The 72089-nt window shown below is 36.8% G+C and overlaps 1 protein-coding gene across 3 annotated transcripts; it reads left to right on the forward strand.

Moving 5' to 3' along the window:
- Positions 1-1012: 1012 nt before the first annotated feature.
- On the forward strand, positions 1013-34376 carry klhl4 (kelch-like family member 4). Of its 3 annotated transcripts, none has more exons than XM_044126900.1 (12): positions 1035-1122; positions 6773-8116; positions 17626-17793; positions 20035-20171; positions 20905-21101; positions 24276-24488; positions 26315-26501; positions 26582-26806; positions 29604-29766; positions 30566-30778; positions 31155-31326; positions 33243-34376. In XM_044126900.1, the coding sequence occupies exons 2-12, from the start codon at positions 7665-7667 to the stop codon at positions 33300-33302; spliced, it is 2187 nt and encodes a 728-aa protein (XP_043982835.1). In that variant the 5' UTR covers positions 1035-1122; positions 6773-7664; the 3' UTR covers positions 33303-34376. The 3 variants fall into 3 exon arrangements, with proteins under 3 accessions (XP_043982837.1, XP_043982835.1, XP_043982836.1); XM_044126901.1 differs by having other exon boundaries at positions 1104-1122; positions 7630-8116; XM_044126902.1 differs by lacking the exon at positions 6773-8116 and having other exon boundaries at positions 1013-1122.
- Positions 34377-72089: the final 37713 nt, after the last annotated feature.

Raw genomic sequence — 72089 nt, forward strand, 5'->3', positions numbered from 1 at the left:
CACAACAACATTAGAGCTAGGTAGCACTAACAACATTAGTATTTTTGAAAGAAACACAGCCAAACAGGGAAGCGCCGAGCCAGAAATAGTTGGAAAAATAAGAGAATAAGTAACAGCGTTCCTCAATGGCTTCATACATACATAAAGACAAAGTTAAAGATGGGATTTCGATTGTTGTCCATTCATGGACAACAAGAACGGAGATAAATATTATGAGAATATTGCATACAATAGAAATGGTTTAAGATTAAGCATTGTTTTCAGGGCTAAATTCACACAAAACATTAAAAGATTTATAAACTTTCTCACATGTTTCATGTGTGAATAGGTTGCTCATTCAGACAAGAACTTGTCACTTATTAAACTATCAAAAATAACAATGTCAGCAATTGGTAACACTTACATGCAATGGTAGAAATGAACATTTGAAACTTCTTGTTGTTGTTCAAACTTTGTCTCAAATTGAACATGTTTCATAAGTGAATAGCAATAAGGCTTGAAATAAAAAAACTATGATTTTTCAAAATCCTTTCTCAATACAACTAAAACAGTTGATCCCTGACTACAATAAAATGCATACTGTTGAGTTCTCTTTTGTAAAAACATTGACAATGTGATGTGGTACTTAATACTTTCAATTAGCTACATGAGACATTTTTATTGGCAAATGAAGTCCTTAAAGTTACATTATTATGTGAAGCTTTAAAACTTTTTTCCTGCTTTTTAAACTTTATAATAATTTCAAATATATACATATATTTAAAAGCAAATGCTGGTTTCCTTTTAGTGGTTCTAACAATCATCACTTCAAAGTCCTGCTTATATTACTGTTTGCAGAATAATTCTTTGCAAAAGCGCTGTTGCTTGCAACACAGGATGTGTTTCCAGAGTTCCTGGTTCTTTGAATGCAATTGTTTTTCCAGTGCAGAGGAAGGAAACTAACAGGAGTTTCCTTTGAAAGAGGAAGGTGCCCATTTCCTTTCTGTTGAAGAAAAACATGTTTGTAGTGAAGGAGGGACGTGGGACAAGAATGAGTTGGAAAAGACACACAGAATCTGTTTGCCATTCATTCTAGTAACAAGTTTCAAACGGACAAGCGCATAGAAGAAGGCGGTTTTACTGGTAAGAAGACAGGTTACTAAATCTGACTTAAGGTTTTCAATTATTTCAAGTTAGTAGTTGTATGTCAATGTTTTTTTACCTGTTACTGCAAAAACAGATAGTGCCAGAAGAGAGCTGAGCCAGCTGACATTAGTTTTGTTCATTTACCTCATTTTAATCACAGCATGGATTTGTGCTGAAGTATGGTTCTCATTATCCCTAGACGTGTTGCTACTATTGATCCAGGAGCTACTGTTTGTTAGCGCATAATTTAAGACAACTCATAAATATTGCTTCTTCTTTAGTGTGCGGATGACTGCATTCGTTATCTACTTGTACACCACTCAATTAAGATGCTTCATAAGATAATTAATTGTATGCCTAATGGACTGCAATATTTAAATCATGGATTATCTGTGCGGATCGCTCTTTATGTGTTTCTGAATACTGTGTATGAGCACTTAAATTTTTTTTTTCCCTTTGATGTTAGCTCCAGAGCTGTGATTTCTTAGTCCTTGCCTAAAAAGCTGGGAGAATTGTGTGCTTTTGACAGGTCTGTCTTTCATTGTCTCACAAAGGACTTAGTCAATAATCGTGAAAGGATCATGCAGTTGTGACTGAGCTTGGAGGGGGATTCCGTTCATGTTTTATGTATTTCACACATCCTCAGAACAATCCAACCTAGTAATTAATGCGCAAAATAAGCATAATCATAATGCCTGTTGAGAATTTGAAAGTGTAGCAGATTTCACAATATCTCTCAGTAATGGAAAGGCATGGATTTTGTAATTATGCTGCCTTTTTAATGGATTTCATAGCAGTAATATGTAGGGTTCATCTGTCTTGCATGCTCCAGGAATATCTATCAGGGCATAGAGGTGTGTTCACTGGGGAGGCAGACGTTAGATGGTTTACCAAACCACCCTGACATCTTGTATCACATCTGTTCTGGAGCAGGCAGATGGTGTCCTTGACTCCTAGAACAATTGAAGAGCATTGTGTAGTAGCTTTTTACTATTCATAAAGTCATATGTTACTACAACTGACTTTTTAAAATGGAGCAGTCAAAACTTGATTTCTAGGGAGTGTTCAATTCTGCTTTCTTTAATAATTTATTCTGTAGTGCTGGTACGTTTTTGGGTTACGTTGTTGCTAAAAATAAATTCTAAACATATTCTAAATGCAGTTCAACATTATATTTTGTTCAATAATGATTTTAAAATTGCACACAGGACTTATGGTTTTCAACAACATCTTTCTACTTGACATGCTTGTGAAGATCAGATTTCTTGGGTTGAGATCTATTAGCAGTCCTGTCGGCGCATTCTCCCATCAGAAGTGACAATCTTTTCTGTTTCCCCAGCCTTCTTTATAGTTTTATTTAATTATTGCTCCTACTATCCTACCTGTTTGGATGGGCAATCTTATATTTTATGGTTTGTAGTAGTGCCATAATTTTTTTTTTAATTTTTAAATAGTCTAATCTTAGCTTTGTGAGCTGTTCAAAGATTGGGAAACTGTTTAAAAAACCTCTGATTTAATCTCTGACTTGTCTGATGCTTTTGTTGGTCTTTGTGACACTCTTTATTAGTTACAATTCTCTTCAGGCATTTACAGAACAAATGTATTTGTAACAAGATTAAAGACACACAGGAGGGCAATATTTTATGATGTAGGCAAAGTCTGAAGGCAAATGCTAGATTTTATTAGGGTACATCAGACTAAAAGGGGTTGAATGCACATGCACTGGTTTTCCTGATTTAACATTTTTGGTTGGAACATTACAAAATTGGATGCCTTTAAGAAGCAGGCATACTATTGCCAGGCAATATGCCACTGCAGGATCTATTTTGAAATAATTTTAGGAGAAGTTGTTCTTGTAGCCAGATGTATTCATCCCAGACATAAAGCAACAAAAATGTTACTTGTGTTAGTCTTACTTGCAGTTAGTTATATCAAATACAAAAAGCAAAAGAAACCCTCCCCTAGCAGCCTCTTTTGTAGGCAATCACTCTTCAATCTTTGGATTTATCTAACACCAAATGAAGCAAATATACAGCTGGTGCATAGAATATATTAAAAATAATTTTTAGGCCAATGTTTGGTTTGTACTTTTTTGTAAAATCATAACCAGTCATTGATGTTTTTGAAAGGCAGAAATAAACAATAGCTATTGGAGTCCAAATCTTTCGTTGGAAGTGAAGTGGGCGAATTACAGTTGTTTAAATATCAGCTCTTTCGCTCACTGTAGTTGTGAAGGAGGAGATCAAAGAGAAAACAAATCAGGTTGTGTTTAGATTCATGTTTGTATTCACAGTATAAAAAGTCTAAACACTAAGAGTGTGGAACTGTTTTAAAGAACCAAGCAGGATTTTCTTTTTAAATTTGATGCAGTTTGTACTTAAAAGAAATCTCTCGACAAGGAGCTTTGAAATATTTAGTTGGTGAAATGAGGAATGGTGAGTTTATTTAATAAATAAATGTACAATTTATTTAACAATAATTCCACAGTTTTTACAGAACAAAATGTATATTTTACATTGGTTCTCATTATGCCAAAATGTGTATTTTGTTCTGTAAAAACAAACAATTCAGTTCAAAATTAGCCATGCTTTTGATTAAGAGATATGTCCCCAAATTATCTAACAGCACTGTTTTCTCTGTGCTTTTTACTTTGAAGCTGACAGTTTAGGTTTTGTACAATGGGGAAGTATTAAGTTAAAGCTGCGGATAAATGTCAAAAACAAATAGAGACAGTTTTCTGATGCTCTGACTGTGAAACAGGCAGCTTACTGACCTTGAAGGTTCATCAGTATGTGACTTTTCAATTGTAAGCGCTGGGGCTTTCAAGAAAGGGACTAAAAGAGAATATTTTTTCTGCATGGCTACCTCACATTGAGACGTTCCCCCCGTGGGATTCTGTTTGATGTGTGACTAACAGACTGCACAGATGTGTGCTGGTGTGAAATTAATTTCTTTTTGCCTTTGACGGGGTGAATTTATGTCTGCGTGGTTTTTGAAAGAGACAGTCATGTCTCACAGCTTATCTGTTTATGGATATATATGCATGAATATAGGGATGCTCAAACCCAAGATTTTTGGTTTACATTAAATGATGATGTCTAAGTTCAAGGTATCCAGCCATTGCTGATATTTTTGCAAATGGATCTAGAACACATTAAAGTTATGATACAGAGCAGCTAGACCTGTATGCAGATTGCTGAGACCAAGGGGATGAGGGCATAATGGACTTCCAAACTTAGCAACTCTCCTGCTTCAACTGCTTAGTTTTAATGAAGGTACAAAAATTTATCTGAAAAAGCCATTATATTCATTCACAAACACATCTTCATGACAAGCTTGTATGCTATGAAAGGGATTAGTTATTCAACAATGTAAATTTGAGAATACAAGGAGCGCCACAAAACAACTTGATACAACAAAAGTTTTATTTTAGCCCAACAAAGACAAGAACACATGATGGTCAAAGTTTCAAACTGTTTTCAACAATTGGCCCCATGTAACAAGTTTTCTATGCAGTTTCTAGAATGTAAATGGGTGTACCTACCTTGTGTCTGTTAACAATTGCAAGTTATGTAAGCTCCATGGCAGACAGGGGTTGAAAATGGAAAAAAAGGATAAAAATGGATGCATGTAGCTTGACTTTCCTGTTGCCTGGGAAACACCCTCCACCCGGGAGGTGTGGACTTTATTGAGGTTTGAAATTTTACGCAATTGCTAATGTTTGCCCATGATGCATGTAATTCACCAGTTCAATGCTAAGAAGCTTACAGGAAGTCGCCTGCACTGTAAACAATCATCCTCCACTGCAAAGAGAGAAGTGCTAATCCACACAAGGCAGCTATTAATGTTCATTCAATATTTGGAAGTGTGGCCAACACAGACTGAACCTTCACTTAATTAGTAAAGTTGGTAAAAAGATTGGTAAAACTACAAGCAGACCACAATTCTTAAACAGCAAAGAGAATTGTTTTATTAAGTCATTAATAAAATGGTCAAGCAATGGTCAGGCTAGTTTTCATGTTATCTGCTTGATATCATAGTTGGTTCCCTTCTGAGATAACTTCTCTTTGATATAACTGCTATAGATGCTTACACAAAACATATAAAAATGCATTTCTTTTGTTTCTATTTCTTTTTGAAAACAATAACATAGCTGAAAAAAGTGATGCTGCACAGCATGGGACTCACCCTGCACCAAGGTCCACTGACAGAATTCTTTCATATTATGCTTCACCATATGTGTAAACCTAAGGTAACCTGCCCAGTAAAAGAAAAAAAGACATTTATTGATACATTAGAATTTTATTATTATTGAGAAAGGCTAAACATTTTAATATTATTAACTGTAAGTATGCAGAAATGTTTCAGGCTATTACCTTAAAGATCCATAATATAATCAGCCCCACTTGATACACTTGAATGAATAACGCACAATTATGAACACTGACCAAAGAGCAACACGCAAGAAGTAACCAAGCACAAGGAGCTAGCTCACCATGACTGTTCTCACCCTCTCTCCCACTGCTTGAAGCCATGCAGCACAATGCTGTAATGTCTATGATCATGGCAGACATCACGGCTGTCAGAGAGCAATGCACATGCTCTGCGTTCTCTTTCGTTCTTGTGTTTTATTTATTTCCTAATTAAATAAATATTAATGTATATAATTAAATAAAATGATAGCTACTGCAGTGTACAGAGCATTACAAGAACAAAGAATGGCTCTCAGTGAGGCTCCAGTCCTGTCTTCTTAGTGAAGAGAAATTTAGAAGACTCGGATCGTTCGTGAATGTCACCTCACTATATTGCAGACTTTTGGACACAGTGTTGTTCCACATTTGCGACACGTTAGTCAACATCTCCGCACAATAATTCAGCGCAACGAGTGACTTTTTTTTTCAATCAAAAATGCTTATGTGTCTCTGTACAACTAGCTTTGCTAACATTACGTCAACGGACCTTACCTTTCTTTTAGCTTCTTTTCTAAGTGACGAAAAAAGTTAGACGTAGTCCAAACCGTCTGTGAAAGCGAAGCGCTGCTGAATTAGCTGTCGCCATCGGATATTTTATGATTTATGCAGCGCAGTTCTGTTACTGACGATTAGACAGACATCTTCTGCCGCTAAAAGAAAACCACTGCGCATGTCTCGGAGCCCCGCGTGCGAGTGAACGGTGGGGACAGGGGGTAACAGAAACACGTAATTGGTAAGTCACGTTGTTGCTCGGATTTTAATCGGTGCGTTTTGCTTCCAGTAAAAACAAACATGTTAACAAATAAACTGGACAGTATGCTGTAAGTTTTGTGATATTTCCGCAGTTGCGGTCTTGATTGGTCTTGAAATAAAATCCCGAGTCCTCAGCTCCCGAGACCGAGACAAGACCGAGACCAAATGCGGTGGAGTCCGAGACGAGACCGGTCTCGAATACTACAACACTGGGGCTAGCTTCTTTCTATCCTAGTCTCATTCTTGCGCAAGATAAATAGTTGATGCCAATTTAAGCACTCAATCATTGGGGCTGTTTTATAATTGGCATTGTAAATCAAACACAACTGTAGCATACTAAAATGCATAGAATTGTATTTTATAAAATTGGATTTTAATCAGTTTATCTGACTGGATTGATCTGATTGTATGTTTCTATGCAGAAATTGGACCTGCTTTTCTTGTAAAGTGAATTAATGCAAAAATACTGTCTACGATATTGGATAGAACGGTGGAATCAACAAGATATTTCATCCAAGAATGATGTGAACAACATTCGATACCAGTATTGGATCTGCTCAATCCCACCAACCTTATGAGTTTATGTTAATTGTTGTGAAGGTTCTTTCTCGGCCACTTCTCAAACAGGCAGTGGTTTGCTTTGTTAGGATGTGACCTCATCAGCCTGACTCCATGACACTCCACCTTCTCTGAGCAGCAGGAGCAAGCAATCACGTTATCACTCAAATACGCAGAAACCTACAACTACCCACACAGAGCAGAAGTAAAGGAGTATAGGAAGGACTTAAAAGATCTTCTCATTGAGATTCCAGGATATATCTGCCTATTTCTGACAGAACGTGCGCAGAGTGTGTTACTGTGTGCATAGGAAAGACAAGCAGAATGTGTGAGAGAGAGGAAAAGAGAGAGAGAGGGAGAGGGAGAAAGCGAAACAGAGGAGGCACAGGGGTGGGAGGGTAGATCATGCATGTGCATTATCTCAGCTCCAGAGGCACAGCAGCAGCAAACAGAAACAGCAGCAGCACAGGAGGGAAGGAGAGAAAGAGAAAGACAGGAGGGAGAGTCTGAGGGAGGGTTGTAGTCTCAAGCAAAGGAACAAAAGCTGCAGAGAATAGCTTTCCATCTTCGCTAAAAAGACCAACGGTGGTGTTTTACAAAGAGGAGGAGGTGGTCATGATAATAGTGAGACCATAACGGAACAGAAGAGGCACTCTGTAATCAGTGCAGACTGAAAGGAAGGCTCTTCTCCTCTTTGCTCTCCATGTTTTTGGGGACTCAGCATACCACTGCCTGCGTCTCCTAACCCAGAAGAGGATGTCTGTGTCAGGGAAGAAGGAGTTTGATGTGAAACAGATCCTCAGGCTCCGTTGGCGCTGGTTCAGCCATTCATCTCAAGGTTCTGCTGGTGGTGGAGGTGGCAGTGTGGGAAGCTACATCCAGCAGGATGGCCTGGACCACAGAGGAACTCCTGTCCAGGGACGGCTGAAGAGCCACTCACGGGAAAGGGGCATTGGAGGATTGCGGAAGACCAGCAGTCCTGTGCACAGCGTCATGTCGCAAACGCCAGGGCCAACACCTGTCTATGTCAGGACAGGTCATCAGTCATGGCATCATCAACCAAACACCATCCAGGGCCTCCAGGTCAACGAGGAGTATCCAAAGAGCATTTCCTCTCCCAGCACAACGAGGAAAGAGGAAACAAACTCTGGCCAGGAAGTAATGATAAGCAGCACAGAGGAACCTGCAGAGGTGGAAGCCAGAGACAGGTATGACTACTGATGGGTGTCAGTAAGTTTGGAGGCAGATATTGCTATGCCTCATTTGTCCCTTTGTAATATGCATGAAAATAGGTAAAGACGTCATTATAGGATTGCATTTTCTTTTTCTTTCTTATTTGAAGAAACAAGTTAACTTCAAAATAAAAATGTTATCTTAAGAAAAATGTCTGAACCCTATGGCAACATCAATTATAAAATTTTTTTAAATGTTTCCACTTGCTAATGGAGCTAAAATTCTTTTTAAGTAAATTATTCTTAAATCTCAATGTCACATTTTCTTAGTCATGTCAGAAAAACCTTCTGCTTTGTTTTGATGTTTTGGTGCTGAACCACATTAATATTCTTTAAATAAGCTAAATGAGGTCTACCTGCACAATATGTTTTCTGTATCTTGTTCTAGTCGGCTAACATCATGGCTCACCTGAGAACAGCTATTCCTTACTGTCCACAGCATGTTAGCCAGGGTAAACCAATAAAACATCTTTTTAATTATTTACAACAGGGGCCTTTTCTGCTTCCTTTTTCATTTTGTGGCCTGGATCACACTGTGAGTGCTCCTTCGCATTATTCCTATAAGCACTTCACTTTTTTACATGACACGCTAATGGATGTTTTCCATTGAAGTGGATAGCAGGAATGATTCATTAGATCATGTAACATTCATGTAACATGTCTCGGACCTATAAAAAGAGGTGGTAATGAATCAGGTGATTTATCCTTAGAGTCAGCCACAACTCTGTCCTGTTCGTGTGCTAAAAGCTAGTGTAGCTTCAAACAAGGTTAAAATCTTTTGACAAATCCTTATGCTAAACCAATTTAGTTGTAATAAATACCTTTCTTTGCCTATAAATGTTGCATTTCTTCTACACTTTGTCTTGTGATCCTACATCATCTTCAAGGAAGTAAACAGGTTAGAGATGTACCTGTGAGTGTCAGCCTGTTTGTGTGCATGCTGTCTAGCAGAACACTAAGAGCACCTCACAAGATAGATGAAAAGACCAACTCTCCTTTTATCTTGGCTGTGACATTCTGAGGTGATTGGTCCTTAAGCTCTGCTGATTCCTCGTGTGCCTTTGTTCCGTGCACCTGGTGATGAAATGAACAATGATGGTAAACCTGTTCCTTTGTGTTAGATAGAACTCAGTGTGTATTGCCAAATGTGTAGTCTGATGCTCTTCAGTGTAAAATGTGTCAGTGTGGATTGAATGAATGCCACAGGCAGTGGATGGTTGGGCTCCCTGAACTGAGCATGAATTATTCCGAGTTAAGATAGGGCTTTAGAATCAACTCCACATTCTTCTCTTCATGTTGGCATAATTGGCAGATGTTCGTGTTTTGGAGTCCCTGTGTGTGAAAAGGGCATGCATAAAAGATGCGCCTCACAGTGAAAATGCGTAGCTCTCCGACTCCCAGGAACCTTGAGTTCGTGTTGGCCAGCGTATTTTGACAATTATACTGAATTATTGAAACATTTCTGTTCTATTGGATCATAAAATCCATCCTTAGGCTATGTATTCACTACAACACTGATATTAATTTATGTATTAAACAGTGCTAGGCTTTTAACAACCAAACAACACCAAATTGTTTTATTTCTTACATAAAACTAGGCAGTTTGGAAATTAGAGCGATTTAAAAGGTCATTCTTTTAAAATGCAAGGTTTTTGTAACATATAAAAATAAGAACATCCTGTACAATACATCTTAAAAACAAATATATTAGGACAGTAAAGTGGACAACCTGGTTGCACAAATGTGCATGTACATATTAATCCCATTTCAACACTTGGCTAAACACCAAACATCAGTTAAAGTATTCAGAACATTCTATAATTGTGGTAGAATTTATTTCAGATTATTGCTGATTGAATCCATCCAAAATCTAGAATTTGAAGAGCGGTTACAAAATATTAAAAACATTTCTTTGAACAAAGGTATCAGTCAGGAAAGTGGCCTAAGGTTTTTTTTGGTTTGTTTTTTTTTCCCCCAGTTTTGAGCCAAGACATTCAGGTGTCTGAGAATTAAAGATGAAAAGGAACTTTACTTTTCAATATCACCGAGTGTCCAAATGTGTGTACACGGATCAATAATGGAATGACTTCATTTGAAGAATCTTAAACTTTTGTGTTGACCCAGACAGAATATGAAATATAAGTTATAATATAATATAAGTTGGAAAAGTGTTTACAACTCATAGTTTCATGTAATCTATAGTTCCATCTAATTTTATAACATCACAAAAATCTAGCATTTTTGCAGAGACGTGTAAGCATTTGAAAGCCGCTGTATACGTCTTGACCATTCAGAATGTAAAATAAAGAAAAATGTTTTCAAATATCAGCTCATCTATAGCTGTGTGTTGCATCAAGCTACTTTTAAATGCTGATCATGCCTCATGAAAACACAGCCACTGTAGCTTTGGTATAAACTCTCCATGTTGAGATGTATAACGCAAAGCCAAATTAGACCAGTGACTGTGTGACACATCATGGCTCATGCATTCATCTGTAGCTAAGCAGATGTGGATGGCACTGAGATATGTACATTTATTTACCTCACCAGCTGGGTGGCCCTAATACGTCTCGCATCATAAATCCCTGACACGTAATTTGTCACAGTCTCTCAGCCTGAAACTAGAGAGTGCTTCTGTTGCTTGTCAGGAAAAAACAAAAGTTCAGCTGTAGTTTGAAAATATGTCAGTCATTTCTTGGTGTGTGTGTGTGCCTCTCCATAATTAGCTTCATTCATGAAGTTGCTATAAATAGACTGTCCCATTAATGTGATTTTTAAATTCAAACTAATTTCCTGCTTGTACAGTTAATATTTCAAATTACTCTCAAGTTGAATTAACTGATAAAAACAATAAAGATTCCCCATTGAAATATCCTTTAATATAATATAGTATAGTGCAGAATTTAATTTCATGATGCAGTATCAATATATTAAATAACCAAAATAATTGCATGGTAAAAATTGTCTTATGTTTACTTTGTACATGATGTATTTGGGTCTTAAAAGGACATCATTTCAGTGTTTGCAAAAGTTTTCCCTTGAACATATTGTCACATTATGACCAGATATTAAAGGGATTTCATTTCAGTTTTCTTTGATGGAAAAACAAATTGGTTCTTTATTGTGAACTCTAAAAATTCATACATGGATAAAAATTTTAACTTGGAGCATAGTATCCACATCTCCTGAGTCAATGCTAATGGTTGAATAACTTTTTATAACAATTAAAGTTTTTTGGTGAATGTCTCTACCAATTTTGGACATCCAGAGACTAAATTATTTATTCTTTGTTATGTTCACGAAAACTCAAGCTAAGTCTAAATAGATGCTGTCTGTGAACATCAGTTTTCAAATTGGATCTGGCCCACAAGATAATTTCCTATGTTCACAGTTATTACAGTGCTCATCAGTCATGCAACCTATGTTCATATGTTCTTCAATTGAAGCTTTAAGCTTTATGAAGTTTGATGATCATTGCTGTCCTGCTGAAAGGTGAACCTCCACCTCAGTCTTTTGTGGCCTCTAACAGCTTTTCCCTCTAGCACAAGGGTCTTAAACTCCAGTCCTAGAGGGCCGCTGTCCTGAAACTTTTAAATGTGCCTCTGCTGCACCACACCTGAATAGAATAATTAGGTCATTAGCAAGACTCTGGAGAACTGATCTACACAAGGAGGAGGTAATTAAGCCATTTCACTCCAGTGTTTTGTACCTGTGGCACATCTAAAAACTGCAGGACAGCGGCCCTTGAGGACTGGAGTTTGAGAACCCTGTTCTAGCACTACTCTGTATTTACCTCCATCTATCTTTCTATCAAATCTGATCAGCTTTTCTGTTCTTGGTGAAGAAAAGCTTCGCTGCAGCATAATGATATCACCACTATTGTTCACCAGTGGGAATGATGTGCTCAAGGTAAACATAGATATAGGTATAATAACAGGGTGACCTTGTTTCTTTCTTTAAACTATGTCATCTTGTTAATCTAAAAGATTTCAGACTCACTGGTGTCCTGACAGCCCACCTGGGCTGTGTATCTCTGCAGTTCCTTCAGAATGATCTCATGCCTCTTGGCTTCTTCTTTGACTAATGTGGACAGCCATGTCTTGGAGGTTTTTTCAGATGTGCTATATGCTTTCATTTTAGGTGATGAATTGAACAGTGCTCTCTGAGATGTTCAAAGTTTGAATGACTGTATAACCTAACTCTGCCTCTCCACATTATTCCTGGTCTGCTTGTTGTGATCCTTGGTCTTGCTGATGCTTATTGGTCACTAACTGATACCTAAAAACCTCTTAAGACTTCACTGAACAGCTGGATTCAAACAGAGATTACATTACAGACAAGAGGACTCTTTGAACATATTAAATGACTTCTGATGGCACTTGGTTGCACTGGATAATATCTAGGAGGATTAGATTAAAGGGGCCCCTACCACACTTATCAACATATTGCTTTTATTGTTCTGTTTGTGAAATACATATGTTTAAAACTTTATTGTGTAAAGTTCTTAACCCCCTAAGATAAGATGTCAGATGTTATTAATGTCTGACACTAATAATGTCAGACATTATTAATGTCTGACAAAGTAATTCCTTTCTTTGTCGTTAGATATAACATTAGTTTATATAATTTTCCTCTTCTAAGTGAGTGTATCAGTCCATTTAAGCAACATCGTTAAATTCTGCTCATAAACTGAAATGGGGTTCAAATCATTTCTGTGCTTTTTGTCCTTTTGTGTCCCTACCTATATACGTATACTTGTTATATCCTCATGACTTTCATCCAAATAACCTCTTTGCAATGTTTGACAGAGAATATATGACCAAAGTTAACCTGAGTGGAATAGAAACCCTGACCTCTTGCACATGAACAGTAACAGAGGCTTGACTCAGCGTGTTGTTAGTTTGAATGATATCTCAATTCCCACTCCACCACCTTGGAAAAAGAAATACTACCACCTCTCCCCCTGTCAACAACAGTAATTGAGGTGTTTGCTGAATTATCAAAATGCCACAAGATTCACGTGTAACAGGACACAATAAGACGCTATAAGTTGTAAATTTCACTTTATCTATTGTAATCTTAAATGACATCTACACAGGTGATATTTTTGTCTTAAATAAGCACAAAGGACTTGGATAACAAGGTCAAGCTAAAGATGAAGATAAACATGAAAACAGTCTTTGTCTTTCTGAATCAAAGCTTTAAAGTGTGGTGAATGGAAATACAACCACATTAATGCTGGACACGTCCAACAGATATGTTCTGTTCAAATATGGATGAGTCAATTTCTCCTCAAAGTGAAACTAATTCTAAGAAAGTAATCTGTGGCTCTGTTTTCTATTAATTTATTAGTAGAGACCATGGCTTTATTTAAGCAGTGTCCCAGGGCACATTAGAAATGAAATCAGGAGGCTGGGATGAGGATGTAAAACACAACATGAAAGAATAGAATAAAAATGTGGCTACATCTTCAACAGAGATGAAAAGATATTTATCAAAAAAATCATTTGGTTTATAATAGTGATAACAGTATACTTATTAGAAATTAGAGAATAAGAAGCTAATAAACAATAGTCATTTGATCTCATTTTGATTATTAATACATAATCAAACCAAATCATGACATCAACAGTTTCCTTTGAACTCTAAAAGCTTGCTTTTTAAATTTTTTCATGAGACTGATGTAACTCTGCACAATAGTGCCCCTTGCTAAATTTCTTTGACCTAAAAAAATGTTTTAGCCTTCCAGTTCTCCTCTTAGGTTTATTTAAATGTATTTGTCTTGTCTTGTTTTGTTTTGCTCCTCCTCATTAATGATGCTATTTTACATTGATCAAAATATTGATTAATTTAGTCTTAATATTAGCATTCAAACAATAAAAAAGCTATCTATAATTTATTCATATTTTGTTTAATCTGTATGTACAACTTGAGCTATAACACTGCATATTAATATGTTTATGCACTAACTTTGACAGTCTAATGGTGATGACAGACTCATTCTCTATGCAAGTTAACCTGCCAGCAGCAAAGAGCTTTCTGCTAAGATCTGCACATTTTTCCTTTACAGAACTCCTCCAAACCCCCAGCGCACACGTTCACGAGTCTTTCTGCCTTTGTGAAGACCCTCATTGACATAATGCATCCTCTAGCTGCAGACCCCTTGTGTAAAATACATTGCAGTCTTTCTCTGAATTTGGTTGCTGCTGTTTGCAGTTTTGGTCAGGGCTTCTGTTTAAGATCTGCAAGGTCATAGACAGACAGAGCCAAGCATTACACAAGCAATTTCAGAAAAATCTGGAATTAGAACATCTAGAATTTTTATGAACGACATAGCTCTTCTATTTTGCTCACTTTCAGATCACTAAAAGTAGAAAGCATGTTGGAGCATGTTTAAAGATTACTGCCCAAACATTTGGACAAGCTAATGAAATGTTGGGAGAATAAAATATTATCAGACTATGCTGAGGTTTAATTCTCTGGTTATTGTTGCATGCACCATATTTAGAAGAATAATGGCATTGCACATCAACCCAAAACCAACAAACAAGCAGTGTAGTTTGGAGATGGAAACATTGTGGTGTGGCCTGTCAGTTACCTCATGGCTCTGGCGACCCTCATATGATTGATGGAAGGATGATTGAGAAATGCATGCAATACAAGAAGGGTATTTTAAGATAAGGCAGTGATCCCAAATGCAAATAACCAAAATCACTTCAAATCATTTGAAATCTAAGAAAAGGAAGACAGTAGGACCCCAGAATCTTCCAGGTTTGAAGACAATTTTTGTGGACGATTTGGTCAAAATCACACCTGAGCAGTACAAGTAACTAGTTCCTTCTTACAGGACATGTCTTGAGGATTTTATTACCAAAACAACATTCCATGTTATGTACTTATTCCCTGTGCCAAACTATGTAGTTACCCATAACTTTATTGCTAGGATTTTTTATTTTGATGTCTTGGGCATTTATCGACATCTGGTGTAACTTTCAAGTTAGTAGGTTAATTAGAAATATATTTACTAAGAAAAACAATGTCTTTTGGCGTTTGTAATAATATACAGAAAGAACATTTTAAACATCATGAGCATTCGTCTGATCTTCTCCCCTGATCAAGTCGCTGTAGTCGGTGAGTTTGTCTCTCAACTCAAAGCCCAACGGGAGAAGAATGACTGTCAAAGTACAGAGGTTGAAAGATTTCATGAAAGACACAGATTTGGCACATGAAGCATGAAGTTCTTTAGGAATTTTTGGATTCTCAACCCAGATGAAGCTGCTTAGTGGGCTTCAGGGAAAAATGGCTGTTATAATCCATTTTGAAAGATCCACTTCCCTTTTGGCCCCGCCAGGCAAGACTTTTCCTCTTGTAGAAAGATGGAACTGATACTGCTAGGAAAAAGACTGAGATTTCAAGCAACAGCAATCTGCTACAGCAATCTTGGCAATGCAAATGGACATATTATGTCCTTAAAAATATCAAATCTTAATCAACCATTGTGTTAATACTCCTGAGCTTTGGATTTGTTTGAATCTTGTGGTAGAATTAGCACATGGTGATTTTGTAAAACAGACTTGAAAGAGGTTTCTCACCTTGAAAAGGTGTAAAATACTGTAAATTATCATCCTCACTTGCATAGCCTGAGATAAACTGTCATTTGAACATATCTGCTGCAGTGAGTAACATTATGGTGAGAAACCTTTAAAAGGTGTGAAGACCAAATGACAGGTTTTCAGGTGATATATGCTGTTTGCATAAAATCTGCTCAGAGATAACGTGCAATAATTAAAAAAAAGCTAAGTCTTCTATTGTGGTTTAGTTTTTTAGACCAATTTAATTATTATTTTGTGCTTATACATAGCCAGTTAACTTTTTTTATGGGCTCTCACATTTTTTGTGAATTACTGAGTAATATGGTCATGTGCTTGAGCCGCACTGTCCCAAAAGCAGTTACTTTATTGCAAGGCGTTTTGGAGTTTTAGTGCCTTAATAAAATTGGGCTATACCTCTGATGAGCAGCCCACTACTAGGAGCGCAATATGCACCTCAGCGTAAATTTACGGCTCCCCTGAACGTGGTACCAAAGCAATTAGTGTCGGAGAGATTGGTAGGCATGAAAAAGCCCTACAGCATGCCTCGGAGCCAATAGAAAAGCAATGGATCTGTTTTATAGCCCAATTGCTTATTCAGTCTTGTTTGGTGTTCCTTTGCGAGACTCTATAGTCAGTGGGGAATACACAGACAGGGCAATAAATTACATTTGGATTTAGCATAAAGTCACCCAATAAAGATTAGACTATAGGATACTGCGATGACTGCAGAACAACATTAACTATTCCCAGAGGAACCATATCATTGCTTTTGGTAAACAATGAAAAAAAAATGTTGAATGTTTGGATCCAAACTTTAAAACACCGTGTTAAACGGGACATCAATATGAGCCCTAACCCACTCCATCTTTACTGCGGTATAAATCTCTGTGTGTGCAAATACATTATGCTGCCACGCATTACAGTTTGGATTTGCAGTTTACTTCTATTGACAAATCTGTAATTTAACCAGTTAAAGCAGCTTTCATATCAGTGCGTGAAAGACGATAAATATGAGCACAAAGTGTTGCTTCAGCCAGCAAAAATGTACTATTTCCTTGTGTACTATCAGTCTTCGCACAGCAAAAAGTCCATGAGATGTTGGGAATTTCTTCTGGAGAGAGAGCTCGGTTGTTTATGTGGCTTAGCAAACAACCTGAAATGTCAATGAACACACTTTCTCTGTGAAGGACACCAGAGTGACGGGTTGCATTATTTTCCATGAGTGTGAGGGATTACTTGGATGCCTGTAAAACAGCGTGTAATCTAGCAGCCTGTGGGGACTGGGGCACTCAGCCTCACCAAAATGTTGCAAGAGACAGACTGGTTCACTTGTTAAGTCACTGTTTTCTATGGAAGACACACACTCACACAAACATGCTGCAGATACACACGGGAACAGCAAATAGGAGTTTACATTCTGTCTGGATCCTGGTGCAAAGATAGGGGAGCTTTCTTGTCTCATTGGACAACGCACTTAGCTATCTCCTCATGTACAGAGTTTATACATAAGAGTTTTAGTTTCAGCTTAGCACAGCACGGAAGATAGATTTGTCCTGCAGGGAAAAGGATTCAGGGGTGTCATGTGCCAAACTAAGCTTCTTTTTTGCTTATCTATATGTGTACAGCCACTGGCTTCTTGTTTATTCTCAGACGGGATAAATAATTCATCTAATTAATTGCTCTGAATTAAAATTTCCAAACTCTTTGTCTTTATTCTCACATGTCTCTCAAGACTGATTACAATATTTTGCTATTATATTTTATTTTATTTATGTAGTGCTTTTAAATGGTGTAATGTCATCTTTTTAGTTTTTCACCACCTGTGATGTCAGATCATAATCCAGAAATCTGGAGTAATGAATCTCTTCTTTCTTTGCATCTTGTTTTCCACAGGTTGGTTCTGAGCAATTTGTCCAGAATGAACACCAATTCCTCCGATGAATTTTTCCAGGCCACAAACCATGCAGAGCAGACGTTCCGTAAAATGGAGACCTACCTCCAGCACAAGCAGCTGTGTGACGTACTTCTGATAGCAGGGGATCACAAGATACCAGCTCATAGGTTGGTGTTTGTGCTTCTGCCTGCTTTCATTTCATTAATTAGTCCTGCATCTGCTATAGATTAGAGGTGAAGCTGCCATTCTGTGAGGTTCATTAAACTAGTGAGGGATGTGTTAAAGCTTCGGCGTGGGTCTTCGTTTGCTACACACTTCAATAATTCCAAAGAGTAATTGGGTGATGTTTGAAATGCAATGCATACATAACTGTACAACTGCACTGATCAAAGATTCGGCCTATTTCTGATTTAATGCTCTCACCAATACCATTTTTTCCAATCCCAATTTCTCTTAAGAAACAAAATGCTGCTAAAAACTATTATGTATTTTTAGAGCATAGGTTGTTTTGTACCAAAGCTTTTTTTTGACATAAAGTGACCAACTCTGCAAAAGAATAAAATGGTTATGGTGGGAAACAACAAGCACCCATAAAGGTTTTGCTCTTTGATGGAGTAGTCTAAATGAACAGCCAAACAGCACTTGTGCTTACTTTGACTTTATTTTACACCATCGACAGACAGTAAAAATAGATTCTTCCCTCAGTAACAACGGGCATACTGACAAGTGTTGATTAGTACAACTTGGAATGTTACGTTAAGGAAAGGAAAAATATCAGAAATTTGGGTAAGTGGTGAAGCTCACGATTAATCAATTCCTGTCACCCTCCATCTTCTTGGTGCATCCTTGAATAAAAAACATGTTTCTTCATTTGTGCTGCTGTGATCTTAGTACACCCTCTGTCAATTCTTATTATGGCTGATGCAAAGAAAAGCTGCGCTCCACTGCACAGAGGTGTCAATATTTGTCCACTGGGTCCTAATAGCCTGGTAGCAATTGTAGTAACTGAAGTGAACAGATCACATGATGTACTCTGAATGGCAAAGGGCTCTTTCTGATCGGATTAGTCTATATGTCAATTGGTCTTTTGTTTCCTCATCCAAACAGAAAACAATATTCTCATGTGCTAACAGTTTTCAGCACCTGTTCATATTTATTTGTGTTTAATGTGAAGATACGATTTAGGAATCAAAACATTGTTGCCGGAGGTTATAGTTTTATTATTATGCCATCTGGTCTTTCTGACTACTATGGAAATAAATAGAAATGAAAGTCCAGCTATTGAAATGAGGACAATACTTCACACAAGTGCTTTTTCGCATTTTGTCACCTTAGAACCACAAACTAATGTTATTAATGTTAAATAGTGCATCATTTTCAAATTGAACTAAAGGGATACAAAATGTTCAGTATTATAAAATATGTGTCACTGATTTGCACAGAGCAACCATAAGTCAATCATTTGTACTGTAACATTTACTACAATTATATCTGCATGTCTTTTGGAGTATGTCTCTGGTAGTAAAACACTTCACATCCAGTGATGAAGAGAATACCGCAGATTCTGAATTTAGGTTTGAACTTTGACTTTCTGGCTTTATATTCTAAGATATTTATATGTTTGTCTAAGCTATTCAACTTTTGCTCTATCGCTACTGAATGGCAACCCCAAATCTCAGTGTCAAGTCTCTTGCAGGTTCTCTTTCAGGAATGTACTTTATTTAGTCTAACCCATCTTCACCATCAAACTTTGAGCAGCAACCCTTCTCTGGCTGATGAAAGGAATGATGCTGCAGCCATATGTGCTACCTTTGGTCTCACCTGACCAGAGCACTTGTACACATGTTTTTTGCTGTGTCCCTTTCACAGGCAACTAGAAACATCTTTTTCTCAATAACTGGCAATCCTGTCAGGAGGAGCAGGTATAGAATATGGATGATGGATAATTTTTCTTACACTTTGCAATTATGTTCTTTTTTATATTCATGCTTTACATAAAATTCCAATTCAGTAGACTGAAGTTTAGGGTGCAAGGTGAAAAATACTATTGTGAGGCACTATATCCGCCTGCAGATATAAGGATGGCTATTGGGACCATGGAATGTAATCATTCACCGACTAAGTAGACTTATGTAGTTGAAGGGAATTTCTTAGTGACCTTGAAAAGCATAAAACCACTCAAGCAGCATCAGTACAGCAGGAAACTTCGGACAGTAGCTACATGATAAATGGTAATTACTTTAACAGAACATGATCAAATAAACTCTAAAGATTTGCTTTTACATAAAGTGCAAAGCTATACTTAAAGAAGCACAGTCTTTACATTTTACCCCATCCACGTCTCCCAGCAGACACAAAAACCTATGAAGAAAAACATACTAAATGCTCTTTCTCCCCCCTCATGGCAGGCTCGTCTTAAGTGCAGTTTCGGACTACTTTGCTGCTATGTTTACCAGCGATGTGAGAGAGGCAAAACAAGAGGAGATAAAGATGGAAGGAGTGGATCCTGAGGCCCTCAGATCACTGGTACATTTTGCATACACTGGTGAGTGCCTATAAAGGAATTCACTGGGTTTGGTAGGATGTTATGAGACCTCTGTAATCCTGCGTGATTAAAATTGATCAACAAGGTAATTCAACAATTGACTTGCAAAGTGAGAATAACATCAAAATAAGATTTTTTTTAATATATATATATTTTGACAGACAAATGGGCTCTAATACATTTTCTGCAAAGTGCAGGAAATGCATTTTCTTAACATCACTTTGCTAAGAAATAACTTAACCAACAATGTCTACACTACCTGAAGTGGGTGTGTTTTGCTTTTAAGCATTCATTCACATAAAAATTTATAATCCTTTAGATTTCTTTATGACTCCACAAATGGAGCAGCATATTTAAAGTGTTGCCTTTAAATATCCAGATGTGCCTCCATATACATTAAGTGTAGGCAAAAACTTAGAAAGGCATGGCATCATTGTCTAAATTGTTTCAGATTGAATGTATGCAAACTCTAAATAGTAACAATAATTTAATTCCTTCTCTTAATTCTGGCCTTTAGGCAACTATAAATGATTTTGGTAATCTTAATTTATCTTAGGAAATATTGTATGTTTTTCACTTATTGTGTCCAAATATCTGTATCAACTGTACATTTACTGTGGTAAGGTTTTGTATCCATTCCTTTAGTACAAACTGCTTTCACCAGTATTCTTATTTATCATGGAAATATTCTGCCATGAAATATGATGTTGATTTCTATGCCATGACATTACAGGTGTCCTTGAGCTGAAGGAGGAGACCATTGAAAGCTTATTGGCGGCAGCATGCCTCCTCCAGCTTTCACAAGTCATCCAGGTCTGCTGCAGCTTCCTCATGAAGCAGCTTCATCCGTCCAACTGCCTTGGAATACGATCCTTTGCAGATGCCCAAGGCTGTGTCGACCTGCTGAATGTGGCTCACAACTACACCATGGTATGATAGTAAACAGAGTTAGATAGCAATTGTGTGGTGAACTAAATTATTCATTTTGTAATAAGGGTCTTTACTGCAGGGTGCATATGGTCAGATACAACAGTAAAAACTATAAACTGTTGCTTAATGTGGTAAATAAACCAAACCAAGATTTTTTTCCAAGCATTAACTCTGAAGACTTTCACTTCAATTAAATTTCCTTTTTCATATAAAGATATATACTCTAAGGGATTCTTCATTGCATTTCTGAATTTTATGGTCCTTATTTTTTTTTTCTTTCACATAAAAATCCATTCTGTGTACATAGTTTATGATGCAAATTGATTTGTTTATAGATGAGCTAATTTAAATATTCAGTCATGTTCTGTAACGGTATCAAGCATTGGTACCTTGGTTATTTACATCTCATAATTTAAGCGGCTGGTATTTTTACGAGGGAATATAATAGAAATGGAATAATTTCACGCTCTAACTTTATGTAATTGAGTTGTATGCTGTCAGCTGCACCACCATGTGAGCCATTTCCATCTACTTCTGCAAGGAATATTTGCACTGGATTAAGATTCAGCCACATATCCGCTTTTTTCCAGCCATGCAGAAATGACAGAATGATGCAGGCGTTATCTCCTAAAGGACATCTGCTCGCTCGGTTTACATAGCCTCCATCTGAGTCCAGGAGGTTAATCTAATCATCAAACTGCACAAGAGGTCCAGCTTCCTGTTCAATGACTTCAGTAATGAGAAGGGAGAGCTGTGGACTTCCTGGTTACACCATCCGCTGCATTCTGAGTGGACTGAGTTGTGTTTTGATAAGCTCGGTTTGCCTATTTGAGCAAAAACAGCCAAGCCTCTAACGTCCTTCCTTTATGAAACTGCTATATATTTTATGGTAGAAAACATGTAAATATAGTGTTAGACATGTTTAATCACTAGTTAGTATTTTAGAGCATAACACAAGCAATCTGTTTTTGCTTATCACTTCAGATTGAAATCATGTTTTTAAGGCCTTGCAAAAGTATTAATACCTTCTATCACATTCTGTCATGTTCAAACCCCAAACTTCAGTTTTCTTTGAAATTGAAATTTTGTGATTGACCAACAGAAAGCATAGATCTGAAATGAGAGAAAGCTCAACACATTTTGGTATGTAATGTGAATATTCAGTCCGCTGCCTTTTAATAAAATGTAATCAATTGACTTTAAAAGTAACCTAAGTAGAGCACATTTGTTTGTGTTTTATTGTCAATATAAATACAGCCGATCTATGTAGGACTAAGATGTTTTTTTAGAGAACATTAGTGAACAAACACACAATAAGGACCAAAGAAAACAGCAAACAGGTCTGGTGAAACACTGAGGAGAGGTTTATTCCAGGGTTATGTCATAAAACAATATCAGAGTCTTAAAGCATGTTTCCACTAAGAAAACTTTTTCCAGGAAACAGCTTTCTGGAACTTTTATTACCCTGTTGCAGTTTAACTGTATTTGCCAGTGTTAAAATTAATGACCAAGTTAGAGATTTTTTCCTAAAAAAATTCCCTGGTAGGTTAGTATTTTTTCTTCTCAACAACAATCCATCCATCTGGACTAAGACTTTCAAAATTGTATTTTTTCATATCTGTTTAAAATAGTCTGAAGCTCATACTTGACTTATGCTCTCTAAACTCCAACTTTATAAACATCTGTGCCAAAAAGAAGGAATACATTCTTTGTTCATAGTAAAATGTTGGTACTTAAAAACATTTAAGAGACAAAGGCATACATAAAAACAACCGCACCCCGTGGATCATTTACAGATTTCTAAGAAACCATGTGTTGTTGTTGCTACAACTCGATGTGCGTGGTTAATGTTCCTTTGGAAACACACCCAACCTCTATTTATTAAATACTTCTATAAATATGTTTAACATTTTGTATCATTTACCCTTTTAATCGCTGCTTTTATTTGCTCTATAACAAAAATACCTTGATAGAATATATTGATATTCGTAGTTGTAATATGACAAAATGTAAAAAAAAAAAAAAATCAATATCTACTTTTACAAGTTTCTGTAGATCGAATGTGCTCCCTAAATAATTAAAGGAACTCCTTTGTGAAAATCACTCCAATTACACTTTTACTGTTTAGTAGTACGAGAAGCATAGACTCTTTCTCCCTGCTGATCTTGTTTCCCAGGAAGATAACAAGAGTAGCAATTAAGGGCACAGCATTTTAAATTAACAGCAAACAGCAAACTTGATTTAGCTTCCAGTTTTATATTCACCTGTGTTAAACATGCAAGCAGGAATAACCGATCTAAAGCGGCATCAAAGGCTTGGCTGAACTTTCTTCCTCAGCTTTACCACCACAGATCAATACATGCTCCTCATTTCATTAAGTCTCTCTGTGCAAAGCCTCTAAAACCTGCTCTCATGATTGGATCAAGTAACTGTAATTTGTTGCAAGTTGATGATCAATAGCGTGGTTGTTCTTTTTAATTTAAGGCCATTCACTCTAAAGTGAGCACGAAGTTGCTGAAGCAACTTGGTAATTAATGTTTAGCTGGTTTGTTTGAAGAATAAACAAGGCATGCTTTCAGCCAAACACTGCTCAGTATGTCTTTCAAGTGCTTGAATCTTGGATGTGGTATGGATCCACAGAGAGCCTTTTCTACAGTACAGTATATTGTCTCTAATGGAAATGCCCACAGACAAAGACCTTGAAGATGTACCCATGCAGTGCTGTCATATTGGCTGGGCCTCTGGCCAATAGATGGAAGATTAATCTCAAGAAAGGAAAATAGAAGACAAATCCTGGAATGCTTGGAACTCGATACGTTAGTTGGGGAATGGCAGTCATTTGCATGTTTCTCATAAAAGGCTTTTAGAGGCTTTTAGTTAATAGTGTAATTTGTAACCTGTTATTTAAAAAAAAAAAAAAATTCAATTACATTGAGTAAAAGTATGATTATAGTTTTAGTTATACCACAGAGAAACTTGAGTAGAGTAGAAATATTACCAACTTCCTTTGTTCATTTTTCTTCACCTCTCTGTCCTTGTTATACTTGATCGCCACAGCCTTTAAAATGCCACTCTGACACGCACTCACACAAGCACACACTCTCTGCAGCAAGCGAACTCTCCGGCTAATAACTGATGATTATCTGTCTCCTCTGTGTCTCCTCTCTGTTCCAGGAGCACTTCCTGGAGGTCATTCAGAACCAGGAGTTCCTGCTGCTTCCCACGGCTGAGATTGTTAAACTGCTCTCCAGCGATGACATCAACGTTCCAGATGAAGAAACAATTTTTCAGGCTTTGATGATGTGGGTGAGATTTGATGTCCAGCATCGACAGCAGGACCTCGGGGTGCTGCTCGCTTACATCCGCCTTCCTCTTCTTCCTCCACAGGTGAGAGAACTGAGAAAGCCCATTATTAGGGGACAGTAAGTTTTTATGTTCCACCAGTTGACTTTGAAAGTTTCAGATCTTCATAGAATATTGATTTGGATTACAAGTTTGATGTAATTTCATTTATTAATTTTGTTGTCTAAAGTGTTTATTATGCAGAATTTTTTTTTCTTCTGTTGTTTTGTTCTTCATAGAGCATATTGCATAATAAGAAAATTGGTTACTTTGTTTCTCATGTATCACCTTTGATGTATTTAGTCCACTGCAGTTGCAGTTTCATCTTTATGCCTACAACTGGTCACTGCCTATACTTAAATTTTTAATTCAGCTGTAGCTAAATTAAAAATTCAGCTCTAGCTGAATTTTATTAAGAGATGAAAATCGCATTAAGAGATGTTTAAATAACATCTCTTAGTGTTATCTTATGGTAAAATTTTAATTTGAAATCAGTCCATCTACTATTGTGACACAAAGGTATTGTGTGTATGATTGTGTACATACAATATTTTTTACTACGATTGTAAAATTTTTGTTAGAGATGCGGTCATTTTAATTTAATTTAAAACAAGTTACATATTTTTAGAAACACTGTCCTGAATAAACCAAACCACAAAGCAGTGTTCCGATCCATGCCACTCTGTGACAACGAGGCTTAAATCTGTTTTAAAGAAGTGTTTTAATGCACATGGCTTCAAACTTATTCCCTCTTTTATCCTTATGGCAAGAAATGTGAAAATTTTCCTCTCCTTCAATAATTTATAGCTTTCTACAACTTATTATGCACATAATTTTTACTATTTTATTACTGAACAATGGAGAGAGGTGGAAAACAAAACAAAAACAAAAAAACACCCACACCACTAGTGTTTGCCAACACCCCCCACCCCCCCAAAAAAAACACTGCAGCAGATGGATTAATAAATAAAACAACATGCTGAAAATCTGATCTAATACACCAGATATTTCATCCACTTCTTTAGGAGAGGTTGCTTTTTGTGAGGCAAAATAAATAACTGTTACTGTCAGAGCTGGAAGTGTTGCTTTGAATTAATAATTCTTTTGGGATGGTGTGTTTTTAAAAGTACTTGCTGGCATGGGAACATGTCAGTATAAGTAGACAATTTTAATTAATTGAAATAATACTAACACATCTTAGTATCTTATTTACCATTTTTCATCTTGTAGTTTCTGGGTTAAATGGATTGGTGTGAGTGAGGATTTTTCAAAAAGTACAAAAAATAATATATGGTACAGGACAGTTCTCCTAAAGTTGCTTGATTAATGTCTTGGTTATCTCATATAAATGTCCAAGTTGAAAATAAACAGAAATGAAAAAATGTGCATGACAGGCACAATAATGCTGGAAATAGAACAAAAATTGACAGCTTTTTGACTATTATTTTATCATTTTTGGCATGTTCTGCCCAACAGAACAGGGGTAAAATATAATGAGACATTCCCCAGATTTCCAATACTGTACAAACATAAGAGACAGACATGACAAGGTTACCTCAAGTCATCTGACCTAAAAATGTTTTAGAAAAGGAACGTTTAACCTTAGTCTAGAAAGAAGACAGGCTGGCTATATCTATATATAAAGTCCAGAACTAAAAGAGAAAAATCTACAAGAGAGCATCAACAAAATCAAAACATCTGCCTGCCTTCTTAAATCGCTATTAAGAAGTATGTACATTTCGAATTAAAAAAAAAATAATTCTTTGAGAATTAATTTATAAATTAATTTCACTTTGATAAAATGAGATAATTATTATGCATAGAGCTCTTCATAAAATTCTGACATTTTGTATATTGTCCATGCAATCCAGCTCCTTGCAGATCTAGAAAACAACAAGATGTTCTCTGATGATCTGGAATGTCAAAAGCTTCTGATGGAGGCCATGAAATACCATCTGCTGCCTGAACGACGGCCCATGTTTCAGAGCCCAAGAACAAAACCTAGAAAGTCGACAGTGGGTGCACTTTATGCTGTGGGAGGAATGGACGCTACGAAAGGTTTATAACAATTCATACACGATATTTGCCAGTTCAGACTGACTGATCAATTACTAAAACTGTACATGGTGCTTTTCTAGGCTCCACCACCATTGAGAAGTACGACTTGCGAACAAATACTTGGGTCCAGGTTGGAGTCATGAATGGACGGCGGCTGCAGTTTGGTGTGGCTGTGATTGACAACAAGCTCTACGTAGTCGGAGGGAGAGATGGGCTCAAGACGTCCAACATGGTGGAATGCTATAATCCTGTCAGTAAAGTCTGGTCAACTATGCCTCCAATGTCCACCCACCGTCATGGGCTTGGTAAGGTTTGAGCTTGTTTAAATTAAAAAGAACCAGTATGGACGAGTCTCGATAAAATATCTCATATAGGACTGTATGGTCAATTACAATAGGAAATTGTATGTGGAAAAGTTGTGATTTTTGGCGTGTTTATCATTGTTAGTCATCTAATTACATATATCAGCTTATCTTAGTCTCTGTTTATGGTTTTAGCGTCTCAGTTGAAGTTTTGCATCATTAATGACTGCTGGATGAAGTTCAGAAGGGTCGAGAATAGCATGCTTTAAAAAAAAAAAAAAAAAATCTAACTATTCCCCCTGGACTTTTGATATTTTTCCATACCCCTATCAAAGCTTAGCGAGCTGTACTGACCCTGCTCTGCCTTATCATTCCCTGCCCAACACATCTCATATCAGAAGCGTTTTGATTTGCAGTTGAAACAGGTCCTGCTCACAGAACAGGGAGATCTTGTCAAAGCATTCAGCTCACTCGCCCAGTGTGGTAGGAGGTATCAGCAAGCCCAGGAGAGCACACTGTACAGATTACCAGCGTTGTCTTTGATCTTTTCTGAAGCAAAATGTTTCTCACTGCTTTTGCTTTTTTTGCGCATATATTCAGCTTGAATATATTTAAACTTGGTGGCTGTGAGCACCCCTGCATGCCCGCTACCCACTGTTCCCGTTGTGGGGGAAGACAAGAAAGAGTTGGTGTTTTTTTTCCATTAGAAAGTTACCAGTTGTTAGAAAAAATGACCTTTATTAAAAGCCACAGTCTCTCCGAATGAATGTGGAGCCTAATGTTCCCTGGAAATAAAGAACTCTCACCAAAGGAAATAAGGGTTATACAATAAAAAAATCTATTGTGTTCAAAAATCCCCCACATTGTTCCTGGTGGAAACCACTTTCCTCTTAGACTGGAACGAGAAATAACCATGCTGTTTTATAGTCTTTCTGTTTATAAGAAATTTGATCTGCTATATGTCTCAATTTGCTTCAACATGAGAACTATATCTCTGTGGAGTTCAAGTCAGTAACTCTTGGAAATATTTTTGCTTATGTGTTGTTATTGGAATGTTTGTTGAGTTTTGAACCAAAGGTGGATGGTTGATTATACGTTTGAGCAGAAACATTCTTTGTTATATCGCCAGCAGCAAAAAATTACAAAAAGTCAAATAAATTAACCTAATGCTGCTTCTATGTATTTGCAAGATTGGATAAGGTACATTAAAGTACATACATAAATTGTGTCATAATCTACCAAAGACCCACACCAGGATACATTTTTCACCTCTCTATTAAAAGAGGATTAGATGTCTATATTTTCTCAGGGTTACTCATTATTCAATTTAAAAAAAAACAAGGAAGATTAACACCTTAACTCACATATGTCAGAGTCAAGGCCCGCGGGCCACATCCGGCCCGCGAGAAGATTTTCTACGGCCCCTGGGATGATCTTGATTTATTATTAGAACCGGCCCGCAGCAAGCCGGCACCCCGTCTGAAAAAATGCGTGATGCCCCCCCCCCCCCCCCTCCCCCCCGGTCCGCAGGAAATTTACGAAGGCTTGGGCCGGTCCGCTGCACTAGACCAAATGCGTCATTTTAAAAAATTTCAATGAACATTCGATCAGTCCGGCCCTCGGCTTGTAGCTAAATTTTTTATTTGGCCCTCCGTCCATTTGACTTTGACACCCCTGCCTTAACTGAAGGCTATTTGGATAAAAATCTAACAAGGTCCAGTATTATAGAAATTAGGACTGCTATAGAGCAATTAATTTCTAATAAGCTTTTTATTCAAAACAGACCTTCCATTTCCTGAGGGCATCAGCTTCATTCATACAAAGTAGAAAAAACCTTCCCAGCAAAACAGAAGTAGATGTTGGTGAAACTACAACAGTAAGTTGATAGGGAAAAAATATTACAGTTTGAAAGGTCAGGACAGCATCATTAGTAAAAACAAATTCAGCTTATTATTGTTAAACCCAAAGTTAAACCTGTGGCAGATTTAGATTTAAAATAGTTTTCATTCAACCAAGTTTATTTCTAAAAGGAAATCAGACAGGTGTCTTTCTAATGATAAAACATTATTTAGAGTAAAAATTAGAGTAAAAGAAAAAAAAGTTGTTTTCCTGCATTTATTAAACAAGATATACATGTTTAAAATTATTTTTACCATTTTCACCAATCAAAGGGAAAATATTTTTTCTAACATTACACTAATTCCGCCCATCTTTGAACTACTGACTGGCTTTTTCCATGTTTCCATGGATATGTTTAGGATTTGTCTAATGCGATTCATGTGGTACAGCATGGAAAGCCTCCCAGTCATCATCATAACCTTGAGCTTTTTCCACAGTCACTATGGCTAGGTCACTCTAAAATATTAATATTATTTCCTGCCACAAGAAATGTGATTGAAACACACAACACACACATTTTGTTTGTGTTGCTGCTAGTCTTTAAAAAGATATTTTTGATCTGACTGAGACATACCTACTTAAAGAAATGTTCCATACAGTTTGAACATGAATTTATAGGGACTATTACTACCATTAATTTTGGTCTTAACTGGATTTTGTGAGAGTTTCTTTGCAAAATCCATAAAGGCCAATTGAAGTGGACAGGAGGGCAAAGGTCAGCATTAAAGCGGTATTGGTTGCTTTTTAGTGTAAAAGATATTAACAACTTCAGATTAAATCAATACTGAAATATAGAAATAAAGTTCTTCAAATTAATGTTCCAGTGATATACTTATACATTCTCCTCATTCACATGCTACCTGCACTTTTCACTAAAACATGAATCTCTGGTTTCGATTAGGCATTGCGGTACTCGAGGGTCCCATGTATGCAGTTGGTGGCCATGATGGCTGGAGCTACCTCAACACAGTCGAGCGTTGGGATCCACAGGCCAGACAGTGGAACTATGTGGCCAGTATGTCGACTCCACGAAGCACCATGGGAGTCACAGCACTCAATGGAAAGTATGTTCCACCTAATGGGTTTTTCATCATTTGAGCAGCAATGTTTTTCAGTTGCATTGTGCAAAACGTAGACCACATTAAAGGTGAAAACAAAAGTTTTCAGTAATTCATCATGTTCTCAAATCCTGTGTGCGCTTTTCACATGCACTTACATTGCAGTGTTACTCTTTCCATGTGTATTGATGTGTTTGTTTATGTGCAAACTCTACAAAAATAAGATAAAACTGAATCTCAAAAACCAAACATCCCATCATGTTTCAAGAATAAAGGACATAATTACAAAAAGGTTAAAGAGTCCAGCTGGCATTAGTCCAATAAAAACAGATGGACACTATAACTTTAATGGCAATATACTTGCTAAGTTTGTTTCTGGTCTAAGTGTGAGATGCCACCAGCTCACAGGAAGTGCTGTCTTGTGTTCACAGACCAGCTCTGAACATAGTTCCAGTGTGTACATCTGCTAAAGAAACAGGAAACCAGGCTGCTGCTCAGCTTTGCTTCATTCACTATTCAGTGCAAAAGCTCTTTTAACAGTTAGGTCAAAAATAGACAAGGAAACAGCTTCACTAGCATCTATGATCTATTGATAGGCCTGTGAATAACAAGCATGCAATATAATGATGTAATCTTTCCAGGGAAGAACATTCTCAAGGAAACTGCCTTGCTCTTAAAAACATCTATCCTGTATTTCTGAATTTCTATCAACGTCTCTTGAGTTTTTTTACTCATCCAAGTTTGTTCTATTGCATTTTGCAGAACCATATGTCAGCATTATAATCTTTTCCCTTTTATTCCTCAGGCTGTTTGCAGTTGGTGGGCGAGATGGCAGCTCGTGCTTGAGGTCGATGGAGTGTTTCGATCCACACACCAACAAGTGGAGCATGTGTGCACCAATGTCCAAGAGGAGAGGAGGTGTGGGCGTAGCCACATACAACAACTTCCTGTATGCTGTGGGTGGACACGACGCCCCCGCTTCCAACCACTGTTCCAGACTCTCTGACTGTGTTGAGAGGTCAGTGAATGCTCCCCAAACACAATGCTGCTGTTTTACTACTATTCCTATCTCATGAACAGAGTGGAAAGCGGCTCCTGATCCCCACCCTGTTCCTACATTTTTTTTTCTACACATGGTTGTACTTAAATGACATGTTACTCAACAATGTGGAGATCAGGTTGCGCATATGGTTGAATTTCATGGAGTCTGGCACCCTCTGGTGGTGATGAGGCTTTACTAGCCTTTTCATTCTTTTTGTCTGTACTGACAGTATTTTACAGTCTTCTCAACCTTATGGCTGTCATTTACGTGGAGAAACGTTTTTCAGAGATGCACAATTTAAGTGCAGATGAGTCAAATCACTCAGATGCTTAACAACGTTTTCCTATTACAGATACGATCCAAAGACGGACACATGGACCACTGTGTCCTCTCTCAGCGTTCCTCGTGACGCAGTGGGAGTTTGCTTGTTGGGTGACAGGCTCTATGCAGTTGGTGGATATGACGGCCAGTCATATCTCAAAACTGTAGAGTCCTACGATGCACAAAACAATGAGTGGACTGAGGTAATCACAAGCTTTTATTATACATTATCTTAGTTAAGGCTATACATTTTGACATCCGCATTATAATTTGATAACATAATATGTGAAAACTTTAAATTGAGATCTTCTCATTTAAATTGGCTCTAGTTTAACGTTTTTGCTGATTTTTATTAATTAGGCCGAATTGCTCCTACTTTGTTCTAAAATGATTAGTTATTTTTAGTTATTTCAAGTTTTTGAATGTCTATGTTTATTACACTTAAAGAGTGAATTTTATAAAATTTTCATAAGTCAGCATATTTCACTTCTCCTCAAACTCTGAAGTGATTCTGAGGGACAGTTAAAAGATTCAAACTTTATACTGGAAGTGTGTAGCTTTAATAAAGTTGCTCATTTTAATCAAAAATCAGCTGTATCAAATCCTGTATTTATTATATGATCCCCTGGTACAGGATCACAATGGCTACACCCAACTTCTATGCAGCAGAGTTGTAAATGTGTCCCTTGTCCAACACACTTGAAATCAATAGGTAAACTCCCTCACTATCATGTAGTCAAATGCTACAGAGTTCTGTTAATGAGCTAATATTAGTTTGCTCAGGTACAGAGACAGCTAAAAGTTGCAGGAGTCCAGCTCTTGAGGACTGGAGTTTGAGACCAATCAATCAATCAATCAATCAAATTTTATTTGTGTAGCACATTTCAGCAGCAAGGCATTTCAAAGTGCTTTACACCAAATCAAACACAAAAACACAATGCAACACAGAATCAACAATCAAAACACAACATCAAGTCAGATTCCGTCAATAAATTTGCAAATACAACTCTAAACAAGTGGGTTTTTAGTTGAGATTTAAAGGAAGTCAGTGTTTCAGCTGTTTTACAGTTTTCTGGAAGTTTGTTCCAGATTTGTGGTGCATAGATGCTGAATGCTGCTTCTCCTTGTTTGGTTCTGGTTCTGGGGATGCAGAGCAGACCAGAACCAGAAGACCTGAGAGGTCTGGAAGGTTGATACAACAGCAGCAGATCTTTAATGTATTGTGGTGCTAAACCATTCAGTGATTTATAAACTAACAACAGTATTTTAAAGTCAATTTTTTGAGCTACCGGGAGCTAGTGGAGGGACTTTAAAACTGGTGTTATGTGCTCTATAACACATAACACCAGTTATGTGTGTTATGGATTACAAAAACTTTCTTTTAACACTGGCCATGGCAGTGTAAAAACAAATATCAAACCAAAGGATATGAAGCCTATAGGCGCAAATTCAATCTGGAAGACTCTTTTAGCCCCACCTGCATCAAACAATAAGTTTATCAGTTGCGATACTGTAGGTATACAAATATTTGAGACATTTATGATGGATTTTTTTTGCAATTTAATTTTTTTTTTTTCATTTTAAATAGCTGTACCTATATACATATATATGGTTACTTTATTTAAACATGAATATACAAAAAAGAAAAAAAAGATACTACACATTCTTTAGATCTTGATTAGTCATTATATAGTTTATCAGTTTCATAGTGCATCAGAATTGACATTTTTGAAAAATATTTTTGTGAAAACATTTAATTAACAGTTATATTTTAAAGTATTAAATTATCTGACTCATATATATCTTAAAAAAGGTTAAAAGAAAACATCACAAAAATTATATGTCATCTACTGAGACATTTAAATGACTCAGCTGGAGTACTGTGTTCTGCAAGAATTCATGTAAGCTGAAGGCTTTTATTAAAATCCTTCAGCAACAGAAATCTGATGTACGTAGGTACTGGGCCGCATGAATATTTTATTGGTGATTTTTTTTCCTTTTTCACAGTTTTTTTCAGTCTTGGCAACCAAGCCTTCATCTGTGAATCAAATGAAGCGGGATTTTTTTGAAAAGAGGCGCTCATGAAACACTGCATGTTAACCTCTCTGTCTCCCTGTAGGAGGTCCCTCTTAACATCGGAAGGGCAGGCGCCTGCGTGGTGGTGGTGAAACTGCCGTGAGAATCTCGTCTCAACAGCAACACAGAGGGCCTAAATGAACGAGAGGCAAAGTGGAGTGGACAAACAAAGCAGCAGATTGAGGACACATCCTTTGAGGGATGAATTATCACATTTTCTTCTTTAACTTGGCCATCCAGATCTTTCACTGGGAAATGCAGGCAAAGCCTTGCCCAAAAACCATTGTTTCTGTCATTAGTTGATTTGTCTGCCCAGTGGGTAGGACTGGAATGCACTGCACATTCCCCACATTCTCAAACGATTAAGAACTTGGCCGAAAACATTGCGCATCAGCGCCAAGGATTTGCTGTACTGCGTTCTAAAATCTAACTTGAATGTCCTCAGAATTTTATGTAACATTTACACTCTAAAATAATGAATCCTGTTAGTTTACAATTACACTAAAGCAATTCCTACCAGTGCCATCTCAGACAGTATATTTTTTGGGTTTATATGTCCCTTTATAGATACTACAACAACAATTCTTATTCTTGTAAATATAAACCATTGGGGTTTTTTTTATTATTATTTTTACCAAGGGTGGTCTGAAGTGATTGTTACTCTTTGGCAATGAAGACCACTGTGAGTAAAACTGCAGGTGAAGAGTTTAAGATACAGGAACGAAACACACTTATTTGCACCGGTAGCAAAAGAACACCAAAGTCATTCACTTCTTTTAGATGTCTTTTTGTGCATTAAATAAAGGTTTGCAAATCTGTGAATCAAAGAAAATATATCATATTGATATTCCATATATCAGTGTACAGATTTCTGTTGATGTTCTGAAGCTGCATTTGTATTTGTAGAATCATACCCCAGCCAATGCTGTCTTTATTGATTGTTCATTTAGCTTCAAAACATTTTTTTTACATTTGCAATTGGATGTCTTGCTAGTAAAAATGTACATTGTTAACGTGTTCACCACTACAAAAAAAAAAAAACAACAAAAAAAAAACAAACAAAACAGTCTTACTATAATTGCAATGGCTTTTGGGGGCCCAAATACTATTCTTTGCTTTTGGTATAATTTTGTACAGCATGCAAGCCAATAAAATAACTTCAGTTTTCTTTGCATGATTTAAATGTGTGGCCTCATAAAAGGCAGATTTTCGTTTTTCTTCTTTGTTCTGGTCCGCATAAAAAAATCTGATCCCATAACTAAACAGACTTTGACTCCAACTTTGACATCTGCATCAATCTCAGTTTTGTACTCGCTGTAGTACAATCTTCTTAAATCAAACAAGCATGTTTGGAGATATTGCTCTGTTTTACTCGTCCGTTGGCAGAAAAAACTGCTTCTCCTTGGAATTTTTTATTTTTTTTTACTGTTTACCTTCTAAATAGCCATTTCTCTCCAACTACCCTCAGCTTGTTTGGTGAGATTTTGATTGCTTTTGCTGACAAAATAGTGGATTATCTGTCCACACATGAAGGTTTTAGCCATAAATCTGCTTGGTGTCTCGGAAACACATAATACCTGACACGTGTCAGAGTCAAAGCACTTCTGCGGCCACCATTTCACAGACACAAAGAAAAATATTCCCTTATATGCCTCTAATTCTGTTTGTGTACAGATTTTTGTTCCGGAAAGATCCAATCAGTTTCCTACTTTGGCGTTTTTCAGGTACATTTAAGTCAAACATTACTCAAATTCAGACACAAGTTTCAAATAAGAAGGAAATGTGACACCACACTCAAAAATGGTAAGAAAAACATGTAAAAAGCTTGAAATAAAACAATATTTAAGAAGGTGTTACATTTTCAATTTAATTTAAAAAATGGCTGTTCAAAATTATGTAATATGTATATACAATTAATTGAAAATGATTTTTCATCATTACAGCCAGACTCTTCTAATAAATGCAGACCAGATTTTTTGCATGTTTTCGCCAGTATTTTCACCATTTATCTGATTCTTTGAAACTGAAAAGTCATCATGCCAATCTTTATCCTCCACCAAGTCCTTATCAGGTTCAGCCTTGGACTTTGAACTTACTCTCAGTCAGAATCAACATGATGGTGAAATTCTAATATTAATGTAAACCTAAATCTGTCAGGGGAAAGAGTAATCAAGCTTAACTGTACATATTCATTTCAATGTTTGAATAAAAGTGAAATCCACAGAGTGGTGAAAGGTAGTCAAACTCATTTCCAGTAGTTTTAGCAAAACGTCCAACACCCACCCTAACTAAAACACCTATTTCCATGAGATGTAATGTATATATAAAACATAAAGACCTTCAGATAAAATCTGTTGCTGTTTTCTCTGTTAAAATCAGCAACTGCATCTTGTTCTGTTAAATTCAGCTGAAAACAGTGACAACTCCCTTGAGAAAGCATAGACATTAAATGAACAAAATTTTGCATTCTAGGCTGAGCGTATAAAGCTTGTCAGTTTGAGTTGTTTTGAATTGCTAAAATAATTTCTCTTGTGATGAGCTGTCCACTCTGAAGCTTTCTACAAACTTACTAAAAACGGACAAATGTCATCTACAGGTGAGGGAACTGTTATTGATAATAGTGTCACAGATCCTCATTTCATTTCATTGCTTTGAACCAAAATGCATTAGTATTCCAAGACTGAGTCCCCAAATACACTGCTCTGGATGTTTACTAATTTCTCCACTGTTATTGACACAAATCTGCATCCACTTAGATATATATTTGTATCTATGTGGTATTAATTATACTGTGAAAACAGGTGGTAATAATATTAATATTTAGATAATCAGAAGGGAATCAAAAGAGAGTCTAAAGCAGGGGTGGGTAACTCCAGGCCTGGAGGGCCAGTCTCCTGCAACCTTTAGATGTGTCTCTACTTCAACACACCTGAGTCAAATAATGAGGTCATTATCAGGACTCTGGAGAACCTGACTGCACTTGGGAGGTGATTCAGCTGTTGGATTCAGGTGTGTTGGACCAGAGAAAAATCTAAGAGTAGCAGGACACCGGCTCTTGAGGACCAGGATTGCCCACCCCTGGAAAGCCACATGAAGGTAAAGATTCCTTCTAAATATTCATAATTAAAATTGTACTTTGGTGTAAAAAAATCTACAGCAGAGGATCCAATAAATTATTTTGATGAAGAATCATAAAGACTCACAAAAGAATAGACACTAAACAATGCAGTAGGCTACATTGCATTTATAATCTGTTGGGTTTTTTTTAGGTTAATATCATTTTGTAATTATTTAGAGTTAAGATGCTTCAATGGCATCCCTACTATTAGCTGTTTTATTGTAGATGAAACAGGACAACTGATAATGTAAATTTCTTTAATTAAGCCTGCTTAGTTATTTAGTGTCACATGCTTTTCTAAAAGATAAAACAAAATAAAGCAAAGAAGACATCTTATTTCATATTCTCAGAATCATCAAGCATGGTTACAGATAACTAATGTAACACTTTTTATGATATAAAATGGAATATCGCTTGCTAAATTCAAACTTTTAGCAATTTGATTTTATAAGGTAAAAAAGAAAAAAGAAGAAAGCTTAGTCTTTCTTTTGGCAATGTTTTGTCCTTTCAGTTTCTTGTTCAGTGTTAAATAAATTCAGATATTATTCATTCCTGCATCCATCCATTTTCTGTACACATTAAAGAATGGAGAAATGTTGATTTTTAGTAGAGAACAATGTTAATTTAATACAAGTTGATAATATTAATAGCTTTAGTCTGAAGGTTCACTGTCATCCTATAGACAAACTTCAAGGCCCTGCATTGTGATGTAATTGCATCCTAATTTTTCAAGAGAGGGTGCTGTTGCACTGCAGAGGAAGCATTTACCTTAGCCTCAGGCAGATCAAAATCTCCAATGCCATTACTGCTCATAAAAAATGTCAAACAGCATTAAGAATGCCAAGGACAAATACTTGAGCTAATAACCCTGCATAATTATCGAGACACGATGATGAAATGTTGGGAAATTGGACGTTAAGGCATTCTTTTCTGTTACTTTCAAAATGAGCATGTTGCTGCGTTTAAGGGAAGCGTGAAGCCTGAACAAGATGGATTCTGCTCAGAGCGATGATTTGTCAGGTTTTTAAAGGGATTTTGGCATCACAACATTTGAACAATGTCTCATTATTGTATGACAAAGCTTGACAGATTGTTATATTTTTTCTGGCTCTGCTGCTAGCCTCTTTGGGAATTTATTTTTCAACTAGAGGAGAAGCTTTCCCTTGTATTTTATCATTTTTGTGACAGTGAACAAAGACTGAAAGTGATGGGAGGAAGACACAACAACATGGCATGAGTTCTAAATATTTTACTGTACATTGGTACTGAAGACAAAATGTATGGTGAAAATCTAAAACATTATTGTATCAGCATTACAATAGCAATGTAATAGTAAAAACAAAAAATCAGCCAAATTATTTGCCTGAAACATATTTCAGGCAAATAATTTGGATTTTACTCCACGAATTGCACCAGATAACTGAAAACACTACATTTATTATTTTTATTTTCTGGTTTCTAGTTTTTTTTTTTTTTATGTTATGCTGTCAAAACACAGCCTCAGAATTCAAAACAGAGCAGCCAGCACACTGCTCAATTAAGATGCCTGAAAAGTTTTTGGCAGGATTTGTATGGTTTATATGTCAAAACAGAACACTCTAAGAAAGAGTGAGAGTTTCAAATACAAAACAAGCATGCAAGAGCTTTTCACCACAGGAACTAAAGACAAGCGTCACAACAAACTGTCAACTGAGAGTAAGATTCTCTTGTCATGCCTGCTTAACTAAACCTTTTAACATGGCACGTTTGACGCTGTGGAAAGGGGAGCGACGGCAGGCAAAAACGACGTGTCGTCTCTCCCTGGTTATGGCAAATTGATTTCACTGCTACAATTTTCGTCAAGCGGCTGACTTCAGCAACATATTTAGTTTATCAAGCTTTTATCCAGCTCATTTCCCTGGTGAGCTCTGCGCGGGGGAAAAAAAGTCACCTGAACTAGAAAGCAGGTTTGCTTGAACAAACTTTGGCCTTCTGGTGACACTGAGAGTGATGAAGTATTTAGCTGAGCTTTTATGTGTCCAGCAGTGATACAAAGAATGACAGTTGCTTTTCCTGTTTGATCAAAGGCAGCATACAAGTGCTGGAGAATGTTTCTCCCTCCATCCCTGCCTCTGAAACCCTGTCTCTGTCTAATCATAGTTGAATACATTGTCATCTCATTATCTTTGAAGAGGGGAAAGATCCCTCCCGTATGAGTGGGCACTGTGTCTCTTGCCCTCAGTCGGGCCCAAAAACTGGTGAAGCGCATTCTCGTCTCATTATGTTGAGTGAGAGATATCAGACACGTCCCATCTGCCCAACGCCCTCCACACACATGCTGCTGTACTGCAGCCATACAAGCTGGAACTGTTCAGCTGTAGCTCTGTAATGCAGCAAGGAAACCAATATTCAAGCCGGGTTTGGACGCTGATGTTAACGACATTAATGCTTGGTTAAATATCTCTGCCACAATGAGATGGACTTACTTTTGATTGGATTAGTTCAAGTTTGGCAAGGAACCATAAAACAACCCTTGATTACTCAAGTCACTTGTTGAAAAGTGAAATGATATTACAACTTATCTGGAGATGCACCAATCTGAGATTTGTGGCTGATTTCTGATCTCCTGCTTTTATAAAAAATCAACAAGCAGATACCACTTGTAATGAAATGACATCAGACATATATGACGCTTTTCTTGGACCTCAAAAACACTTTACAATGAAATTAGTTATTCCAGTTCACGCACACATCCTGTATCTTGCTAAAGGTGGCAAGATACAGGATTGCAGCCTGAAGTGAGGCTGGCTTACACCAGCAGGATCTGCCCTTCTGACCACCACCAGCAGGCAAGGTGGATGAAGTATTTTGCCCAAGGACACAAGACGGAGACAGACAGAGACGGGGCTCCAACCGGCAGCCCAGAGATTACAGGAGAAGCTACTAAACAAATATGACGCATCTTCAAGACCCATATTTACCAGTATAGTCATCTTCCTGTAGTCATTAATGATTTATTTTAAAAAATGAAAGCAAGGTGATGTAGTGTAAAACAGGATTTTGATTATTTTTAAAACAAGGGCAACAGCATCTGGAGTCAGCCTATAAACTCTTTAGTATGTTACTGCATGTTAGCAATACTGTGTGCGAATTTGGACACTTTGCTTAATTTGGAGATTAAAAAAAAATCTTTTTAAATTAACCATGCTTCTTAACAGTCAGAACCTAAAAGTTGAAAAGGTCATCTGCTGAAGTTGCTTTCAGTCAGTTTGACAAAATGCCTCTAAATATATAATGTAGTTTATTGCTTACATTTTTAGCAATCAAAAAATATCCTCTGGAATAAAAAAGAATAACATTCCTTAAAGTATGCAACAAAAAATACACACATCAAATTACATTACAGGTTTTAAACAAAAGTAATTGTGTGGTACCCACCAAGATAGGCTCTAGGATTTGAAAGTACTTGTCCAACTATCCTGTAATGAATGTATGGAGCCCGATGCCAAAAACCAGCAATAACTTGTGACACAAAAGCCAAATTGGTCCCAGATTCTCTCGACTTGTTCTAACAGATGTCATGGGCTGGTTGCCAAAACATCTTATTGTGGACACACTACAGCGAAACCACAACACTGATCTACATGATGGATGTCAGCTCAAAATGAATCCAGCCATGGTTTTACCAGCTTTGAATTCATGCATGGGGAAGCCTGTCAGGGGCGAGAGATGATGTGGACGCCCGCTCACACTGTTTGTCAAGATTTTTCATCCCTACCCCCCTCACTCCTCGTTTGAAGCTAGTCATCTGCTGTCGAGCAGCTTGCTGCCAATTCACCAGAGAATCTAGATTCAACATTTGCAGACTTTTCTTAGGAATGGATGCAATTAAACTGCTTTGAGGTTAGAAAGCCTCAGGTTCCATACACCTTGCAAACCATCATTCTAATAGGCCACAACTTTTCTGGAGGACATGCTTAAATTTTGCATCTACACTTGTTCATGTATCTAATTCAGACAGCAAATTGGTGACCATCAGAAGCATATTTCTTTTCACAAACATGCCATTTCAAGAGGCTTTGACAAAGGAAGAAACAAACAAAAGTTGAACTTCAAGTGATGTTTCAACATCAACTGGAATAATGAGGAAACATCAGTACATCTCATGCATTCAACCAGCTCATTCTTTAAAAAAAGATGTTTTATTTATTTTTTGTATCCTGAAACAAAGATGACAACACGGCAATCCAACTCACTTTATGTCTTCACAGCATTCCCGAATTCACAGAATTGTGTCCACTTCAGAGAGAATGACTCAGAGGGGGAAAAAAAACTCACTATCTACATTTTAACTGCTTAATTTTCAGACACATTCATATAATGTCCAAAGAAGAAGTCCAGCCTTTCTTGCATGCCACTATTGTATCTCTTGCTCCTCTTACCCCTATATGGTCTGTCTCTCCGGCACATTACTGCTGCCCGTTGAACGACCGCTTACAAATTGCCTCCAGAACTAAATCACTTCCTTTGTCAGACCCGACTGCCTTTCTTTCCGAGACCCATAGCTTACTGCTATTGTTAGTGAAGATGAACAGCCCACGACAATTAAAGGTGTGGACCATTACTTCTGCTGTAAGGAAGGTTAGGCCCAATGCTTTACAGCCAGAGGGAGAGCACCAGCATATCTCCATCTGTCATCTGTGGCCATAAAGGAAGGCCTTGGAATGGATGAAGAGCCAACAAATGTCCGCTGCCTTGCACACTTAGGGTCTGCTTTATGTGGCTATCCTGGACGTGGAAAAATATTAAAGATGAGAATATTACAGGGGGTAATGTAGAAATGTGCTAGAATTCAGTCTGCTACAACAGAATAGGTAAATGTAGCATCTGAAACAAAATAAAACAGTTTTTTTTTATGACAACACTTATGCATTCATACATTCTATGTTTGCACTCTTTCTGATTTAAAAAATTGCAAAGAATGCCTTTTACATGCACAAATTTAAACAATCAATATCAGTCTTTTCTAAATGGTATAAATTACTACTGACGTTGTCTGGGAAACAGGTTTCACCACACTTTCATACTCGTTAATTAAGGTTGAAATACAATATAAAAATTAATTTCAAGCAAGATAAATTACACTCATTAATAGAGTTTCTTTCAATATTAACCTCTGAACATAACTTGCTAATAAATAACTACAGATATGAGGTGCACAGTAATTTACAATCCCACTTGATGCCTGCATCGAGAGCAAGTCACTTCCTGTCAGTTGTTTACAACCAACCATCAAAGACGTGTTTGAATCAGTAAATAGACAAATACATAAACTTTGACAGTCACATCAGACATAAACTTACCTAGACTCTAAATATGTAATAAGATCATTTTAACTTGCTCTAGTAACTGTGCTCAGGGCAGGATGTTTAACATGTGTGCTTTTGGGACCACAACTTACTCTGTTAGAAATGATTACAGCCAGCCTACCAGATTTCATGGGTGTTTGGGACCACATATCAGCTAAAATCCTCAAATGCTTGAGAAAATGCTCATTACTGCCTGTTTTAATAAATCCTTATCAAATATTCATAAATATGCATCAATGTGCACAGAGGAAACTTCTTGGCATGACTGTAGAAGCTAACCACAGTTATCCACAGTTTTCTTTGCCTCTTCTTGAAGGAGTACAGCTGATCAGCGACAATGAACGTGAATGGCTTTCCTGACATAGCTTCTTTCTAAACTCCCCCCAATAGTACGCAAAGTTGCATTGAGAATGTAGCTCAGCTTTCCTAAGCTGCATCAGCTTTTAAACTCTTTAGATATGAAAATTAGCAAATAGGTACATTTTCCACAAATATTCTTTTTACTTCTCTTTAATTGTGACATGATCTTTAGTCCCTACATGGTGTGTTAAATTCTTGCCTACGAATTGATGCAGCAGTATTCCTCAAGATTTAGATCCCAATGGCTGCAAAACGACAGCAATCGGCTGGTTAATATGTATTTCGTCCATTTTGCAATAATCGCACAAGCAATTAACACCTTATACAAATATTCTTGCTAAAAGGCTTTAGATCAGTCTAGCTTTGTGCAAATCTATGATCCTGTCCCTGATATCAGTTGGCAGCTTTATGATCTTGTCCATGCTGGGGTAGTGGCTGGATGACAGAGAGAAAGATGTTCTTTATTTAAAGGCTTGTGGAATGAGAATTTAGACTTGTTTGAAATAAATTTGACTGTTTTTTTTTATTTAAATTTTGGACAATCAAGATAAATTAAAAAACCCAATTCTTAATTTTTAAGTAAAGTATTTTATAGATTTGTTTAATCTTTCCCTAATTTTTCTCTAATCTCTTCAGTACAAACATTGTAAAAATTAAAGAAAAAAAAAGAAGCAAACTTTGGAAAAATCAGCATAAAAACACAAGATATTGAAGGTGAACATTTAATTTGAGAAAACACTGTTTGCAGTTTCAGAGCAGCAATGAATGTCATCCCTTCATCAATGTCCATCTTTTCAAACTATATATATTGAGCAAATGCTTTGCTAGCACACTTCTTTATATCATACTTAATTGCCACAGAGGATGGGACTTGATGTGAGTCAGACTGTTTCTAGCAGAGGAAAAAAATAAAAAATTCCCAGAACTGGAGTCCCAAATTGCCTTAATTAATGTTACATGGTGTATCTAATTAGCTGGCTTGGAAATTTAGCAACCAGTGGGCATAAAAGAGTCACCTGGGTGTTGCTTGTAGTAGTTGTTACATGCTGAACCTTGCAGCTTCCCAGTAGCAATTTTCCAAAGATGACCACTTTGAAGGAGGAATTGCAGAGCAATACATTAAACATAAGAAAAAGATGTCAATTAATGGATAAGAAGTAAAAAAAAAAAAAAGAGTAGTGATACATGATGAGCAAATAGTTTAATTAAAATAATTATGTTTGTACATATCTAATCTCCACTTCATTAAACTGAGAACATCAAATCTAAGTGTTTTGTTGTGTTACTTATATGTAAATCAGATGTATTGTGAGAAACGGATAAATTATCACATTTTCTTCTACTTTATTTATTGTGCACACAAGGTTAATTGCTTGTAAAAACTTTGAGGTACATAGATAGAGCCTTAGCAAAAAGGCTGGACTAGATCTGTTTAATATTTATCCGTACTTCTTTATTGTATAAATATTAATTATACAATAGGGGATAGACAAGATGTTTTCTGAGCAAATAAAAAAAAAATAAATAAATTTAGGGTCATTGAAGGTGGATTACAAAGAGCATCAAGTGTAGTGCAGTCTCTTGATCTTAGTTTTAGTTAAATCTTTTGACATGTCTAAAAAAATCCATGGTAGTCTGGCTTAGCTGGTGATCAAATTATGACCTCTAAAATGTTAAATGGTTTTTGTGCTGATGCTAGTGCATTGTCCAGAAAAGGCAGCATATTGTCTTATGGCAATAAAAACCAAGGCAGATAAGTATAACTCACAATATATGACACTATTTCTAATGTTTTCTGTGGACAAGCCATTTGCTCTTGTTCTAAAAGATCATTTTCATTAGTTTCACATATGATTTTTATTTTAAACAGTAAAAAAAAAGTCTCTGGGTTGGCACGACTTTTCGTTTTGATGCTTGCCTGTCATGTTTTCATAAACGGTGTTCATGGTATCTAATGAAGATGTGGTCACATTGCCAGCGGTTGTAAACTTAAACTACTCCCAAATGAAAAGTTAGCCTTTGTCCACTGACAACTATCTGTATAGGAACTCGCATCTCAAATCAATTACATTGTTTATCAAATCTAGTTATGACAAGCCTTTTCTGTATTTATTTTTTGAAAAATTTTATAAAACACAAAATAGAAGTAGTGTGAGCAAGGAGACAAAGAAACAACACAATGGTCTGCTATGTTAATTAAAGTTAACCTCTAGCAGCTCCTCTTTCATTCTAATAATTCATAAAGCTTGTTTTCATTGTAGATTAAATCAAGGTCTGCTATATGTGTGTGAACTGTGGAGTGAAAATATCACATCATCTTCTTATGCTAAGTATTGGCGAAAGTGTAAATTAGAGCTTTTAATTTCCATCCATTGATTATCTGAGCACATGTATCCTTACAGGGTCATGATAGGAGCTGGAGCCAATCTCCAGAGTTCATCAGGTTAATTTTTATTTTTAAAATAGTTTCACAGACACACAAGACAATATATTTACACATGAGATTATCACTAAAACCTGCTTCCTAGATATTTAATATCTCACCTGTCTTTCTCTGCCCTGTCAATTCTTTCAGCTCACATTTTTATTTTCTCTTGCATTTAACTCTTATTTCCTTGAAAAAGTAAAAATAAATAAAATCACATATTTTCAAGTAAAAGTGAAAATTTCCTGCCCATGCCAGAGTAAAAATGTATTTGGTAAAAACGTTACATAAGTACAGAAAAACTGGTCGTAACATCTGATTTAATATTTTTAAATGATGTTATTAGAAAGTTAAAAACTTAAGTAGATACTGAAATAAGGAGGAGTTGTGCAGAGCTCTACAGGATCTGCAAATGGGTGGACTGGGGTAGAACCAGTAAGAGTGGAGAAGTGATTTTTTTATGCTCTCTCTCTTGTTAAGCTTAGATACTGAGAAAAATATAATAGTTATTTATTGTTTTCTTACCTGCCAAATTTCATATTCATAAAAGACGCCCTGCATTTGTCTTGGTGGTCTGGCTGTTCAGGCCCTGTTTGACCTACGATATTAGTTCTGGAGGAATTAGCTGTGTCAATGTCCCCAAGGTTGTTAATGAATACTGTGAAAAATATTCCTAATGGGAAGACTTCTTACAGGGGAATGGGAGAAAATCCATTTCATATTTCTTACCCAGGTTTTTTGCTTAGATGAACTTTGTTGCCCTCTATATACTTTTATTTTTGTGTATGTGGCCACAGGCCATTTTTTTTATTGGCTTTCTGTTTAAATGGGGAGACAAAAAAGCTCTTTTTGTTTTAGAAGAGTGCATTTTGAAAATCCTTATCCACACTGACATTTGAAAAAGGATGATTATTTATCAATCCACAAAACATTAGAAGCTACGGAAGTAAATTCCAGTTTACTAGAAGCTGATTTAGCATCTCATACATCTTAATGTACATCTCTTCTCTTAATTTGTCATCTTATATTGTTTCATTCATTTCATGTTTTTCTCTCCTTCTGTTTCTGTGTATACAGCAATCCAGAAGTCAAACAAAAAATTCATGAAGCTCATACACAAGGCATGCACTAAACCAGATCAGTTTACAGAATTTTCCATCTGAATATTTACCTGTTATGGGAAATGTAGTCAGCAAAGGTTACTTTGACCTTAAACGTTCATCTGACCCTATGGCTGTCTGCAAGCTGCCTAGTTCAGCAGCTCGGCAGAGCTGGAGAGTCTACATCAATGTAATTTCTTAGCACACTGCCTAGTTTGCTTAGCTTCTGTTTTATGGAGTCTGTTTTTGTCTATACTTTTATCCTTATTTCACTTCTGAATCGTCTACCTGGAACCTTCCTGAGAATGCTACTAGATTGCTCTTTATTTCTCCCCTTATTATGTAATCTGCTCTCATTAATTTATTCTCCTCCAGATCATGACATTCAAAATGTTTCTATGTTTTTTATGCATACATTGCTCTTTTTTTAAATGAGCCATTTTGTTTAGAAAATTTATTAAATATACTAAATTTCATCTTCTGACAGGTTATTAAACTTCTATATATAAATTTGTCTTCAGTACTGAAGCATGACCTTGCCATAAATATCCCCTTCAAAGTCAGGATATTTATTGTTAAAGGTGATTCATTGCAGGTAAAAGGTGCTCTACCCATAACAATATCTCAAAATATTTACTGAATGCACAGTTTACAGTTTTTAACCATTTGAATTTTTATGCATTTGCCAAAACAATAAATCAAGTCACTTGAATATTGGTGGTGCTTTTCAGCTTGCCATTGTTTCTAAAAATGCTTTAGATGGCGAGTCACATTCCTCTGGTTATACAGGATCAGGAATATTACGAAAAGAACTATAGACATCTTCCTAAACAGCAGGTTCGTCTGTGGAGTCCTGCCAGACAGGAGTGATTTCAGATACAAAAAAGATATTACATAGAAAAAGGATTACTTTAATCTTCAATCCTTCCCATCCATGTAGTGTATTACATTTTTTATTCAAAAGAAAGCCAGGTCAAGCTTTTAATTTAATTCACTACATAAAAACATGCCTACCACTGTCCATGTACAGGACAAAATTTGACTTTTGTGCATATGAGGGGAAGAAAATTAAGGAAGGATGATAATGTTTTTAAAAAACAAATAAATAAAATAAACAACTGTTCCTAAACTGAACATTCTTACCACAAGTTACAGCTTCAGGCAACAGTCCATACCTACCAAACCAGTGGCATCAGAACAGAGACACACTGTGGTTGATTTAATCAATTTTTAGAAAAATGCTTGCTTAACCCCAGGCAACCAGTATCACACTGGCAAAACCCACATTGCAACCATATTGCCAGAAGGATTGCCCACGGTGGACAAAAACTCAGCCTTTTTATATCCTCCTATATCCTGGTGCTGGAGTCTGGTGGAGTACATATGCAGATAACAACTTCAAAAGATTAATTCTCATCTTCCCAGACATTTTTTTAAACAGAAAATCTTCTTGTACTCAGAGAAGCTTACGTCTTTTTTCCCCCCTCATATAGCCTTCAGCTTGGTGAGAAACTTTCCTTTAGAATGCAACCCGAGGCTGATTTCTGATACGCCTGTTTGATATGCAGAGGTGCTAAATTATTTAGGATGAATTTGTATTTTGTTGTGGAATGAAAGTTGAAAGGAATATTAAAACACGCTTAGCTGCCATCTTTAAAGGCTACTTTAGGTAACGTTAATGCCTGATATTGACCTTGAAAATTGTGCATTTTAAAATCTGATGGTTACATAACTTAAGGTCTCCGCTGATTACCCCTGAGGACATCATATTTTATTGAAAGAGCATACAATTATTTGAGAAGTACAATGGAAGCTGGCACTGAATGACTACCACTTCTCCAAAAATGAACACATTTAAATAGGGCACATTTTTAGTGTTGGGCAATCTGAAATGAAACAATTGTGACTATTTTAATCAATTCTGTTTTTCTTTTATTTGTTACACTATGAAGTGTGCCCTGTGTTTTTCACAGGAAAACCAGACATCCCAGCATGCCACGGGCATTCCAACATAGCTGCCAGCAGGATGCAATGCTGCAAACGGAGCTGCCTCTTTAAGTCTCCTGTGTGGCATGTTAAGCAATGGTAATCTGCCGCAGTGCAGACAGTAAATTCCACTGCATAACTAGTGTCACCATGACGTCGTACCTGGATGGAATATCATAAAGGCAGATGGACGGATTCCTGTAGACAGCCTTCTGCTCGTGCATGATGTATTCATATCAGAATACACAAAAAGAGAAAAAGGCAACCACCACTTGCAGCATCGCCACTTGTTCTGCTTGAGAAGCAAACAAAGAGGACTTTGCTTTGGTTATTTCATCTGGTCAGCATGCAGTTCATCTACTCCCAGCAACAACTGAGCCAAAGACTATGACATATATGAAGGCCTGGGCTGTATTCCCAGTTCCCACAAGCTTAATAGTGTGCCATGTGGAGTGATGTAATGCTGAAACATTGCAAAACTTGAGTGCTTACCAGCTTTGGTGAGTGTGGTGGAGGGACAGAAAGAGACAAACTACAGACAGAGAGAGAGGCAGAAGAAGACTCAGAGGACCTGATTACTGCATATCATCTACAATGCAACTTGTACTGGAAAAAATCTCCAGTGAGATTCTCATACTGTTGGAGGATGATAACAGCTACAAAAAAAAGCTGGTTTGTGTTGTGGTTCTCTTAATGCAGCTGCCTTACACTGTCAAAGAAAGCCATGTTCACTGCTTGACGTAGACGGCAACTCTGCAGATGTTTGACAAACTGAGAGCCATTTCGTGCTGTCACAAGTATTTTGGAATACCCTGTAGCAAAGACCTTTAATCCTCTGCAAAAATTATATTATACACAACAGTATGAAAGAGACACACCAAAACTGCCCTGCTCTAACTGTGGGATTTGCTTTTATGTTTTGATCATTTTTCTCTCTTTCTTCATAAAAGATATTGGACTGACTTTTTATTCTTTTCCTCTTCTTTCAGCTACAGAAGATTAAAGGGTGGAGTTCTAAAGCAACGCTTGATAAGACTTCAGCAGTGCAGACATTGCATCTTACATAAGGAAAATAGGCTATGCAAGTGTTACAATGTGACAGCAAACTGTCAAACAAATTTCAACACTAATTCAACAGAAGACAAAAGTAAATAGTAATTATTTTCTGTCTGTAATTTGTGTGTTTTCAACCATACAGTTAAAACAGAGAGTATTAAAGTTTTCAAACACACCAGTAAATTTTCAGATCAATAAATCTTACTGAGAACTGGTGGTAAGGTTTAAAAGGCACTCCATTCTATCTAACTGAGCTTGTGCAGCTTAGTAAACACCACACACCCCAAAACACTGTAATTGCTGCAAAATGTTATACTTCAAAATACTCACTCCATGGTGGCTCAGTGAATATGAAGGGGAGGTATCTTTTTCAGATTTTTTTGTTGCAAAAATTGCTAACCCCTCCCACATTTTCCCTTCTTTTTTCTGGGATGAAATACTGGCATGGGAATATTTTCAATATTTTTGACATAATATTTCCACATTATTTTAAAATGTTTCTTAAAAATGTTCAAACCACAAATTCATTTTAATTTGAAATGTTTGTGTAACTTACATATGTTCAATGCATTATTGAAATAATTTGAAATAAAAAATCTGATAAATTAGTTTTTATCCACAGTCTGGGGACTTATCCCATGTGGAACAAGCACGTGCAAGGAAGAGATTTCCAATACATGTTGTAAACCGTAAGCCAACATCCAAATTACATTATATCATTAAGGAAACATAATTGCAGTTTGTATTTTCAATTATGGTTTAGAGAAAATCATTAGATCCTAGTTGTAATGATTTGATGCTGTTAAAAGGTCTCCTAAGGATACTTTCCTTCATGGCAAGTCTTTATTATTGCACGGCACAGAAATCAATTATAGTTTTATAGAGATTCATGATCCCTTATGAGAAATTCAGCATGGAGCACTTTGCATTTTTACAGGTCTTCATAATTGAGAAAGACAAAAAAAGAGTTCAAAGGATAAGAAAGTGCAAACATTATTAAAAACAGCATTGTGAAGCAGAAGAGCTCAGAATGATATGCTTCTTCTGTAGCATTTCTGAAGTAGTGTGACAAACTTGATATCAAACCTTCAAAGTTTTCTATTTCTATTCAGATCCCCAAGCAATTTGTTGCAGTCCATAGAAACATGCTCTTTACTATGCATGGCGTTCTAATACCTTTGGCCCTTCTTGGACAAAAGGCAGAGCAAAGAGCCAGGGGCATTTCATTTCATGCTCTGCCTCCTCAACCCCAGATGTTCACCTCAAAAACATCTCCACTGATACAGGTAGATGCTTAATGGCCTGCAAATTGCTCCGAGCTCAGGTAATGAAATGCAACCTCTGTATAATTTTAATTGAGAACTCTGGCTGGAAATCAAATGATAATGTGCTGCATGCATGGGAAGTTTTCAAGTAAAAGTGAAATTTGTGCCTGGTGTGTTGAGCTTAGGGAAATGACTTTTTTAATATTTTTTTTTTCTGTAGCTTTTTTCATTGTAATTGTAGATTGCATGGTATAATAACCATAACTTAACATGCGGCAAATGAGGCAGAGAATGTCTACACCTCTGAATGAACAAAGGTTCTCCATATTTACAATTCAATCTGATGAGCCTTAAAGCTGCTCAGCTGTTAGATACAATACCTTAAATAACTTGGTGTTCATCTCAATCCCACTCAAAAAGCAAATATGCACACATCCCAAATTTAAGCACTTGTTTTAAGTGTGCCCTCATTCTCATTACTTAGGTTTTCCCCTGGCCTGCCCAAGTTTAACTTGAAGGCCAACAAAAAGGAATTGCAATTTATAATCAGATTTGTGCAGCAGGGAATTGCAAGTAAAATGGCCACCTGTCCCAAAAACCTTATGAAGAAAAAATAAATATTTGAAACCATCTAATGGTACTGGTTTTAACATAATCAGCACATTCAATAAACAGATCATTAAGGCAGGGATGATGGATGACAGGATTTCTGCAGGTTTTCTGAGACATTTTTAAGACCATTTTGAATGAAATGTAACCCTTGACAAAAATCCTGACAAAATTTAAGTTTAATTTACTTACTTAATTTAATATCTTAATTTGGGATACATGAATTTATGTTTTTTTTTTAAGACTTTTTAGGATGCGTGCATACTCTGAACAACATGGATCATTTTAGAGATAGAAACAGGAATAAAGGTCCAGGATGAGAACAATGAGAGAGGATGGAGTTGGACTGAATCTGATGAATTTGACAGTGTGCAAGTGATCCTGCACTGATTTCACTTTGTGCACTACTCCAGAGCACTTTCTCTGTGAATTACTATTATATTACTAAACTGGGAACAACTAACGTGCTGTCAGTTGTAAAAGGGGTCAGAATAAGAAACATGAGGAGACTGAGAGAACAAAAGAGAGGCTGGAGGATGAACAGATGAAAGGATGAGATAGACAAAGGTGTGGTCATGTAGAAGACAAAAGATATTTCCCTGCTGAGGACAGAGGAGTTGATAAAAGCAGTAAAATATATTCAGAACTTTGAATAAAAATAGCTCCACAGTTAAACAGACATGGGGATGCTGGTGTCCTCACAGAACCTGTGTCTGACATGTAAGTGTTGTGGGGCTGACAGTTAAGGGGTTAATTTAGCAAACCTTGCGAACTCCATCCTCCAAACAGACTGTGCTAATAAAAGTGGGTCACAGTCAACAGGTTTCAACCATGCAGAGATGCTCTGGGTGCACTGCACTGCAGGAAGAGCTTGAAAGTCTCAGAGACAACCAGATGCTGTCAAGTTTTCAAACGAACCCACCACCTATGTGGCAAATACAGTTGGTGAAACTGAAATTCAAGTGACAGCAAAATAATTAAAAAAATGAATGTGTTTAAAGAAATACAGTAGCTGGTTTCTTTAAGGTACAACATAAGGCAAAGTTGTTTACTAGAAAGATGAATTGCATGTATTTTGTTGTATCGTTTGACATATGATGCAAAAGTGCAAACCAGAATCCCAGAGAAGTGCTTTCTTGTTGTCTCTTTCTTCCCTTTTTAACAAGAATGTGAAATTCACGCACTGTCTGCAAGACAACTCTGAGGTGCTTCACACATTTATGCAAGCCCACGCACACACACACGCATTTACACACACGTTGGTACATTCTCTTAGAGCGTGGTGTGGACCATATCCGAAAGCTCGTTGACAGGCAGCAGGTGATGACGCCAAGGCCAGCTGCCACTGCCCCACCTCCGCTCAGCTGTCCGAGCTCAGAGGAGCCTTTGAACAGCCTATTACCCCGACACATCACCAAGGGAAAGCAATCAGCTCCAGAGGTACACTTCTCTCACACCAGATGGCGCGGGAGATGAATCGAGCCATTATATTAGTGCTGGATAATTCCTCAGATGAAGCTAATTAAAAAGAAAAATAAGTGCTATCCTCCCTCGTCTTGCTTCCTTTGCAGTATTGACTGGAAACTCTGAGGACACCCTTTATCTTAAAAAAAAAAAAAAAAAAAAGAAATATACAAAGACAGAGGAAAATCAAATGTTTCCTTGTAACCTGTGAAAACACACCCCAAATAATTAGAATTACAGTGTGATGCTTTTTTTGTCTAGGGGGTGGGGAATGAAAGAGTGTAAGGTTTTACTACTTAGCCACAGTGCTCCTTTATTTATCATATAAAGGAGCACAAATGTGTCAAATATTGGAAAAGAAAGAGATGGGAACAAATAGTAAAAAAGGGTTTTCTCATTCACACTGTATGTCAAAACACACTAAGCAGGGGCCCTGCATGCATAATTTTTCATGCTCTGGATATTGTTGAGGTTTGTTGATAACAAGATGAGAAATTAACTTTGTCTATGTTCACATTGTAGTCAGAACCTTTCTGAAAATACCAGACAAAAAAAATGAACCATGTCAAAGAGCTCCGCAAATACGCTACCTGCTCCGGCTTAAACCCGAGCAGACAGAGACAGGTGACACCGGAATGGGGATCTCAGTTAGCTTCAAAGGATTTAGGTAAACTCTGAAACAGTGCTTATGGCTCTCTTATCCACTTTTGTGTTAATGAAAAGCATGTCCTGAATCTGTCAGTGGAGATTAGGTGAATATCATTACTATTGTCCTTTTGCCAATGTAGATTCACTGAATCCAGAGGGATTACAGTCGAGCCCATCCCAACTTGTATTACCTTTCTCCGCCAAGGAAACTTGCACAAATTCTGACTTATCCAGGCTCCTATTTCATGCTTAATTTTAGCATCCCTAAATAAATACCATGAACATCAAATTGAAGGTAGGACACCTTGACAATGATGTCTGTACTCCATTTAAAGCACAACAATTGCCCTAATAGATTTGCTGGGTTAACTAGAACTACTAAGACTTTTTAAAATGAAGTAAGATCATACAAACAGCAAAAATATTAGAATATTTGCCATTTAAAAATACTGAAAACAAATCTCCTGACTGCATGTTTTTTCCTGATTACTTTTACTCCTGAGAGACTTCTAGTGCAATCATTTGCATTCACTCTAGAGCTAGGCTGTTCCTCACTCGAGACTTATCTCCAGCTAACTCTTGAGGAGATGCACATATCTGTAGCTCAGGTTGGAGAATCTGTTGTCAGGACAAGTGTTAGTTGTGCAGTCTGCAAAGCTGGCCTCTGTGGATTTCAAGACTGCTGAATTATAAAAGCCAAATTTTTACAGGCCATATAATAAATAGGTGCCTTTTTATTTTATTTTACATTAATAAAAAGATGTATAAAAAATCAAAACCATTTCACATTTTACACCTCTTTCAGTTTCCAATTGTATTTTGTATGCTTACTCCTCATATTAAATAGAATCTTTAAAAGTAACACATAAATTTAGGATATTTTATCTTATTGACGAAAAAACTGTTACATTGCAGAAGAAGTACATAAAAAACAAGTACCCACAAAAATTTAGAATCATATTCAGCAGCAGTTGTTGTGATTTGAGTTTCTTTCTGTTTATATTGAGTTTCTGTGTCCTCCGAGTCTCTGTGTTGTCCTGTCTTCCCCTTGATTATTCCCAGGTGTATCTCTTTTCCCTGATTACCCTCTGTGTATTTAACCCCACCTGTGTCCTTTGTTGCTTGTTGGGTCCTTGTCTAATGTGTCTCAGTCCAGTCATTTACCCTGTTGCTGCCTGTGTTGAACCCTGGTTTTATCTCAGAAGTGCTGCCTGGGAATTTGGACTGTTTTTGGATTTTTTGTACACTTTATTCTTCCTTAAATCTCATCATATTCACTGCAACCTGGTTCCATCGCGTCTGCCTCACCACCTCATGTTAGCACTATTTTTTATGTAGTTTCTCTTTTACCACTTTCTGTTACACTTTTTGAACATCTGGAGGAAATATGTTCAGAAAAACCGCTATTGAACATAAACATTTGTGGGTATTTATTAAAACAGTGTTTTTTTATGGCTGGAACACATTTCACCCACGTTGAGGTCCAATCTTGGATTGGTTTTCTGTGGTACAGTCATGTTCTCTGAACAAGTTTGGACAAAGATTCTTCACAGGAGATTTTCCGTCCGATTTGTTTAAATAGTGCAAAGGGCACTTAAAAAAAGATCACATTCATATAAAATTTTAACTGAATCCAAATTGCATTCAGATCAATTTGACTCACACATAGAACCAACACCACGCAGAGTAACTGGATAATAATAATAATAATCCAGTACAAGAAGAATAAATCAACAATATAATAACAATTGCTCTATTTTTCTTTTCAATTATTTATTTTTTTTTACTGAAGGAAGTCCAGTCAACTGCTTTGACTTGTTGATTGTGCACCAATCCTTCACCCAGAGCAAGTATATGTAAAGATGTTTCTCATGTTTAGTGGTCAACCAACATCCAGTAGGCTCAGTATGAATATTCATATTAAAAAGAAGGAAAAAACTTTGACCGTAGAACAGATAGAGAATTAAGGGCTGACAATGATTCTAGCTTACTTTGATATTGCAAGTTCACGGTTTGACATTCGCTACTTTAGCTTTTTATACTTCTTTTGAAGACTCTATGAGGATGTTTACATCTTTGTTAATATCATGTATACAGATTTTCTTCAGTGATGGGGTGAACTTTCATTTACTTTTTTATTTAATCAGACTTAAAGCATTTGCCTCAAAGTTAATTCCTTATGATGTTCCTTTTTAAAATTGTTACAAGTGTCTTGCATTTTACAAAAAAGCAACATGCTCTGACACATTTTTAAATGTAGCATAAAGGCAAATAAAGCACACTGAAAAACCCAAGATATACAGAAAACATGTATTATTATTTAGTTTACAGCTTAATCGCTGCTCCAGTATGTTTGGGGAAAATCGCGCTAAAGAGACAGCAAGATACCTGATTTAACTAAACATTTATTTTCCCTGCTGGGAGACAAACAGGTCATGACATTAAGTTCAATAGAAAACAAATTTAATTGTGAAAAGAAACGCTTGCACAGTTTGACTGCCAAACATAAAACACACGTATCAAATTATTATCAAATGCTGCTTGAACAGAATATCAAAATAACTGAAATCACAGCAGGTTAGAAAGGGACATTAATTTGCCAGAGTGACATTTAATGCTTTACAAAGCAAACTCTCTCCATTGTGATAATTTCTTTTAAATGTTCAACTGTGTATTTATAATAATTTCATAGCGATATTCTTTCCCTATGGTTTTAACCTGGCAAAACCTTTTCTACCATGTTACTTAGATCGAAGAAAATCTCATTTTGCACGAATTCATCAGACCTTACTTTAATAGACGTGGAGAGACAATGCAAAAACGCTTAACAGTGCAGCCTAAAAAGCTTTAAAAATGTATCTGTTAAAATTTTTTATTGTTTAGCAGCAAAATATTTCCTTGTTTACTTTCCACCTTGTGAGTTCATTATTCTATCTTGTAATGTAAGGTCATACAGTTCTGCTGCATGTTTTCCACATGGGGCTTTTGACAATGTTCTTCAGAATGAAAACCAAACCTATCCAAAAGTAAAAAAATAAAAATAAAAAAAAAACTCCACAAAAGGCTTGCTGACGATGTCAACTTTAAATAGAATAAAACTGAACACATCCACAAAATGCAAATTAGCCAATTATGTAGTCTGTGTAAATCCAACTTGGTCTAAAATACATCACAGACATGCCAGTGTCTGTAAAACGTAACACCACCCAAACTTTATTTTAAGGCTCGTGTGAAGTGGTCAGCAATCAAAAGGATTCAGCAGAAGAGTTAAGCTTAAATCCCTTATTGAAATCCTCCTCAATTCTGAAGCTCTGTTGAGTATAAATCTGCAATTTAGTCCTCCTCACTATTTGCCTCTAGTTTATACAGGCAAAAGAATTCAACACTTTGGTTTGCCACTTTTCCATTAGTGACAGACAAATGAAGTCTGTTTTGGAGACTCACCCCTTCCATAATGTCTATTAACTGGAATACAAGGGATGTGAATATAAAGCATGAAAACAACCTCTCCTGATGTGTTGAAGATGTCTACAGTAAACTGCAAGCTACAGCAGGAAAAACAATATTTGTCTTTCACATAACAATGTTTATATATTGAGCATAAAAAGAATACAGAAACCTATCAAGAGAAGTTGAGTAGTTCAAATTCAGTTCAGAGCTTCATAGAAGACTGAAGGCATAAATGAGAGTGGCAGTGCGACTTACTGGCTTCACCCACAGCTAAGATGAGTTTAAAAATTCATAGAGTATCGATCCTTTCTGCCCGACAAAGTAAAACAGTAGATTTAAGGGTAGTATTGGTGTATACAGTACCTGAAGTACAATGTTTAATGTACAAGTTGAGGAGGCCATGTATTGTTGATCCATCAGGAGGTCAACTGGGGTCTTAGCTGTTACTTTTGTAACAGTTCTACAGCCCTTTTTGTTTTTTGTTAGCAGTGACAATTAACAAGGGTGGGATAAAGTGTTGATCTTTCTGGAAATAAAAGAAATGTTTTATTACAATTTTCATAAGTAAATCAAGTTACAAGCAGATGTTTGTATCCACTGTATTAAGACACAATTAGTTCTTTCTCACTGTCTGACTTAAGATGAGACTATACCTTATGTTTATGTCAGTTTAGATTAACTCAACTATTTCTATTTGTTGAAATTATTTACTAGTTATTCAGCCAGATAATGATAAATCATTATGTGCAGACGGCCATGAAGCAAGAAAGAACCAATTGCTTCAAAAGCAACATAAATTGGAGACAAGTCCCATCGTTAACTAAACTGGAAATGCCTGGACGTATTGACCATTGATGTAGTTGGAGGAAAGAGTAAGAATCGTACAAGTCTGGGAATGCAGGAAGGTGTGTTGTGAAGAAATAACATGATATGGAAATACTGATGCAACCGCTCAAGACTTCAGTCAGGAATTTAAATCTGGGTCACTGTTGGGGGCCAACCATAGTTTAAACAGACATGCAGATCAGCTACAAAACTGGTTATGCAGGCCTTCAGAAAGGTCTGATCTCTGAGAAGAAAGGATCCAGAAAGTGTTTGACCAAAGTCATTAACATTGAAAAAATACTAACTACCAAATACGTGGGAACTGTAGGTTAAACTCTGAACTAAGAGAAAGTTGAAAATAAAACTCATTTTGTTCATTATCTTGTAATTTAGGAAACACAAATACTTTGGGTAATACTAACCTAAACTACAAAAGTTCCCACTGATTTAACTGGTTGCATGTCTTTTTATGCAGTATACTTATATGTGCAGTTTTAAACTTTACCTGTATTTCTGAGTTTGTTTTTGTGGGTAGCAAGAACTAAAATGCCAAAAAAATATGGAACTGAATCAAGGAGTCAATCTGAACAAGGGCAGATTACTGTTTACAGACTAACCAGTCATGTTATTCTGATTTCTTGGGGGTGTAAAAGGAAGTAAAAAACAAAATTTATTAGAGTGGTAATTTGTTTCTGTCTGTATAACTATAATTCCATGTCAGTAATTTACCCTGCCTGCCAATAACAAGGTATCATGCAAATAGCTTTGGAAGTGCCACTTTTGTCACTTCAATAAATGACAGTACACAACACATGCATCTTCCAACACCGTGCACGCATCAACAGAAAATCATCAAGCACTCATAGTGGAACGTACACTGTAGTCTTTGAATGTCTCCACAAGCTGCAGTTTCATCACACAATGCCTGTCACACATGATTGATATACAGTCAGTGTTGAAAATGAGTCTTAAATGGCCAAGCTCTTGTCCAAATTGTAATTTCCACTTGACGATATGATTACATGGACTTGCTGAATGGATGGGAATGTTGTTGTTGTGCCTTTTCTCCAGTGCTTTTCTTATCAGCCTGCTGGGCAGCACATTATTTGGAAGGTTTTTCTTGCAATTTGCAAATCACAAACTCACTGCTCACGTTTGAACAGTAATGCTATAATTATAAAAAAAAAAAAGAAAAAAGGATTTCATCCATAAACCTCAACTTTCAACCAACAGTGTAGGAGCAAATTAGGAACACACAAAAATAGTATATGCAAAACAGATAAGAATATGTTGTAAACGCAACCTTGAAATGCTAATACTGTTGCGAGTCCCGAAACTTTCTCTGACAGATATTCAGCACAATAGTTTGATGTTTATGTAAATCATATCTAGCTGACAGATGTAATGCCATCTTTGTGTCTTTGGCTGGGCAAACAAAAGGAAAAGCAGGAAGGGGAGAGTAACTGCAGAAGAGCTCGTCTATTGTTTCGACAGCTTGTGTCCCTAGCATCTGGCATCAAGCGGCAACAGCACGTCAAGTTTAATGAAATGTTACTCTTATTCATCTACGACATGCTGTACAGTATATAAATATATACGCCTTTAAAAACTGCAGGGACACATGTAGAGCCCAGCAGTTGGTGGGTGTGCTGTCTCCGTTTAGGAAACTTTCTGAACTTTCAGGGCTGCAAACTCAAAAGACGAGGCTTCAGCTGTACTGTACCACAATTTAAAAACAAATGCTCAGCTCACGGTTTAGCGACTAGATAATCTTAATGTCTTCCTCGCTATATACTGAAGCTTTAAATTCCAATCAATGAAGTGAAATTAAAGACCATGTGAATGACTTTTGGTGCGAGTCGACTGAGCTGACTTGTTAGTGGGAGCAGAGCCACGGTGACAAGAGCGTAACACAGACTGCTCCCTCACTTTCCTCTTCCCATTTAATTTTCCAATCCACTTCCCCCACATAGTTAGGAGAAGTGACTTTTGTTCTGGTTTGATACACCATCTAATGAGAGCTACTAAGAGCCTGTTGAAGTCATTCCTTAATAACACATTCTGAATGCTCTGAGTGGGGAATATTTTTTTTTCCCTCTATCTCCCCATTCAGGGCTTAATATATTCTTTCGTTCACATTTTTTTCCCCATTTTCCTTCCTTTGCTTTCATTAACTGTACTTCTGGTATAAGAAAATATGTTTTGAAAATCATCACACTTTGATTTTATATGATTTTAACAAGTAATGCTTTTTGGTTTTACTGGCCGAGCTGCACAGACATCAGCAGAAGATCATAAAATAAGCCGCATATGGGTTCTGGATTTTCTCTGCAAAGATTCACTGTAAGAAATATTCATGTAAAAATAAGCTCTTATCTCAATAAAGCCATAGGATTTACCAAGTAGACTTGATTTGATCCCAAATTGGCAACACATCTGCCATGAAAACTTATTATAATCTCGTTTTGAGGCAGGCTGCATACTGTAAGGGAATGTGATGCTTTCTATAAATAATTAATTACTCACCACTATGTGTAATCACTAGATGCACTATTGAACTGATAAGTACATGACAGCAGGGCTTGTCCATCCTTAATCTATTCCACTTGCTTGACATACTCCATCTGTAACAAGAACAAGTGACCTGACCTCTCTGGCAGTGTTTCTGTCTGCTCGAAACTCCTCTGTGATTTAAATGTTATCTGTTTCAAAGATAATGCACCATTTCTTCCACTTCCCCAGGCTGTGGGTATTAGTTACAGTTGAAACACTGGTTGGTATTCCGCTTTGAATCTTGGAATTGTGTCGGCACCTTGAGCTTTGATTGGATCTGTGCAAATACATGTATATGCAAATTTGCCAGACATGAGTTCTTGCTCAGGGTGAAATGGAAAACAGTGGTTGAATTCTGACGAGGCTTCTGCATGGACTTTCTCCCTCCTCCTCCTCCTCTTTTTCTCCTTAGAGAGCAGCATTTGGTGATCTATAAATTCCCAGTAAATCTCAGAGCCTGGGTGCCTTCCCTGACATTTCCACACTCCCACATAGCATATTTTTAAGCAGGTAAAATCCATAATCTGTGTCAATGGTATCACACGGTCTATTCACAGGGGGCCCAGTGTGCACTAAACTGGCCAAGAAAGCAGTACAGAGGCTCAGAGAAGGTAAAAAAAAAAAAAAAAATGTTTGTTCTTACCTCTGTTGTTATACACATGTTTCAAGGCCTACAGCACTGCTACTCTTATAACAACAGAGACAATCCAACAGTCTGCCTTTAACTCTATTCATATAACAAGAATAAATCTGACCACATTTAAACCAAACATGTATCTGTTTGGTTACTGTAGACAGTGACCTCACTAATCTGTCACACGGAAGGCCAAACTGTCAGATTTTGAACAATTAAACCTTTTATAAATCAAAAAGTGACAGAAAAAAGATAAACAGCCAATAAGAATACTATTGTGATGCAAAGGCCATTTCAGAATTTGGGAGCTGCTCTGACTAAGCAGACAAAAAAAAATGGATTATAACTCAAGTTACAAAGTCTAAAGTCCCACTTTCTGAAAAAAAGTAAGTTTTGGATTTTACCTGTCCACACTGCCATTGGTAATAACACCTGTTTTAATGACCATGGTATTACTGTGTGTGATAGACCAGCAAAATGACCTGACCTTAAAACTCACACAGATTCTGTGGTCTTCTGCTGCCATTAAATTACTCTTTGGTTCTTTCGCTCCTCAACAGAGCAAGAGGCTGAACTTCACCATGCCACATTGTAACAGTGATCCATACATCAGGAGGACAATAGGTATTGAGTGTATATAATGTAAATAGAAATACTTTTGAGTCTGCAGACATTTCTCTCTTCTGTTAATTTTCAATTTTCTGAGAAATACAAGTTTGGGTTTCTATTAGCTGTAAGCCTCAACTAAATGTAACACTTAAAAATATTACTCTGTGTAATACATTTGTAAAATATTTGAGTGCCACTTTTTGATTTTAATTACCAAAAATATTTTTCCTATATATTTTAATATATAAATAACTGTGCAATTGCATATGTATAGATCATGTCATATTTTTGTTTAAATGTGACAAAACCATAATCAAATCTCACTTTAATACCTCAGAAACACACCCTAAATGCCAGATGTTTTTTATTTGAACACTCTGGGATGCCCTCAGTAGAAGCAGTTCTGCAAACAGGCCGCAGTACTTGAAAAATATTGCTATGTGGTTGAAAATAGCACATAAAAGAGAGCATTATGTGAAAGTCCCAAGTGAATGAGAAACAGTTTGTTGATTGTCTTCAAGTTTGAAAGGTTCGTTTTAGTTCCAATGTAAAAACACTGGTTTGTTATTTTTGTTTCAGACAGAAATTAGTGGATGGATTTTTTATTGTTATTATGTCACAAAGGTAATGATTTATATCATGTCTAACTAAAATAGATGAAATGATCATTTAAATTAAATATTTAAGTTTGAGTTATCAAAAATACCGATCTAATATTGTATATCTATAAGTTGTTAAAGGGCAGTCTTATGTGTTTTCCAGATTTGCTATTTTATAGCACAATCAAGTATATTGCCTTCAGTTGTATATGTCTTACATAACTTAAAAGAAACCTGACTTCGCAATTAGACACATTGAAATTGGACATCTGTCTCTTTAAGAATATCCTACTCTTTCCGACTCCACATTCAGCATGTCATCACATCAACTGGTTGTGAATAGTCCATCAAGCTGTTTACAACCATTCTTAGAAGTGTTAGACAGAGAGGTAGCTCATATGATAAGCTCAGAAGGCTTGCAGTTCCACCTGGTTTTTGCTAATTACTACTGCCACTAGTCTGAAGGTGCTGTGTGGTGAATTTGCTTTGGAGAGTTGCTCTGTGAGGTGGCAGCTCAACTGGAGATGACAATTAGAAGGAGGAGCTGTGTGCAAGAGGAAGCGCTTTGTGTCATTATGCACCATAAATGGCTGCTACAGGAGGTTCAAGGATTCTTCAAACATTCATGAAAGAATAATAGCAAAACTCAAGGTACATTTTTGATTGGGGAATAACATTAATATACATTATAATATGATGTAAAGATGAAAAAAGTTAATTTTATGTAACCCCCATTGAGAAATGTTCATGCTTTTCCATCCTCTATTTTCCTACTTTATGGGCCAGGATAAACTTGGCTTCTTCATATTTGTTTTCTTGTATATTACCTTTTAAGATTGATTTATCATCAATAGGACAATTACAGCATATTTTTCTAAAGCTGTTCTGCAGTGGTTTGAAATTGTCTAGTGAAATTTCAGCAAATTATTTTTTTTCTTCAACAAAACAGTTCAGCTTAATCAATTAAAGACTGAAATTTTCATATCTGTTGCAAGAGACTGTCGATCTTTGTTCTCTAGATGTAACATGATGCCAGGTCACATCTGATCCTGTTTTAAAAAAAAATTTAACTTAATTGTTTTTGACCTTGCCTAAAATATTAACTGGTAATCCTGGAGATTTACACACTTTTTCTCAGAGCAAATGTGCATTATTGGATCATTTTCTTGTCAACTGTGTTTAACTATAGTTGACTTTATTTTCATCTTTGGACTTGTGCAGACACATCAAAAGATAAAAGAGGACTCACACATTCTCAAGATCTACCACACATATTTATAATAATATTTGTAACTCGCACCAAAAGATGATTAATTAAATCAACCAGTATAGAACTATTTCATCTTAAAACAACAAAACAAAGGATACATCATTTTAGGTGAAGCAAATGAATACAAAGAGACTATGGAAACACTTTCTAGCTTTGTACCATTATTCTTACATGACACCCCATGCATCCTCATCATTTGTAGTATTTTAACCAGCTGCATTGCTCGCTTTATTTCCACCCATTCAGGTAAGAAAGGATAAGCACACATGATGCACTCTAAAAAAGTAATTATCACACTTTCTGCACGCATCCCAGTATTGTGATGTTGCTAATCATCAGTCTATCAGGATGTCTGTTGTTAATTTGTGTTGACATGATAATTCCTGTCGGTTCTGTTTGAGGTGTTTTTGAGAACCTTCACGCAGCAGGGTAGCATGACTGCGTGTGTGTGAGTCTCTTTTTCTGGAAGAAATAAGAAGCAGATGCACTCAGTGTCACAGCCTGTTAACACTGCACAGACTGTTAACGGAAAAGATTGTAACAGACCTTATGTTTCTTTCCTTTTTTCCCCCCCTTATTGTGTCTCTAACTAACAAGTGAAAGGAGAAATTACCTGATTGATGAACAAACTCATTCCTCACATGTAATTAATACACTACTAATGGCCGACCATTTGTCTTCCATGCTGTGCAGTAAGAGATGTAGGGCAAAAGCAATGATGAAGGTTCCAGACTGAGCTTTCTGGGATGTGGAAGATTGGGTTTCTTCTGCAAGATTTTGTTACTTAATGGCTTTTTGGGAAGCCTTAGGGATATGTAATGGACCATGTAATGGATAAAGGATGATATTGATTGGCATGTGTTGACTTAACAATTTTGATGTGGAGAATTTATATTGATAAATGGAAGAGGATGTTACTGTGAGAAACAAATGCAACTTTTTTTTTGTTGTTGTGTGCAATGAATAGTTAAAAGCCAGAGACATAATCGATGACATTGCCATAGAAACAAATGTGCGCAAAGAGTAGATAATGGAGGATAATGTGGAAACTGGTAGGGACCATGAAGATGAAATGCGTAGGAGTATAAGGGCCACGCTTTGTGTTTTCTTGAACAGCACAAACATGGCACGAAACAAGAAAGTGCTATAATGAGGGACTATGCCAAGTGAAGTTCACAAGATAAAGAGGAGAACTCTGCAAACAGACATTCAAACACAATAAATGAGGAATCAAAGAGGAACTAGCAACAGAGCTAAAATTTCTGTTTGATTAAAAATATGTTCCCTGAGGGATCAGTGCAGCTCAATGATGAGCACAACCCAGAGAATACAGAGAAACAAACCTCTCCGCATTTCATTTAAACTTTTAAATAAGTCGGATTATTCGATCAATAAAATACATGGTCAGTTGGAAAGGTGAAGGGGTAGTGCACGTGTAATCGAACTGTCTGACTTGACACGATGATAGTGACGGAACGAGTGGAGAGAGAAAAAGGGAAGAGGAAGAGAGAAGCGAGAGATGGTGATGGATGACCCAACATCCAGCATAGTATCATATCTCTGTGGATTAAATGCTCTGGGAAGCTGGCCCCAGAGTGTGCTTGTGCATATCATTAAGGCCCACGAAGAGGAGGAGGAGGGCACGTTGAAGCTACTGCGTGGCCAAGTGCACTGGGAGGCCACGTCTCACAGCTGGTGCTCAGACTACGAAAGGTTTGTGAAAAAAGGATAGGGTTTTATAGCTTGTATGCTCCTTTTTTTTTTTTTTTTTTCTTCACCGAGAATTTGAGATGATAAACATTTCATCTGGACAGAGGGAGAAAAATCTAAGTAACCCTGCAGGACTGGGTTGTTGTTTGCGTCTGAGTGCGTGGGTTGCTTGCGTGCGTGCAAGGTTTAGCTTGTGTGTACTTACCTGGTGTGCTTGCAACCTGTGTTGTTCTTCTGGAAGGCACTTTAAGAAACACACTATGTCAGATGTTGAAGTCTACTGTATAATTTGGCGGGTCTGTGCACGGAGACCGGCTGTGGTATGAGTCATTGATTACACATCAGCTTAGTATGCTGCAGTGCAGACCCCTACATTGGTGGAGAAAGCAACTTGAAGCCCCCAATCAATAGCTGCAACCCTGTGAAGCTTTCCGTCAGGTCCAGAGCGAATGACTTCCCGCCTCTTCTGTGCGCCTGGGCCTAACCTTTTGCAGGGAGAGGTGATAAAGAAGCTCATCATTTCTAATGAGGAATTAGTGATTGGGCCAGAAGAAATGACTGTCAGCAGCACATTAAGGAGTCCAAAAGCTCTTGGAGACTGAGAAGCGCCAAACTGCATTCACATGGGGGCAGGAGATTTCTTGAGCAGCAGATGACAGGGATTAACGGCTGTGCAGGAAACCCTAACGATAAGAAAACATATTTGTGTTCTGTTCATTATTTTAACGTTGTCAATTCATCTTGAGAAAATTTACTTTTGCAAGCTTACATATGCTTTATTCACGTCTCTTTTGGATTATTGAAATTCTTTTTATACTGGTCTAGATAAATCATCCCTGTAGCGTTAACAAATAGTCCAGAATACTGCAGTTTGACTTCTAGCTGGTAATAAAGAAGCATGAAAACAATCTTCATTGGCTTACTGTCATTGCATTGTTTTTGGAGTTTATTTGCTCATTTTTAAAGTTCTAATTGGCCGAGTCCTATCCTATACATGTTCTCCATGACATCCATACACCTGCTGTGGCCACCACAATACTGCTCTTGTCTTTTATCTAAGAAGCATTTTTTTAGTTTTAGTTTTTGAAAAAAAAGAAACACTCAACAAAAAATTACAGTTGTAGCATTCATGAATTAAACATGTCTAATGAGAGGTTCCTGCCAATAAGGAGTGGGAGGTCCAACTGTTTTTGTTTTTGCTGTGTTTCACTCTAATTCACACAACACTACTACTTTCCTTGTACTCTGAAAGAACAGGCTCAAGCGGATGAGACAAACTGACTTCTTCAAACCAAGAAAAAATCTGCTGAATCTAGACACTTTTCTGATGAGAAACCAACAAGGAAAAGTATAATATTTCCCTGAAAAACATCTTTTTTGAGTAATTTGCTCACTTAAAAATGTAAAACCTAAAGGTGAAACTAACAGGAATGAGAAGAAAACCACCGAATACTACTAAGTGGGTAGTTCCAAGTAAAAAAAGGACTTTGTCTCTTAAATGTATAAAAAATGGATCTAAAAGATCCAGCTCACTTTAAAGATCCATAAAACTATCTTTACAGATCATTTCCAATTTTTCACATTGGTGGAACTTTGCTGGTTTGACTTAGCTACGACTTATAATTTTTCTTTTAAGCATTTTCACTGGATTTTACTCATCATTCTAAGTATTGTGACACCAGTTCTACTATGAATTTTTACCTAACCTAAAATGAACCTATTTCAACCCAAGAAATAAGAACACTTGCATAGCCCACTTAACATATGCTCAACACTTACAGATAACTTAGGCTGCAATGTTGGATTTTGTTGGACTTTTCTCATAATACACACTTGCACATATTGCAGGGTGAGGATTACTACAATATTGTTTGTTTTGTGTATGGAACACATAAATTCTGATTCTTGTGGTGGGCTCCTTAGTGGGGTTTTTTGCATGCATTTCTCTACAATATTTGATTTTGAATGGTCGTTTGTAAGTTATGGTAACTTTTTCTTCCTCCTGTGCAGTTATGCTGATCAAATCCAGGAGAGCTGTGCTGTTCTGACCGCTTCTATCCCCATCAAGTGGCAAATGGGACTACAGAGTAATCCTGCTTCACCGGATGTTCAGTGGTGTGGTGATACAGTTGTTGCCTCTGAACGTTGCTATATGGTTAATCAATACTTACTTTGTATTTTTTCTGTGCTCCTAGACGACCCCAAACCACACATTGACCTAAATAAGAACAGCAGCTCTGAGCATCATCCTTACCCAACCGAGAACTCACTTCTGACATGAACGTCCATGGATTACTAATATCAAAACATTGCAACCATGTTTTAAGTAACCCTATGTAACCACAGAACAAAGCAACATCCAGAGGACTGAACTTTAAAGACAGAACTTTCAGCAAAGCAGAAACTCACTGAAGTTCTAAAATCAGAACCAGTTCAGTTGCTTGAAATCACATGATGCGTTTCATGGTAAAGAGATGAATCAATCCAAATGACAGAAGCACATTCACAGCTAATTAAAAACGTAATTGCGTGCACTTTACCCATTTAGAGGAAGATGAATGTGAAATCATTAGGCATCCTCTGAAAACCAGATGTTCATTAAATTATGTCTATACAAGTGCCATTGTTCAATAGATTGCCAGAATATATGCTTACAGTAAAATGCTGGCTAATTCATCCCTTAAAGCGCTTTAATTGATTTGAGCCTGCAAAAATAACACATTACCAGCACAAATACCCCATTTCTACTGTACAACATCAAAAAACCAGAGCCAGCATGAAAGACAACTATTATTTCTTCCATTTCTTTCTGTGACTCTAAAGCTCATCCATTATTAAGATCAATTCAAGAATCTGAAATGAATCGTGAATGAATAAGAAGTCTGATTAGTCTCAAGAGAAGGATCCAGTTGCCAGGCAATGTTACTTTTTAATAAATAATATCCTTAACCTCTAAACTTAAGAGTGTAATATGCATTTGATGCATGGTAATCACAGCAGAGACAAGGCTACATTCTGCTTCTTCTGGCCTCAGACAAAGACATCTCTGGAGAATGCGGCAATTGGGCCCCACTCTCTGGCGCTCTCTCCCCTCCCCCTTTTCTCTCAATTAGCCCCCACTGTGCAACTCATTGGCTTTGCTGTAACAGTCCCTTAACAATACTTACTCGGCCTAGTCATTACTCAGTTCTACAAGACAGGGACTGCCATCTGCATATTTAGAAGGGATAAGGCAGAGTCTGATAAAGATTATCTCAAATCCTGGGGCTCCCTGTGAAGAATAAGAGACCGGCATTTTCAAATTTGAACCAGGAATGCCTACATTTTTTTTTATTTCTTTGGAAAGGTTTCGGTACTAATAATCCTGGGGTGGAAGACCAAAACCAACAGTTATAACAGAATTTCAAAAATTTTATTTAGATGTGGTAAAATTAGGTCCAACTTACATATATTTTTTAAAACAACCTAATAAGAGTTAACAGTGGTGGTTCTTAAATGGATCCCAACTACGCTGATCCATATTTATGAGACACTATCTTCTATTTTTTCCCTGAATACGTGTGGCCCCCCATGGATTGTGGTGCCCTGAGTGGGAAGCCATATTAAAATTAAAAACCATCATCAGTCTCTACGTTTTATGTTTTCATATACATACATACAAAATATGCAATATCTTAAAAAAGATTTTTAGTGTCCAGAAAGCTTGGTAACCATGGGTTTTAAAACCAGTCTTAATTTTTAACCATTGGCCATAGACAACTAATCAATCTGTCCATTTTAAAGCAGCCCCACAAATAAAAAAACACATATTTAAAAACAGGCACTGAAAAGAACCAAAAAAAGTGAGTAATAATAAAAAACAGAGCATTAAATGTTGCAGTTTCTCAAAGGTTGGCCTTTAACCCCACTTACATTTAAGTGTGTCTGATTATGTGGGAAGAAGAGCGAAGGGACCACAAATATATTGTTATGCCCACTGTGGTCTTGCCTTAATATCATTTGGGATTTTCACAAAATTTAAGCAAAACTGTTTAAAATTCTTGTTAAAACCACCTACAGATTATTTGTCTTCCTTTGAGATCTTACCAAGTTAAGATCCAATGTTGGCCACGAAACACAGATTCTTTGTTTTAGACTGCCAAACAGCAGTGACAAGCTAATCCTCTAATTTTGTCACTTTCTACTTTTTTATTTTCTCTTTTAGCTCGTGTAGATGTTGGATATTTTCAGCTCTGAGACGAGATCAAAAGCCATGTCTCTGGGTTGTTTTACTGGTAGACAAAGAACAATGGCCTTCTTTTACGTTTCTTATTTGCACTTGCATATTCTCCTCTTTTATTCATCTTCCGTTTGTGCTACAACAATTGTAATGTGTTAGAATGTGCTTTTGTTAGTCACAACTCTTGATGATTATTTGCCTAATGTACATCAATCATGCAGAACAGATGAGAAAATAAAGTCTGCCTGTCAATACTTTTTACATTAGTTTTTTGATTGACTATTGGCTAATCTAAAATAAAAAATATTGGAGTGAAATGAATAAATAAATACATGTTAGGGATGAGGTTGTATGTAGAGGATGTAAATTAGATTTTTCCAGTTCATATTTTTGCTTTTGTCCCCTATTTTGATTAGTGTTAACTTAATAAATGTAATTGTTAATGGGAGAAGGTTGTCTGATTAAAAGCTCTGCAGATATTGTTCCTAAGAAACTCAAACAACATGCCTCTGAAAAGGTTGTGTAAAATTAAGACTCAGATGCCATGTGCTGAGCAACTACCTCTCCCAGTCGCTTCACTTGTGGAGCTTATAAGGAGGCCTGATGATCGTTCACTAGGTGGCAGTCAAGTAACATCAAACCAGCTGGCAAACATATGCTTCCACACATATATCAAGAGAAGAGAGATGGACTGATAATATGGATTAATAACATTTGTCTGTTTTACGGTTGTATCAAAATGTATAATTTAGTTGTTTATTTTTTAAAGAAAAGAAATAAGTTTAGATCAAGTACTTCTGACAAGGCTGATCATCTGTTTTTATTTTTGTAGATCAGACTTATTGTCAGTGTTTTTGTCACCGTTGGACTTGGCTGCAGTAGGTCTGCTGAGGAGAGGCTCCCTCTCTGTCTCTCTTTACTTTAAGGATCTGTAAATTGCCCAAGCTGTGTTCCTTCCTCTGATATCTACCCACCTGAAACTGCTGTTCCTACACTTCACTGAAGCTATTATAGAAAAAGACTTTGGCAGATCAATAAAATCCCCTTTAGATGAGAGAGAGCCATACAGGCATTTTGATCAATGCCAGATCAATTCCACTGTTTTGCCCAAACCTTGAGCCAAATAAAAGTGAGACTTCTTGTTGAGAAGCAGCAGTTGCCAATAATAATAACAGTGTCTCTGTCAATGGCAGTCTGTATCTGTTTTCTGGCTACAGTATATTGTCTCCATGGCTAGGTTCGGGACACACCTGCTGGTCTCCCTGTCTGTGTGTTTCCCCATCTTCTCTCTTTCAAATGTCTAGCAGTGACAGGTGCTTCAGTGCAATCTGAGCTGGCAACTTACATCAAAGCTCTCAACGTTTCCTAAAGAGGAACTGAAAGTCTTCATTAAAGAGACTCTGCATGGCTACATCTGACAAGACTAAGTGCTGTCTGTAACTGAGATGGCAGCAGATTGAGTGAAGGAGTTGCAGTCAAATTCATTGTCACTGTGCTATATGTGCCTCATCAACAACTACTGACAGTACAGTTTGTGTGGATTAGGATAATGCATCTGGCTAGCGTTGGTGGAAAATTAAAGAATGTGGAGACAAGCTGCAGTCTTTTGCAGTCTTGAAAGTCTGGATTTTGTGCAGTCCAGACTTTTATTGTGATTTTTATTTTATAAATAAGATAGAGTCTATTAGGGATTACACTATTCTGAGCATATTTCTAAGTTTTCTGTTGATAAATATATTACATATTTTCCAGCTCACATTTGGCTAATGCTGGAATGAATCAACCTTGGAAATTTGGCTTTTTACACAAGTGAATCTGCAGCAAACACCACTTTATCCCCAGCTAAACCAGGCTGCACTAGATTTGTAGGACTTATTGAAAAATTCCATGAGAGATGCCACCCTGAAACATTGTTTACACTTTACATATCCACTACTGCTACTGAATAGATGCAAAGAATACACTAATGTTGCTGCAAAGCCCCAGTAATAACATTAATTAATCTCAAACTACACCATCCACATCCTCTGCCTGCACTAACAGGGATTCAAATATTGGTCGCCAAAGAAATACTAGCAAGTAAAACTGAGCTGACTGCAGCTTCTGCTGCCTTTGTATGGAGCACATGTTCTCTCAGGTGAGGCCCTTGACACCACAGAGCTGAATATATCTGCTTGAACTGAATCTCAAGAAGTTAGGAATAAAAGCAGAAGAAAAAACAACCAATATAATTTTATTTACTTTTTACATTTACTAATAAGCAATATCAAAATAGTTTTCCAATATCTCAGTTGATAAATATATTGGGTTAGTTTTTTCCACCTTAAATTACATTACATTACTATAAAAATTTTTTTTTAGCTATAGCAAAAAAATTTGAAATATTTTTTCATTCACATTTGTTGTTAATTTTATCTTTATATCCTCAGCCTTGAAGTTAGCGTCGGTACCTATTGTATGCCAATAGCTATTTTTTTTCCTTTTTTTGCACTGGAAACAAATCCTCTGTTCTGGTCACAACACGCTTGGACTCCTATGTGGACTGAAGGTTGGAGAACAGCATGGCAGTATTTGTAGAGTCAAGTATGCTCATCCTGTGCACTGCACCAGAGCAATTCAGGAGTTGTTAATACATTTCTGTGCTTCTCCAGCTGTCCACAGCTTCACAATTATATATTTCCACCAGTTGAAAACAGGAAAAATACATCTGAAGTCTTTAATAATGTAGACAAGGGAGCCACTTTGCCACACCCGCACAATGCATCCAAAAATTACTGTCAAACGCATGCAGAGTTTGAAATGGCTTGGCTAGAAAAGACAGACTGAAAAATAAATATGTCAAACGTATTGGCATTCAGCATGAATAATGGATATTCTAATACATGAGCACGTTGTATTGTATTGCAAAACAGCCATATGAAATATACATAATCTAATTAGGCAATGTTCTCGGACATGGCACAGCCTGTTTTTGATCAATATGTAATAAGATCTAGTATCAATTAGTAATGGTCAGGGGAGATTTAGCGGCAGGAGCATTGCGACTCAAAAAGGTAAGTAAAACTGCTGAAAAGCTACTGCAGCATCCAGAGCAAACTAATCACACAATAAAGAATTAAACGCACCATTTATAAGGTGCAATATTGAAAGTTCAGATTTACTGCATCATTGTGTGTACAGCTCAGCTATGCCCACTCTATTGATTAAAGGAATTATGTCTGTTTGGTTTCCGACTCACATTTATGTAGTAAAGACTTTCCATATGTAAGAAGGTCGCCTCAGAGAAAGTGATTATAAACCCATTTTTAAAAATATTAAATGTATTTATGACCAATTTTCCTTTTTCCTTTTAAATGTTTCTTGAGTTTTCAACATGCAAACTATATTTCTAAATTGAAAACAGCAAACAGATTACATCTGGAAAAGTATGACAGTATCACTGAATGACTAACAAATCAACTTGCCATAAAGTATGAGCATATTATAAAGTGCTGGTATAAGGGTTATACAACCCACTTTTCAAAGTTACTACCCTGCCTTTTCACTCAAACTGTGAGATTAATCCTGAGTTATATTCATATCTATCAATCCTCTCATGGCCACAAATCAGTGTGGCTCAAGGATCTCTGGCAGGGACATGCT

Source organism: Gambusia affinis, linkage group LG09 (genome assembly GCF_019740435.1).
Source record: "Gambusia affinis linkage group LG09, SWU_Gaff_1.0, whole genome shotgun sequence".
Classification (NCBI taxonomy): Eukaryota; Metazoa; Chordata; class Actinopteri; order Cyprinodontiformes; family Poeciliidae; genus Gambusia; species Gambusia affinis.

Bases quoted from the DNA above. Each gene is read 5' to 3' on its own strand.
- klhl4 (XM_044126900.1), top strand. From the start codon at position 7,665: ATGTCTGTGTCAGGGAAGAAGGAGTTTGATGTGAAACAGATCCTCAGG. The intron at 20,172-20,904 runs GTGAGTGCCTAT...ATGACATTACAG, and splicing joins GGTACATTTTGCATACACTG to GTGTCCTTGAGCTGAAGGAG. The intron at 21,102-24,275 runs GTATGATAGTAA...TCTCTGTTCCAG, and splicing joins TGGCTCACAACTACACCATG to GAGCACTTCCTGGAGGTCAT.